The sequence below is a fragment of the Lycium ferocissimum genome, chromosome 6 (genome assembly GCF_029784015.1).
Source record: "Lycium ferocissimum isolate CSIRO_LF1 chromosome 6, AGI_CSIRO_Lferr_CH_V1, whole genome shotgun sequence".
Taxonomy (NCBI): domain Eukaryota; kingdom Viridiplantae; phylum Streptophyta; class Magnoliopsida; order Solanales; family Solanaceae; genus Lycium; species Lycium ferocissimum.
This window is the reverse complement of record NC_081347.1, coordinates 57,583,054-57,653,623: the sequence shown is the minus strand read 5'-3', so window position 1 is coordinate 57,653,623 and position 70,570 is coordinate 57,583,054. Positions and strand designations below refer to the sequence as shown.

Here is a 70,570-nt window from a genome sequence, read left to right as displayed (position 1 = left end):
TGTAAAACAGAAAAACGTCATGATTTGAATCAAACTTTATATAACGTAATTTGACGAATAGTTGTTACCAACCACACAACATTCCACACAAAATTGAGTTACTATGTCATTTTTTGACCAATTTAGAGATATTAGTCGTGTTATATCGTTCACTCCAGCAAACATATTTGAAGCAATGGGTAGGACCTGGGAACTAGATGATGATGATTTTCATTACTCAAATAACCCTAACGATAGATTCAATCGAGAATACAATAATAAAATGAGAGAGGAGTGGGATTGGCGTGTTAGGGAGGGCAAAGACCTTTGGAGCACAAGTTAGCGTCGATGGGGCTTAAACGCCCAAAAAAACGTGCTATGTCAATGCCTCGCGGAACTCCACAAGAGTTTAATTTGGCTCTTAATCGTTTTCGCGAAGAGAACAATCGGATGCAAATACGTTACCATAGGGTAGAATATGGTATACATGGTAGCACAAGATTTAGATCCAAGTGGGATTCGGACTGTGAAATGTCCGATGAAGATTAATATTTTTCTTACAATAAGGTAAGTAGGTAGGGTCATAAAGACCCTCCCCCCCCCCCAGGGTACTTGGGGGTTTGCAACTATATAAGTAGCCCTTTCTTTTGTTATTAGACTACACCATATTCAATGTCGAGTAGTAGAAACTCAGCTTGGTCTTTACTCCTTCCAAAAGAACCAAATAGCAGTGATGATGAGAGTTCAAATCATAGCAGTTTTTCGAGCGATACCAGTGATTTCAAATTAGATGAGCTAAATCCCCACCTTCTTATAGAGCGTAATGATGATTTCTGCAGTGTGAAATATTCAGATCCGCGGGAATATTATTGCGGTTTACGCCAAGAATGGTCACATCGGCTTGCCGAATCAGAACGTCTTGTTCGTGACTTGGAAAACCTCAACGCTCCAATCCCAACAAGGTACTCCTTAACCATGCCTCAAGTAGGTCCAGAAACTTGCGAGCTTGCCGTGCAAAGGATTAGAAAAGAAAACAACAGAATGCTGGCAAGACGATGTAGATTTTACATGCTAAAGTTGGCGAAGAACAAGCATCATCAACCGGTAGAGAACTAAGCGCTGCGAAAAAAAGATGTGTCTTAAGAAACCGCCAATATTTTTCTGAGGACGATATTGAGGACTTGTACTTTGATGATGATTAAAAATGTTGTGATTTTAGTTTTAAGTTTAATATACCATTATGCTGTTATTTTGAAGAATATTAGTATGTTAAGTATTTTCATCTACTCAAGGTTATGAATGATGCAATTTAATTAAGTTTTTTTTTTTATTTGTATGAATCTTTGTCATTTTGACTAACTTTTGATTAATTATTAATGAACAAGTTTAAGTATTCGTAAAGAACTTCAAGCTAATGTCACCGAGCCTTCAAACGAAAATGGCGTTCGAGCACTTTTCAACCACTAAAACGGCCATCCGAACTTTTGTGTATCCTTGATATATTGATCCTACCTTATTAATCGCACAAAAATAAGTAGGGTTCTATATAAAATATTGAAGTTTCGGGGTCCCGAAGCATGATTAATCTATGGTCAAAGTACGTTAAAAAGTGTAACGAAAGAAGGGTTAACCAAAAGGGCCGAAAAAAAAAAAAAGAGGAACACTATAGCGCAGTAAATTCTTTGTGCTATAGCAGTTAACGGAACCGTCCCCGTTAACTGCTTTAGCGCCGTAAATTACTACGCTAAAGGTATTTTCGTAACATTTTTTTTTTGTTGGAGTATTTTGGTTCAAAATATTTTTTTTGGGGGCATTTTGGTTCCGGACTCCTCAATGGTGTGTGCCACTTGCAGTACAATATTTTGACATGAAACGTGAAGGAGATGAAGAAGTTGCTGTTGCTTCCACCAACGAATCAGATATGACATATAATCATACGAGCAATATGGCTGTGAGTGCAAATACATCTGCTATCTGCTCCTTCCTTATTTGCCTTCATTTCTTTGTTTTTTCTTTTCTAGTGCATATTTTAGCTTCCCTTGTCATGCATATCTCATACACTTTGCTGGTACAGTAGGACAAAAAATGAGTATATTTTAAATTAAATGTATGGTCTAGTTCAATATATGCATTATTGTATGGAATGTGAAATTACCTGCTTATTCTAGGCATATACAACCTGATATACCGCTATAATTTAATCTCCTAATATTCCTATGGTCTACAAGATATTTGGCCTTTCTCCATTTTGACAGGTGAAATAGTTATTATCTCCAATATGACTGAGGTAAGATAGTTAGCCTCTCTAATATTTTTTCTTTATGTAAACTGTAGAAGACTTAAGACAATCTTCAATCTTTACTGTTCATTTTTCTTTCCTTGTTTTATGCTTATGTTCAAGTCTGTGAAAAGTATAGAACATAATTTAGAATCAACTGCAAGCACCTTATACTTGTTACACTTACTCTTGTATTTTGTGGAAGATCTTGGCCATTCTTTTCTGTTTTTGTTTCTCGTTTCTAATAGAAATGAATCCAACAGTTTCCTTCCCACTTTGCGTTCTTTATGGAGGTTTACATTCCAATTTACTTTCCCCTTTTGTGCAGCCTCCAGAGGTGGTTGAGTCAGATGAATACTCAACTCAAATAGGCCCATTTTCTAGTTTGCTGTTATTATATCCGTTTTGATGTTATTTTTTCTGTTTCCTTTGCGTTCCAATCTGACTGCTGAACCGTTGGATGTCTATTCTGAAAATTTTGATTGAGTGATGCTTCTGGTTTGTGTAATGACTGGTTCAGTCTAATTCCTGAACTCTCTTTTCTGTGCTGCTGCAGAGTAATGTCGTTGCAAAGATGAGGGCAGAAGTAATTAATGTCAAGAGTGAGGATCTTATGAAACTAATAGGACAGCACAAGAACAGATGCATTGAAGATGAAGAGCTAATCTATCTTCATTGGGCCACTGCATGCTTTAGATATGAACTTCGGAGTGCTCAAGCAGAGATATTAGATAGTGATGTCAGTAAACGGCTTAGCCCAAGATCCGAAGAGAAGGCCAAACAGTTGATATTAGAATATGCGACGTCAGAACATAGCCAGGGAGATCCAGATCTTGTTTCGCCTCCATCCTCTCCTGGGAGTGAAGACTTTGATAATACTTCAATTGATAGTCCTAATACTAGATACAGTAGTTCCAAGTCCATTTTATTTCAGAAGTGGAAGGAACATTATACAAAATCCTCCCCTAGTAGTGAAGACCTTTGGTGGTACTTCAAACGTTAGTTCCACTAGTAGAAACAATAGTTTTAGGCCCATGTAATTCAAAATTTGAAAAACAATATAAGAAATTGGGTAAAGATGATTTTAGTGCTACTTGTTAGCCTGCAAGATTTCCCATGCATGGAGCATCTCCAAGCAGGACCAGTGTGACTCTTAGAACAAAGGATCATCTAAAAGCAGGAGGTCGTAGTATCATGTCCACCGAGCTCTTGAGTTAGTCGAATTCTACTAAACACTGATGAAACATGAGGTAAAGAAAAATTCACTTAATTTCCTCATCAGAAGTAACGAGTAATATGATTGTACAGATATGTAAAACAGATTCTTGTTCCTCTTAGTAGCTGTTTGTAGAACTTCTATTTCCATTTAGGCCATATTTATGTTTTTATTACCCAACTATGACAAAGGAGAATTATGTGAAATCAGGTGAAATCTGATGTGCAAACCCAAAGCAATTTTGGAAAAATAACATCTTTTGCTTAAAATTGTGATTAAGTACTATTGAATCCAAGACCTCTTCTAGCTTAAAACTAAACTAAACCAATGGGCTAGAGATATGTCTTACTTATGTTATACATGTGACAAAATACTTTCTTCTATGAATATCGACATCGCTTATTGAAAATTCTACGTACGCCACTGAATTAATACCAATATTGAAGCACTACAATTCATAGCAATTGCAGTCATCATGGTTCTTATGTAGTAGAGTTCCCTGATAGGGTGCCAATCTTATCTTAAGGAGTGCTTTGTTTTGCATCACATATTTATCCTTTTTGCTTTTGACACCTATGTAAACTCATCTATGTGATTTTCTTAACAAATTCTAGGTCTTAAGTAAAGGAATTATGGTAGATTAACGGTACATAGAATATATTCGAATTACTATATGACATCCCATACAAGAATATATGGAAAAGAAATTGTGGACCTTCATTAGTTTGAGATTAAGTCATAATTATTTGACTGATTGTTATCCTTTTGTCGAGTCTTACTACTTTCTTAAGTTCAACATTATTTTAAGTTATTTATTCTAAGATCTTAGAGTAGCCGAAAGAAATAAAAGTGCGGATGAGCAGTGAAGTTGAAGTCATATAAGGTATAATTTTATATGAGTAAAAATCTTTCTTTATGGAACAATTTTTTTATCCTCTTAAAGTATTCATATTTTTCTATTCAACAATCTGGATGAACTTTTCCTCTTATCCTGGTAAGTAATTTTATGGATTCATTAACATACTTTTATGGATTCATTAACATACTCTGAATCTTAATTGCACATAACAAATGATCTTACGGCAATTTAAGAGGAGGAAATATTTTTTATTCCTGTTGGGCTTCTAGTCAACGGTCATGGACCAATGGTTTAAATTTCACATTTATAAAATAGTAAAAAATTTAATATGGTCAAGCAACTAATTTATAATGACTTTTTAATGTTTTTTCTCAAACATGGTACTATAATGGTTGGAAGCAATGGGAAGTGAAAATGATTGCATATGAAAGTAATGCAGTAATGACATTTTATTTTATTTTAACTATATAGAAGAGCCGGTTGGCTCACTTTTTGGTCGTCAGTCCATTAAAAAAAAAAAAAGTGTGGGCCTCATATTAAACATTTTAACTATGTAGAAGAGCCGGTTGGCTCACTTTTTGGTCGTCAGTCCATTAAAAAAAAAAGTGTGGGCCTCATATTAAACACAAACCAATATTAAAAAAAAAAAAAAAAAAAAAAAAAAAGAGGAATCCACCATCTCCAAAGTCACGGAAAAAAAAAAACGTTGACCCCATATTAACAAAATCAAGCAATATCAAAAGAAAAAAAGAAGTGAATCCCATATTAAAAGAACAAACAATGTCAAAAAAAAAAAAAAGTGATCCCATATTAAAAAATCAAATAATATTCATGTAATTTTCAAAGTATCTCATTAAATCAATAATGATGGATTCATTGCCACATGCGTATCAACCCAATAGTGGAAACAAATGAAATTATTGTACAACAAAAAACATAGACCCCATATTATTGCTTTTCTTCAAAAGGTTAAGTAGCCAAACCATACAATTTTCTTTCTTTTTTTATATTAGCATGAGATGTAATCTAGATATTGAACTGTTGTATTTGCTATTCCGCCATGTTATTTATTTGTTATGTTTACTAAAATAAATATACTTAAAATACTTATATTTTACTACTATATAGAAGAGCCGGTTTATAAGCAAGATCATCGTCCGTCCTTTGGTCCCACTTTTTTATTTAAGGGCAAAAAATCCTTTGTGGTCCCACCCACTTTTTTATTTAAGGGCAAAAAAATGACATTTTATACTTTATATTACCAACTCTTCTAAAAAGTAGATAGAAATACTTTATTATATTTCTATTTTTCGACTATATAGAAGCTTACCCATGCTTTGTCGTCAGTCACTCTTAAAAAAAATAATAAGGTGGACCGCATACTAAAAACACCAAGCATTATTTTAAAAAAAAAAAAGGAAAAAAAGTGGAACCCACCCTCTCCAAACTCATTAAGAAAAAGTGGACCCCACCCTCTCCAAACTCATGCAAAAAAAAAAAAAGTAAACCCCATATTAAAAAAAAACAATGTCAAAAAAAAAAAAAAAACGTGCACCCCGTATATTAAAAAATCAAACAATATTCATGTAATTTCCAAAGTATCCCCATCAAGTCAATAATAGTGGATTCATTGTCACATGCGTATCAACCCATTAGTGGGAGCAAATGAAAATATTGCATAGCAAAAAACATGGACCCCATATTATTACTTTTCTTCAAAAGGTTAAGTAGCTAAATACATACAATTTCCTTTCTTTTCTTATATTAACCTGATATCTAATCTAGATATTTAACTGCTGTATTTGCTATTCCGCCATGTCATTTATTTGTTATGTTTACTAAAATAAATATACTTAAAATATTTATATTTTAAAATAAGATAGAATTTAATTACTTTTTTATTTTTATTCTTACTCTAATAAATGTGAAAAAAGATTAATATCAAATGAAGATCAAATAATGAATAAGATAAATTAGTCAAATTATAATTCTAATTGACGTTTCCTTAAAAAACCACGCAAAAACCAACATGACAAGTAAAATGAGCTAAACCGAGATTATTTACCAAAAATTAAAAAACAGTATTTCTTCGTTTAAATAGAAAATCAATTTCTACTTTGTTTCGTTTTAAAGATGTAAAATTAATTTAATAATTTGAATTAGAATTATCCAAATCAAAATTTGATAAAAAATAATAAGTATTTTACACCTTTAAGTTAATCGAATTAAAATTGAAAGTATCAACCGATGCTTAAATATTGCTATTCTTTTATCTCAACGACAGGAAAATAGTTTCCTTTGAAACAAGTCTTCTCTTTTAAAAAGTATTAATAAATTTTTGCCGACTTTGTATTCGTAGCAAACACGAATATAATAAAGTTTTAGATACGGAGCACAAACTACAATGTTATATTAATCGTGTTTTGAACATATATATATATATATATATATATATATATATATATATATATATATATATATATCCATAAAAACGGTTCAAACTTATGTATGTTTATTATCAATATAAAATATATATATGTTATCACAATCCAAACACAACTACATACACATAAATACACTATAATCCAAAGTGTTGGGCCCGCGCGCAGCACTGGCATAGGCCATTTAGTTGAATGGAGAAAACAACGTGGGCATAAGAATATATGAGATTAACAGTAATAACTAAGGAGAAGTACGGTTTAAAATTTTGGACACAACTACTCCTAACGGAGGAGAGGCAACGTTTAAACAAACATTGGTTAAATCAATCTACGTCGTTCAATTAAGTCTAAAATTAAAATTAACCTTACTGTTTAAAACACGATGGGACGTGAGGCGGGCGTTTTACTTAAAATGAGGCGAGTTATGAGTCTCGCGATATGAATCTTTAGCTTTAATATTATTCACTCCGTTTCATTAAAAATCACATCGCAGGCAGCGAATAACAAGTTATTGGCAGAACTATTACACAATCAAAGTTGATAGCATGATAATTTTTACTAGCACTGATAATTGAGGATTTGCAATGGACAATCTCGCGTAAGAAAGTAAAATATATATAAATAGAAGAACATAGAGTAAAAACTCACGTCATAGGTAAGAAATATATAAATATGAAAAGCTATATTATTGTCTTAAAGCTTGTCCAAAATTTACAAGTATAAAAATCAGTCTCCGCACAAGAGATTTCTGTGCCAAAAAGAAAAAGGTAAATAAGCTAAGATACTATATTCCCTAAGAGCGTATCGAATACTACTGGCACGATAAATGCATCTACGATTTGTGGCAGATATTTGTATGCCAAAAACAAATTAACTAGATATAGGCACAACAAGAAGTTTTTCCACCATCACTATGATCATATTCAGTATTAGGCACACACAGAGCCACGTAAAAGCCCAAACGCTTGCATGGCAGTGTACATTCTCCTTTATTTTCGCATGGTCCTACGAATTTGCATGTATCCTCTGAACCAGTATTCAGGTGTTTTCCTACATTGAAAAAAGAAGATAGCGAGAACAGAAATATATATTTATATATATATATATATATATATATATATAAAGAAGAAGCAAAAGTTCACTACAAAAGAAAATCAAGATTAACAACGGACAACTTCCGTTGATAAAGAGCAAAAATCTGCCAGTAATCTTATTTAAAGATGGAATAGTGATGAATTATCAGAAAACCTATTAGCAGCAGATTGCCGGCGAATTTCGTAGCTTTTTTTTTTTTTTAAGTGAAAAAGAAGAATAGAATTGTAGTACCATATATACTTACTAGCTTCGACATGACAAAGAAGAAGAGAAAACAAAATAAAAATAGCAGCAATTTTAGATTTTTGTGATGCCATTATTTTTTGGTATATTGCTACTCTTGAGCCACCACAGTCTATGACAATTTGTGATATTGGCTGTACTGGAGCAACTGGAGGGATTCTCCACTGGAGGGGAGCCAACTCCGAATTTATAGGAATACTGTACAGTAGGAGTAATTTTACTTTGTGAGTTGCATAACAAACATTACTTATGTGAAGCTAATTTATTACTTGACAAATGGATTCATGGGTCCCACAAACTTCATTAAAACTGGTTATAAAAAAGGGTAATATTAAAAGTCTATATCTTTCCTAATTTAAGATTTAAGATATTTTGCTAGAAGACAATTAAGGAAATTTAAGTAAAAAAAGATTTGCATAGACGGATAAGGCTCCTACATTTCTCTTCTCTCCTTTTTCCTTAAATTTCTACTTAGATGAGAGACACATGTCAAAGTTAAGAATTAAAGGTTGAGATCTAATTACCCAAGTTAAGGTCCTAATCATGGTTTGAATAACATATATATATTTCTTTATTTACTCTAAAAAATATTGACAATCCCAAAATTCTAGCTAAACCATTATCTCACCAATAAATTAATCCTAAAATTTTCTCTCTTTTCCTACTTTATTACGTGCTCTTCTTTTTTCACTTCTTTTGAACAGTTTTTTATTTTTTTGGTCAAACAGTTCTTCTTAATTTTTTCCCCTACGTCCTCTTTACATTCTATCAAATATGGGAGATCTGGATATGTTCCCAAAAAAATTCTAGTCAAAATTCTTGCTTATTTACACAAACTTATTCACTTAACATGATTAGTTTACATGAATGTTGTACGTGATCCGAGATGAAAATATTGAAAATGTTATAAAATAATAAAGCAAGAACAAAAATATAATAGAGAAAGAGAGAAGAGAGGAATTCTTTTATTTCTCTTGTTAGGGATTGATTTACAATGAAGAAGAACCTCCATATTTATAGGGGAAAAGTGACTTGATCCCAAAGTCACTAACACTAATATTTCTCCTAAAGATAGACATCCACAATAATAAATAATATTTATAACAGAAAACTGAAAATACTCTTAACACTTGATCACTGAACTAAAAAGAGCACGTAATAAAATAGTAAAAGGAGAAAAAAATTTAAGATCAATTTAGAGATGAGATAATATTTTAGCCAGAATTTTGGGATTGCCAAATATTTTTAGAGTAAATAAAGGAAATATTTGTTATTTTGATCATGATTAGGACCTTGATTTGGGTAATTAGATCTCAACCTTTAATTCTTAACTTTGACATAAGTCTCTCATCCAAGTAGAAACTTGGAAAAATTTGAGGGAAGAGAAATGGAGAGGAGCCTCATCCTGCATAGACTATGCCTCACCACTCTCACGGTCACGGCATAGCACGTAGCGGCCATATTCAAACTTTAACAAACTGCAAGGTAATTTCATTATATTCTTGAATTAAAGATTTTTCATTTTAGCATTCAATTCTAATAATGCCCTTTTTTATAATCTATTTTAGGCCTCATTTGTTTCATTAAGATTAAGATTTAAGACGTCTAAATCTGAATGAACATCTGAATGATTAAGATGTTGTCTCTAGATCTAAACAGTGAATAATTAAGACCGTTTGCTTTATGACATCTGAACATATATAATTCTTCTACATATATAATTTATCTTTATTTTAGGAATTTCACACATAAAATTTAAAAAAACCAGTACTAAATATTATATCAATAAAATATTTTAGAAAATTTTGATATCAAACTTTGTAACACACACACAGTCTCTCTCTCTCACACACAAACACACATATATATATATTTGATGAAGAAATCTTAAATGAAAAGGCATGCTTTAAGGTCTGAATGAAAATAAGGCTCCTTCCCATATTTGAGCGAATCAAATGTGTTTAGATTCAATAAGTGATAGAATATTTTTTTTTTTTTTTTTAAAAGTACTTAGTGGCTGCAATATGAGTTATTAAGATTTGGATCACGAGCAAACAAATGAAGCCTTAACGAAGCTTATGGGACCCATGAATCCACTTGTCAAGTAATAAACTAGTCTCACATAAGTAATATTTGTTATGCGACTCACAAATTAAAATTTCTCATTGAGTAATTAGTTCAAATTAGTTCAAAATTTCTCCTTCTGTGAAAATTTCTAGAATTATACTACTGCTAATTGATTTGTCGCTAATAATTTGAGGTGCAGTGACCTAGTTTTTATTAGTTCCCATCAGTGTTTTAAAAGGCTGTTCTAGAACTTGCCCCGGGGCTCGCTCTAGGGCAAGACACAGGCAAAATGTCTCAGCGCTTATGTGTGGGCTTAGTTCTGTGACGCTTACGCTTTAAGCGCCCGACTGTACGCCCTAAATACTCCTAACGCCCAACGCTCGGGGCTCGCCTAAGAGTTCTTACACAAATAATGTGTCAAATTCCCCAGTTAACATTATTAACCCTCATAATTCTTTATTAAATGAATGATGTTTAATAGTTTGCTTCATTTATAGAAATAAGACGATTGGGAATAACTCAAATAACGAATCGTAGTATTGCATATTTACTATTTGAGAACACTGCGAGGGTGAACAACACTTAACATTTCTTTTAAAAATATATAGCCGAATTTTACATCTTCACTTGCCATTGGTTTTCACGTTTTTGTCATGTGTCTCAAAATTATCATAGTTTATTATTTTGCTATTTGAAAGTAATTTTAATTTTATTTATGAAGGAGTGATGTTTTAATTATAATTTGATAAAGCTTATTGATTATTTTCTTTTACGGAGGTAAATTGCATAGTATATATGATAATAGTATGCTTTACAAATTGTGATTCTTTTATTGTTTGAAAGTTAAGGGGTTAAAAATGGTTTGTATCTCATAATAACTTTTAAATCATTGCAATTATTTATACTTGTAAAATCATGTTAGAAGTTTTGCTTTCTATGAGTTTCTTTAATCATGTTATTAATTTTTTAAAGCTATTTGCATATATTTTATAATTTTTTGTGTCATTATACTATTTTACTATATTATAAATTAAACATTTAAAGATCCTCGGGGCTTATGCCTCACCCCGTACTAAGTAAATCACCCCGCCTCACTCTCCCACCTTTTAAAACACTGGTTCCCATAAACACCAAATACGATTTTTTTCGTAATATTATACTTTATACTTTTCACATTGTTTATTACCATATATGCAAGATTTTACTTGCTACCCTCGGATCAAAAGTGGGCCAACCCACACCATTTTCACCTAAATATCTTGACTTGGGCCAACTTATTCAAGTGATCCTTCAACAGGCTTATATCCAGTCGTATATAGGGCAATTCGCAGGAATGTCCCTCATTCGGGGTGGTCTTTAATTTTTGTCCTCAAATTGCTGGTCTTTAATTTTTGCCCTTCAAGTAGAAACCCTGAGGTTTTGGGTTCAAACCCCGACTTTAGCATAAAAATAAAAAATAATTTCGTAAGGCAAGGCTTGGGGAAAGTTATGTCGGATCCGGTATAAGCGCCTTAAGGCATAAATAAAGTTATGTCGGATCCAACATAAAGTTTATGCCTTAAGGCAGATTTTTATGCCTTAAGGCAATTTATGCCGCATAAGGCAGACTTTTCTCAAAGGCTTGACTTGCAAAATTATTTTTATTTTTATGCCTGAGCGGGGGTTCGAACACAGAACCTCGGTATTTTCGGCCACCTTTTCAAGCGAAGGACAAAACTTAAAGACCACCAATTTGAGGGGAAAAATTTAAAGACCACCCCAAAAGAAGGGCAATCCGCGCAAAAAAATGTCTTATATATGACTCTCGCAGACAAGAAGCCAATCAATTGCCCAACATACATGTTTTTGTGCGGATTTCCCTTCAAACGCACTGGTCTTTAATTTTTGTCCCTCAATTGTTGGTCTTTAATATTTGTCCTTCGCTTTAAAAAGTTGCAGGAAATATCCCGAGGTTCTGGGTTCGAGCCCTCACTCAGTCAAAAAAAAAAAAAATCGCAAGGCAAGACTTTCACGAAACCTCTGCCTTAAGGCCCAACATTTAGCCAAAATTAGGCTTATTTGGGCAAAAGTTAGGCCTTAAGGCCTAATTTTGGCCAAAAGTTTGCCTTAAGGCCTAACTTTTGCCCGAATAGGCCTAATTTTGCTACGAAACTCTATCTTGCAATTTTTTTGTCTGAGCCGAGTTCAAACCCAGAACCTCCGAGTATTAGGCGAAGGGCAAAAATTAAAAACCAGCAATTTGAGTGACAAAAATTAAAGACCTCCCTCCAAATAAAGACAATCGTGCAAATTTCCCCTCAACATATCTTCATGGCCCAATAATATCCTCAACACCCATGAGCCACCTAAGTAAAAGAGTAGTATTTCAGAAAATCACTTATTTTCAGAAAAAGAAAAATTTCATTAATAAAACTAATTTTTTCTTGTACCGTGCGTTACAAGTGTACATCTCCTGAAAGCTAGTAAAAACTTAGTAAAAATCATACATATATTGTTAAAACTTGTGTGTTAGGTATCAAATAATTTTTTTTTTTTTAAAAAAGTGTAAACTCAAAATGATGGAAATTAATCGTATTTCGGTGACTGATAATTAATTTAAAAAAATATTAGATGTTTTCTAGCTTTATGAAGATGATCAACATAAAGAATAGTTTTACATACATTCAATTTCCCCAAATAATTTTCTTAAAGTGAAGAAAAAGATTACATTAAAATACATTTTATAAAGCTAGTAAAACGAGCATGAATGTATAAGACTTATGTTTCATTCTTTTTTCTGAAGTCTCTTTATTTTTATGTAAATATTCGTTAGTGCAAGTAGAAAAATCCTAGATAAATTCAAATCCACAATAAATTCACAATTCAATAAGATAAGAAAAGTTTGGTAGATTAAACTTGTTGTCTTCAAGTTTTGTTTATTTTTTTATATACAATTACTAATCTATATCATTATATGAAATTGTTGGACAAATTGAATGCAACTATGAGATTAAATTCATAATCATATAAAAGAAGTAAAGACTATTTTGATACACGAAATGTAGATGTAAACTTACCCATTAATTGCAATATTTATCCTAAACTATAAAACTATAGTTGCGGTGACACAATGGAAACTGAATATATAATACCAGTCGACATCTATCCACGAATGCAATCATGGTGATACATATGTTGACAAGGAAGAACTCGTAGGACTTCTCCTCTATCAAAATCGGTCAAGCAGAGGATCCTGTATCTTTGTCGTTGTTGGAATATCCTGCCTATCTATATTTACAGGACCATGTTAAACATAATTAGTATTATAAAACATCAACAATGTACTACAAGACCTATGTCGGCACTCTTGACTCTGACCAACTTTCCGTATCCAAAATTTGAGTTGCAATGTGATTTGCAAAAGTCAAAGTCAGCCATTACTGTTTATACACCAAATAGCATTATCATTTAATAGTGAAAGTTTTGGAAGTATATATTTAGTAAAACTAGATTTTGTGTGTGTTGCACGTGCATCTGTGCGTTACACGTTCATTCTGTTTATCATATGTGCATTCTGTGAATCACACGTGCAATCCGTGAAAACTAGTAAAAACTTATTAAAAATCACATATATATGGAGTACTAAAATTTGTGCATGAGGTATAAAAAAAAGTGAAGAAAAGTGTAAGCTTAAAATGATAGGAAACTAATCGCATATTGGCGGCTTGGTAATTAATTGAAAAATATTGAGGATGAACAACTATAAATTAGAGTATTAAAAATAAATTTAATTCCCAGATTTTTTTTTTTTTTTTTTTTTTTTGGTAAATAAGATCATATATTACCTAAAATGGCCTTGCTACTGGACATAGTCCCAGTAGTCCCAGTATATGCACTTCTTGAATGATCTTCTTGACAATTCCAGCATGTGTTTGCCTTTGATGTCGGAAAATTCTGTTATACCTCTCATTCCAGATATGATAAACAGCAGCAGCCAACAACATTATATAGACCTCATCTTTTGCAGTCTTCCCTTTTGCATTTTGTGTTGCGCAGTTCAGTTCATCCTCCCATGCTACGGGACCTCTATTAATACTCATCCATACTAACAGTTTCCCCCACACATGGGCAGAGAAATCACAAGTGAAGAACCGATGGAAAAAATTTCATCATGTTGATCACACATAGAGCAAGTCTTGTCCTTAATATATATAATCCCCCACTTAAATAGCCTGTCCTTTGTTGATAGTCTATTATGAGCAGCTAGCTGTGGTGTAAAGATCCATCTTGACAGTCCATAGTTTTTACAAATAAGTTTTCTCCAATGTACCTTCTGAAAATGACCCCTAAGCTTCTGGTAGAATACGTTGGTTGAGAACTGGTCCATGAGCCTTATATCCTCTAAGTCATATCCTGCTTGAGTGAAGTACTTTGTAGCTTTAAGTATTCTTTGAACTATCCATGATTCTTACTTTGGAACATTCAGTATTAGGTTCCTATTCCTCCCATAATAGTAGTGAATCCACTTAACCCATAGTTTGTCCTTCTTAGTACAAATATTTCATAACAATTTACTTATAGCAGCTTTGTTCTAAACTGAGATTTCCAAATTATTCAAACCCCCAGCAGTTTTAGGATAGCAAACCCTGTGTCATGCTAGCAGTGCTTTTTTTGATAGCTCAGTACCACCAAACCATAGAAAAGATCTACATGTGGCTTCTATAACTTTAATCACTTTCTTGGGGAGGACAAATACTTGAGCCCAGAAAACTTGAATAGAAAAAGAGGACTGGGCTCTTCCAGCACAGGAAAGGTATCTAATTGTCCATGATTTGATTCTTAAAGTGAAGAAAAACATTACATTAAAATACATTTAAAAAAGCCAGTAAAACAAGTTGTTAAATAAATGTAAAAGAATTACGACAATCTCAACAACTGTTTGATTTTCTCAAACAAGTGTTGAAGTTGCTTCAACAGCGTCCTCAGATGCTTGAAAAAAAATCAAAACTAATGCGAACCCCTTTTTCTTAAATCATAGAATGACAACGAGAACAGCAACAGCAGCAAAAACAGAAATTTCACTACCAGACACTGTTTACCCATGAAAAGGGTACAATTGAATTTGTACGCGGTTTAAAGGTTATGTGATTTGATTTATCAAAGTTATGAAATAACCAATATGAAATGCAGAAAAGATAAGGTTAAACTAGAAAACAAGCCTGGACCTCTGGGAGCTTTCGGACTGAATTCCGTAGAAAGAAATGCCTCCGAATACTATTTAAGCTTCAAATGAATAATGGAAAAACGAAGTGAATTAAACTTCTAAAAGATAAAAAGAGCTTTTTAATAATGCGATCTGAAATAGAATAGTATTGCCTTGTGTTTTCTTTTTTGATGATGGATTACAAGTAACTTGTCCTTATTTATAGTAAATGAATCAGCCATTAGCCCATAATCATTCTCAGTAATGACTAATAAAGAATCTTAAGTGCTGCCTCGAATGCCAATCGTAACGTCTACATCGAATCTGGCTGGTTGAATAATGGCAGGAAAAGATGATGCCCTCATTTAATGAGCTTGTCGGGCTACCACTTCGGATCGGATTTACATCGGTGGATGTGCCTCGGGTAAAAATTATAGTTTTTTTCTTTGGTCCGCTGAAATGACCTGACACTTCATACTCTAACCGCCACATGCTCTGCTAGCTTGATACCATGTGTAAAGACGCGTTTTATCGTGTATACAGATAGTCCTTCCATTTTTCGGTGGAAAGAATTGACTCCGAAGAAGGATTTGAACCATCACTGAAGCTGCCTGATGGCGGGAACCCAAAATGCTTGGTTCCACCACCTGAAAAGATAGCCATCGGCTTCAGCTTTAATGCTCTTTGCACGATGTAGAATATTAATAATTGCACCATTGATTATCTGCCTTGGAAACTGCTACCATTTGAACTCTATCTTTTCAACTTCCCGATCCGAGTGTATATAAGGCAAGGATCTCATCCATTCTTGCCACTCACTCACTTTCCTTCTACAACAAACCCTACATTATAATCCTAAAATTCCCCCTTTTAAAAAAAAAAAAAAAAAGTTTTAACCACCAACTATGTCTTCTCTTCCATTGTTAACCCAATCACCAGCAAACTCTGCATCACCATTTCATCATTCAGAATATATTTCGATGTCCTCCCCCAACTCGAAAGAAGAACTTGAGTTTCTTGCCGCTGATATTCTTCTCGCCGGCTTCAAGTTCCATGACGACTGCCGCATCTCCACCCATCTTGAATCTGTTGAAAAGAAATGGAATCCTTTATCGATGCAACAATTCTTCCCAAGGTCCAAGAAGAATGCAAATTTGTTGCCGACATTGACCTTGTCAAGGTTGGTAAGGAGATGAGAATGACTCAACATGTTGAGGGTTTTTCCAAGACCTACACTTATCCTTTTGCCATTGGCTATTCCTTCCCCACTCCGCAAATCATAGAGGTCTTTCGTCGTCGCTACATAGTTTGCGTCGGACAAATTGCTCCGCAAGTTTGGAGATTGATTTACTGTATTCAACTCCTAGCTAACATAGCTGATGTCTCCTTTACTTTAGACCACTTGGTCCACATATACGCTCCTCGAGTTATTCTAGGTGGTTTAGTGGATCTATACCCTCGGGGGAGGTGTGGTTTAATTGATCCAGAGGATGATTATGATAGAAGCTGGCTACATCGCCTTTGTCATGATCCGAAAAAACCAACTCCACCGTCAACTATCCGAACCCTTTCCTGAATCATGGAATCCTACTCGTAAGCTTTCCATATCTTTTCTTCTTCTCATGATCTATTGTCATATAGCGATAATTTTTTTGTAAATAAACTTTCCCTTCGCAGTGGTTTCAGTCGAACCAGAACTCGTGATTAAAATCTTTGAGTGGGTCGTTGCATTGCTTGATGCTTCTCGCAATATAACCCACTCCTGGAGAAGTATCACCTTCGAATGGTGGAGAGGAAAAAACCAAGGTAAGTTTAAACCCCCTTATGAATTTATTAATGTTCTTTAAAACCATAACCCTATCTTTATCTCCAGGACTTCCTACAAAAAAGCCTGTTTCAAAGAAAAACCCTTCTCAGGTTGACGCCACAGAAAATGTTGCTTACTCTAGTCGAAAACGCAAACAAAGAGAGGTTCCAGCCGACCCAATTACTTCTATGGGTATTGGTTCTCGGTTACGAACCCGTTGTCTTCTTTTAGAGACTATGAATCAGACTCGGCAACATACAACACCCCCAGTAATCATACTTGATGAAGACGAGCAGATTAATGAAGTCAATGACCCAACGCCTAACAGTTTCGAGGCTGAAAAGTTCTCCGATGGAGCACATGACCCCTTTCACTAAACAACCTGCTACTCCTCCGGGCTCTCCAACCAAAGGGTTAGATTCAAGGAATTTTGTTCCTCAAGACGAAACCTCTTCGGGAACATCACCTGGTCCCAAATCTTTTGTCCCCAAGTTAGAGTCATCTCTAACTCAGTTGGCTAAAATACTCCTTCAGGTACGTATTTCCTTTATTTATACCTTTCTTTCGAATTTTCTTCCCCTCTCTTCGTTTCCTCATACATTTTTTCTTTTTCCTAGGGACATGCTGCTGCAACCTTAGCTATAGGTACTACCCGCTCGTTCACTTCATCTCAACAAGATATGGACCTTTATGAAGAAAACGAGCGCCTCAAGGCTGAAAATAAACAACTAAAGTCAAATCTTTAGAATTCTGATTCTCTCGAAGCTTCCCTTAGAATGCGCTTGGATGATGTGACCAAATCTCTAAAAGAACGAGAGGATTTCCTTCAATCCATGACCACTTTTTACATGGGCCTTCAAAACAAGAATGCTAAATTAGAAGCAGAAATTGCAAGCATACGAGAACATCTTGTTAGTGCCAAAGTTTCCCGCAATCGTTTCAAGATCCAGTGTAAAGAACTACGTCTTCGATCCAACTCATCTGCAGAAGGGACCCATGAAGGCATGGAACCACCCAGGCCTATTCTGCCTAAGGAGAAAAATTTAGAAACTGCTAAAGCTGCTAACATTGCTCCGTAGGTCTAGCCTTTTTCCTTTAATGCCTTAGATACTAAGGGGAATTGTTTTGTTCTCCCTATCATGTTTTATCCGATACTTTAACCGGAATCTTAACCCAATTTTTAGCAATATATTCAAATGACATAACAATTGTCTTGCTTTCCATTTTTGCTTTCGTTTGAATTTTTGTTCGTTTGTGATTTGCATATATACAAATATTCCGGAACTAATCTCGTTAAATCGAAAAAACTACGACAGTAACTTCTCTTGGAAATTTCATCTTTTTCAAAAATAATAACTTTCGAATTAAGCGGGAAACCAAATGCCTCCACTTCTCCACATTCTGATGCACGTCTTATCACATCGTGATTTGGACACATGTCACCAATTGACAAATTGAAACGGTGCAGGTTCCTGAAGCGTCACCGTAATGATGACAACTTCCACTATAAAACCTCTCCACCATTTTCACTTTTACTATTTTAACTTCAACCTTAAAGTTTTTAACTCTCAAAACTTCTTCTTCTTTTTCCGATCATCCCCTATCACAATTGATCTTTCCAACTACTTCCTTCACTGGAATTCTTTTACCAATTGTCTTCGTAATGGCAAAAACCACCAAGAAAGTTACTAACGCCGCTTCTACTTCGGCAGGAAATTCTTCTTTCCCTTCTTCTCTGCCTTTTTCTCTGTCAACGACAGTCGGCACCGGCGGAAATGCTGAGCCCAGAGCCTTCAACATGCTTCCTTCTTCCTTCAATTTTTCTAAAGAATTTGCTGTTAGTAAGGCTAAGTCCAAAGGTGACCGAGGGGCATTAGTCGAAGTTTACCCCTCCTCTATCTAAACTGACTTTGAGAAACAAGTCCGGGAGGACTGTGGTTGGTAAATGCCACCAGAGGATAACTCTATTGTTGCTCGCCAACCAAACTTTGGAAGAGTAATTTCCAAAATTATTATTCCTTCAGACAATGAATCCATCCTTACTTACCGGCCGGGTTTCTCCAATGTATATACCAACCCTTTTACTCTCAAATTTAACCCTCCAATCGATATCACAATCCTTGACTTGTGCCGTACCTACAACGTGTGTTTAGCAGAAGTTGGTCCGTTTATATGGAGGCTAGTTGCATTCCTTCGATTTTTTACCATGGAAGCCTGAAGATTATGACCGGGGCTGGACAAAACACTTTGTAACAATCCCGACTGCTAAAATTATTCCGGAAACTCATATGCCTTTCCCAGAGGTATGGAACTTATCTAGTAAGTAACCCCATTTTTTTTTACTTATCGTCCTTTTATGCAGCTACAGCCTGGACCCTTGTAACTATCTCAGATATACATGAGTGGGTTCAGGCCATTTTGGCAGTTTCAACCAAAGCTAACCACTCTTGGAAAGTTATTTCCAAGGATCGATGGAAGGCTACTAATCACGGTTAGTTTGGCCCCAAGGGGTTTTTGGAAGAATTTATTCCTCTTCCCTTTTTCTCTTTTTTCACTTAAACTATCTTTCGCCTAACAGGTCTTCCGAAGGGATCTTCTATTCCAAGGGTCATGGATGACCCTAAATGAGATCAGGCTTCATCTTCCCATTTGATCGCTCGAGTTGCAGTTCCAAGGAAAAGGACTGCTAGACCACCCCCGTACCATCTTCTCCTTCGGCTCCCAATAGAAAAAGGAAGCCGAGATCAATTGCTCCCTCTGAGTCCACTGCAACAACTAACGAGTCAGTTGAAGTGGTTGAGGCTCCTTCCTGACAACAGCCTGTAGATGTGGTGGAGATTGATGAGAAAGAAACGGATGATGATGTTCATCTCAAGAGGGTACGGATCTCCTCTTCCTAAACTGACCCGGCAGTTACTCCGACTGCCATTCCATCAGATGCTCCCTCTTCACCAAATGGTCTAGATGACCTTGATCAATAGTTCGAGGGAGTTAGAACTATCGGGGGGTCAGAGCCTTTTATGAATGCCTCGAGTTTTGAGCATCTTACAATTCCACAAGGATTCCCCTCATCTTCAAGATTGACCAGGAACCAAACTTATTCGCGTGCCTATCTGGTTAATATTTTTCCAACTCCAAGCGTGGATCCAGCTCGACGTAGATCAGCTACTATTTATGTTCCTGAAGATACAAACTTCCTCGATCGACCATTTGGAATGGCCAGCTATTTAAGGCCTCTGGTCTCCGAATCCGATAAAGAGAAGATGAGTGGAGTCTCTTGGAGGTGTTTAATCAACGAAGGGATGCACCCATCTCACAAGGTAAGTTTTTAACTTTCCTTTGGTTTATACTTACGTATTTCTGTAAAAAGAATTTTTTTCTTTCTAATTGGTTCGGCTTTTTCCACTCAGTCAGCTATCGAGGGGTCGGAGCCTTTGTCTCAAAGAAAACGATGATTTGAGAGCTCAGCGGGATACTCAAGAGACATAGATTCTTCATCTTAAGCAAGAAATCGAATGAAGAAACAATCAATCCGCAGAAGAGCTTCCCTCAGTGAAAGCGGAGCTAACTAAGTTCAAGAATAGTTACTCCCGAGCTATGGAAGATCTTGAATGAGTTCGGATTGAAAAGGTCAGTTTGGAGAGAGAGGTAGATCAACTTTTTTATGACCTCGAGGACCTCCGGAAAGAACTTGATTTCAATATGGAGGCTTTATTTCTTAAAGAAAAGAACGAAGCCTTTCTTTCTGCTGAGGTTGACAGGCTCAATAATGAGCTCTCCGTGATTGATGATGAATGGATAGCTGAGCTAACCGATGCTTCCCTGAGCTTCGAACAAAGCCTTATGCAGTCCCAAGCCGAGAATCGCCAACAAGCTGGCATTATTGCCAAGTTGAAATCTGATCCTGATGCCTCCGTTAAGGAAAACGAAGAAATTTTGACTCGTCTAGAACAGGCTCGGGCCAACTTAACCGCTGAAAAGGCTTTATCCGTTCTAAGGATTGAACATACTAAATGGAAAGTTCGTAGGTTTATCATAGAACAAACTCGAAATGGCCTTCAGGATTGGGATGCAAGAATTGCCGAAGCTAAGAAACTCAAGGTTCAAGCTTACCAATGGATGGCTGCTGCTGGAAGCTCCGAGGATGACCTTGAAGATTCTAACCTCAAAAATTCAGATGATGAATTCCAGTGATTCGTTAAAAATTTCTGCTTTTGTGTTGTTTTATAAATATATAACACTGTAATTCTCCAGACTATTTCGGTCTTTTATGAATGAATTATCTCGACCGACTTTCGCCAATATTTTGACTTTTGTTATTATTACTATCTACCTCAGATAGTTTTATGAAGCAAACTTCTTGCTTCAACTTAATCCGGAATTAATTCCTGTATGTTTTTAATAAATGCATTAGGCCTTAATTTATGGTTGTAAACAAGACGCCTCTTGTTCACTTCGAGCATGATTTTTATTTATGTTGATTTTTGGACTGTATTAATCCTTTCAAGTGAAGGATTCAGTTTTCATTCTGACCCTTTTAGTGTCGACGGTCCCTTATGGAAGACTTCGACGAATCTACAGTTCGAACATAACATAAACATTCGGAGGAAATAATCCGGATCAATATTTATATTACGCGATTTTTCAGACAAAATTCAGTCGACCTTTATGTCAATTAATCACAAGGTTCATTCATGAACAGAATAATAATTCGGAGGAAATACTTCGGATCAACATTTCATTCATACTTCGTGAATTTTCTGACAAGGTTCATTCGACCTTTATATCTTTACAAAAAAAACATTGGAGATAGATTCCTTTGATCTTTCTTTCCCACTACACTTATAAAAATGAACAAAACTCTATAAACTAAACACTTCCATCCGAGGGTATCCCCCCTAGCACTTGTGTTTGAAGTCTGAAAATTCAAATGCTATGATAAGCTGTCACTTGCCGAGATCCTCTTGATAGTAACACGCTTTACATTGTTGCCTCATTATAAACCTTGTCAGGAAAACCCTTTTTGGGACAAAACTCGGTCTAAGGGAAAAAGAGTGCAACACGTGTTTTCAGTTCTTGGATCACCTTTTTCTTGTGTGGATTTACTCCGAGTTAAACTCAAAAAACTTCAAAATTCACTTATTAAATAATCTTAAATCATACCTTTTCTTTTCTTCAACAACATACCGCTTTTGGACCTATCTTTCCTTCGTTAGGATTTTTAGTATTCGGAGTTACTTTTCGGAGGACCAAATCGTCCACTTTAAAGTGTCTAAGATTTGTGCGCCTATTATAATATTTCTCCATTATTTTCTTTTGAGCTACAACTCGCAGGAATGCCTTTTCTTGGTGCTCTTCCGACAAATCTAACTTTACTGCCATGGCTTCTTTATTTTATTCTTCGGTGGCATGAGTGTACCGGGTTCATCCACTTCGACCGGAATCAATGCCTCCAAGCCATATACCAGAGAAAACGGAGTCTCTTTAGTACTAGTCTTCGGTATGGTTCTGTATGCCCATAACACTTATGGTAAGGTTTCTCTCCATTTGCCTTTTGCCGAATCCAGCCTTTTCTTCAAATTTTGAATGATCGTTTTGTTCGTCGACTCAGCCTGAGCATTTGCTGTAGAGTGATACGGAGTAGACACAATCCTTTTAATTTTGAGTCCCTCGAGGAATTCCATGACTTTTCTACCAACAAACTGTGGCCCATTGTCGCAAGTAATTTCTCTCGGAGTTTCGAATCGACAAATGATGTGATCCCAAATGAAATCAATGACTTCTCTTTCTCTAATTTTCTTGAAAGTGCCTACTTCAATCCATTTAGAGAAATAATCAGTCATAATTAAAATGAACTTTACTTGATTGAGAGCCGCAGGCAATAGCCCCACAGTGTCCATTACCCATTTCATGAAAGGCCAAGGTGAAACGAACGGATGTGATAATTCTGCCGGTTAATGAATCAAGTGGGCATTCCTTTGGCATTCGTCACATTTTTGGATGAAATTCTTGGCATCCTCCTCTATCGTCGACAAATAGTACCCCCCCTCTGGAGTGCCCTTCGTGTACGTCACGCATTACATAATCAGTTTCTCCATGACCCAAACACCTTGCCAAAAGACTATAAAATGATCTCCTATATAATTGCCTGTCGACTATGCAATATCTAGCAGCCTTTGTACGAAGTGCTCTTGATTCCTTCGAATCAATCGGAAGTTTACCATCCTTCAAGTAATCGACATATTTGTTTTGGCCAGTCCCAAGTCAAGTTTGTGGAATTTATTTCTCTATGGCAGTTATCTATGATTGAATTTAGGAGCTGCACCACTTTCCCGAAACCTACACTTTCAGCATCCACTGATGATCCTAAATTTGCCAAGGCATCTACCTCGCCATTTTCCTCTCGGGTCACATGCTCTATTTTGTATTCCTTAAACCAACACATTAATACTTGGATTCTATCCAAGTACGTCTACATCCTTTCTTCTTTTGCATCGAAGATCCCATTAATTTGATTCACTACCAAGAGCGAATCGCACTTGGCTTCGACTGACGTAGCTCCCAAGCTCTTTGTTAATTCCAAACCTACAATCACAGCCTCATACTCGGCTTCATTGTTAGTCAATTTCATAGTTCTTATTGCCTGTCTAACAACTTTGCCCGTAGGTGTTCTAAGCATAATTCCTAGTCCGGGCCCTTTTGCGTTGGATGCACAATCAGTAAATAAGGTCCAAACTCCCGAAATATACCCCCAAAAGCTAATACAAGCTCCTTTTCTACTTCCGGAATCAAACCCGGAGTAAAATCTGCTATAAAATCGGCCAAAACATGGTATTTTATTGTCGTACGGGGCTTATATTGTTATATCCCGTATTTTGTACATTGGGACATTCCGAGCTAACTGCGATAAGTTAAGGACAAGACTATTCCAGGATATGAGGTAGAGACTTTTAACCCCCGACTTTGTTTTAAGGCGCAAGTTGCTTATAATTTTATTGGCATGGAATATTGAGAAAAATTTGGGGCTAAAAGTTAATTAAGGAAAGTTATTATTTCATGAAAAATGCCACAAGTTGGCCGTGTGGCATGAGGTGGGTTCCCACCCATGGCTTGGCCAAATTTAATTGATCCAAGCCATGTGTGGGGCATGGTCCAGATGTGTTAATCATATAAGTAGATGAAAGATGACTAATTAATCATATTCATCATCTTCACCCCTTAGAAGCTTAAAGAAACTTGGAGAAAAAACAAGAAGACCATTCGGCCATAGCAAGTCAAAATTGAGGTCCAAAAATGTTGATCAAAAAAATATTTTCTTCTAGCAATTCAACCAATTGGAAGGTCCTTGTTAACGTGAGATAGTTGTTGGAGCAATCAAACCATTTGTTTGTGCCATTTATAACCCTAGACAAGTTGTGGAGTTAAGTGGAAAAGATAAGGTTTAATCTTCTTTTTCATATGCTATGGATGGTTTGTGTATGTTGTAGTATGTAGGAATGAATGAAATTCATGTAACCATGTATGTGGGGTTGAGCCGTGTAGGTGTGGTATGGTGAAGGAGTGATGAACTAATTTTATTTAGTATTTTGGTTGTTGTTGTTATGGATTCTATGATGAAAATGAAAGTTTAATGATTCAAGTTGAAGTGATAATTGTTGTGGGCTGTTTTAGAAGCCAATGTGATTTTAATATAGATTCTTGTATTTATGAGAATAATGTTGTTAATGTGCGGATTGTTGGTATAGTTCATGAATTTGGAAGAGAGGAATGTGTTGTTGTTGTTCTTGTCGGGTTTGGGGAGGTTTCGGGTGGAGTGGTGTTTTGGTTGGGTCGTTTTGAATATTGTGCGGGTTGTTTGAAGTGTTCTTGAATCTTGTTTGAATGATCTCGGATTAGTGCGTGAACATGTGAGCGTTGATGTTGGCTTGAATGTATGTAGTGGAATTGAAGGTAAATGGAATGTTGTCGAATTATGTAGAAAAGAGTTACTAACGTTGGAATGCGTTTTGAATTGATTGTTGATGTTATTAATATGGTTGTTGGTATTGTTGTTGATGATTTGGCCGAGTTGAATTCTCGGGGTTGTTGAATTTATAGGGGAAATGCTGCCCGAATTTCTGTAAATAAAGTGCTAGCTTGGGATTGAATCCCTAAGTATCTATAGCTAATGTTTGGTGTCTAATGACGTTATTGTAGATCTTGGGAAGCCCGAGACTTAAGTTCGGATTAGCTTAGGAAGCGGACGAGGTATGTAAAGCTTACCCTTTCTTTCTTTTGGCATGTCTTAGATGTAAGTAAGATATGATATGAGCCTTGGGGTAACTCTATTCTTAAGATCCGAGCATGTCTACGATTCTTATTCACTTCTTGATGTTGGCATTCTTAATATAGTCGAACTATGGTCCTTATGTCTTTTGTATGATTGGATTTCAAATGTTGTATAAAGAGTTTTTGCTCCAAAAGGATTTTATGTCGTATAATGTCCCTAACTTTCATATATGGTCTCGGATTGCTAGGATATGTTCGTAGAGAATTCTATAATGAATAATGCCCGTAACTTTCATAGGCGGGCTCGGATTGGCTTGATACATGTTTATGATCCCTGAGACGTTATGTGACATATTTCGTAATGATATTTCAAGAGTCCTAAGTGTGACTATTATCTGGATACTCGAGCGTTGATTTGTCTACTTACCTATCGAGTCCTAAAAGATGATTTATGTGCATATGGTTGCTCACTACTCTGCTCGTGCATGTTGTCATGATATCTTTCACCGAGTCCCGGGCCGGGTATGTATTCGTGCACAGTTTCACTGTATTGCTCACTGAGTCCCGAAAGGGCCGGGTACGTTATACACCGAGTCCCTCACTAGAGGGCCGGGTACGGTATATATATATATGAAGATATGATGACATGATGATATGATGATATGGGGATGTCGGCCAGGATGGCATATGATGAATCTATTCACCGAGTCCCTCACTAGAGGGCCGGGTACGGTATATATATATATATGATGATATGATGACATGATGATTTTATTTACCGAGTCCCTCACTAAAGGGCCGGGACACGTTATATATGCATATGTACAAGATGATTATTCACTTATGTTTCTGAGTTCCATAATGAATTGGATATGATATTGACATGCATGATTTATGTTTCAGAGGCAAGCCTCATGACTTTCTATACTCCTTACTTCAGTACGATTCTGTTTACTATATTCCATGCTTTACATGCTCAGTACATATTTCGTACTGACCCCCTTTCTTCGGGGGCTGCGTTTCATGCCGCGGTACGGACGATCGTTTTGGTGATCCGCCGAGTTTAGGACATTCATTCTTTGTCTTGGAGCGCTCCTTGTTCGGAGCCCATATTTTGGTACGAATTCCTTCGTTGTATATATGTACGTTTATTCGGGTACGGCGGGGCCCGTCCCGTCATATGGTTCCGTGATTACTCTAGAGGTACGTAGACATATGTGTGGGTTGTGAATAGTGACCGTTCGGCTATGTACGTGTGATTTATGTTTTGGGCGGTCCCGCGCCGTGGCGGCCTTGTCGGTCGTGTATATATGTTTTGGGATGTTGTGTATATTATGATAGCCTTGCCGGCCTATGTGTGATATGTATATATATATGCGACGCCTTGCCTTTCCGTGTGTATAAGGCCTTATTATGCTTGCTGTGGACTGATTATGGTTAGCAGGTGTGTACGAGTGCCCAGCTCGGGCACTAGTCACGGCCTACGGGGTTGGGTCGTGACATATATTCTATATCATACGCACTAATTTCTACAACTCATTTGGCCAACCTACCGACAACTCAGGTTTAAGCATTATGTTTCTTAAGGGATAGGTTGTTACAGCACAAATGGGATGATATTGGAAATATGGTCTTAACTTTCTAGACGAAGTTATTAATGCCAAAGCCAATTTTTCTAAATGGGGGTATCTAGTTTCTGCACTAGCCAGCATTCCACTTATATAAATAAATTGGAAATTGCGTAACCTTGGTCCTCTCGGACTAATAAAAAACTTACAAAAACTTCAGAAACGACCAAGTATAAAAATAATTTTTCGTCCGCTTTTTGGTTTATGCAGCAACGGCGGACTCGAAAGGTATTTCTTCAGATCTCTCAATGCTTATTGGCATTCCGGAGTCTAGTCGAAGTCCTTCTTTTTTTTTAAAAGTGAAAAGAACTTGTGGCATTTTTCTGAGGACTTAGAAATGAATCGGGTTAAGGCTGCTATTCTTCCGGTAAGACTTTGCACCGTTTTCACATCCCCAATGACTTCTGGAATTTCTTCAATAGCCTTAATTTTATCCGAATTTAGTTCAATCCCTCTGTTTGACACCAGAAAGCCTAGGAACTTGCCCGAGCCTACCCGAAAAGCGCATTTCTCCGGATTCAGTTTCATGTTGTAATTTCGAAGGACATCAAATGTTTCATGCAAATTCTTAAGATGGTCTTCTATTTCCAGGGACTTAACCAATATATCATCTATATAAACTTCCATTGTATTACCAATTTGTTTTTCAACATCTGATCTACTAAGCGTTGATATATTGCTCCAGCATTTTTTAAACCAATTGGCATTACATTATAACAATATGTTCCATACTTGGTAATAAAAGAAGTATTTTCTTGATCCTCCGGGTTCATCCTTGTTTGGTTGTACTCGGAGTAAGCGTCAAGAAAACTTAACATCTCATGCCCTGCCGTAGCATCAATCATACGATCGATATGAGGCAAAGGAAAAGAATCCTTCGGGCAGGCTTTTTTAAATCTTTGAAATCTATACACATCCTAAATTTATTGCCTTTTTTAGATACTACTACCACATTTGCCAACCATTCAGGATATTCAACTTCTCGAATAGAACCAATATTTAATAACTTGGTTACCTCTTCGTTAACAAACCTGTTTTTTTACCTCTGCAATGGGTCTCCGTTTCTGCTTTACTAGCGGAAAACTTGGGTCCAGGCTCAACTTATGAGTTATGATTTCCGATGGTATACCTATCATGTCTAAATGGGATCATGCAAAACAATCTGCATTAAATTTAACAAATTCAATAAATTTAGTCCTGCGCTTCGGAGTCAGTTCGGTGGCCAAGTATGCCTTTCTTTCGGGCCATTGGATGAACAAGACCACTTGCTCAAGTTCCTCTATGGTTGATTTCGTTGCATCTGAATCGTCGGGCACCATAAACGATCCGGGAACTCGATATAAATCCTCTTCTTCCTCTAAATCTTCAATTTCACCTTCCAACTTCTCTGAGTTTGAAGTGGTTCCGGCTTCCTTCGATTTTTCTGTAATTACGTCCTCCATTTTCTGTAATTGTTATTTTTCCAGCGTTCCTTACTTTTTTTTGTCTTTTCCCTTTTCCAAGGTTCCTTCAATGGCAAACATCTCCTCAGCCGCTGGTTGATCCCCTCGGATCTCTTTAATTCCTTCCAGAGTTGGAAACTTTAGCATCATATGCAAATTTTATGGCACAGCCTCGATGTATCCATGGCCTACCAAATAACGCGTTGTATCTTATCACCCCATCTATGACATGAAACTTCGTCAATCGGACCGTCCCTGCTGCATTAACCGGTAGGTTGATTTCTCCTTTCGTAGTCTCACTCACCATGTTAAAACCATTCAAAACTCGAACTGTTAGAACAATTTGATCGAGTAGATCCATTTGTTCTAACACCCTCCATTGGATTATATTGGCGAGCTACCTGCATCAATTAAATATGTTTAACAAGGAATTTATTAATGTTAACAGAAATTACCATCCCGAAATTATACGGATGGATAATATCCTCAACTTCCTTGTGATATAATGTGATCGCTTCATTGCATAAGTAATCCCTGGATCTTTTCTCTCGAGTCACTGACACCTTGGTTTTTTTTTTTTTTTACGCCACGATAGTGGTTTCAGCCATGTCGGTTCCTCCGATAATCATGTTGATAACATGCTGAGGATTGACTGGTTCCACCGGTTTGTTTCCATCCTTATTTTTGCCATAATTCGCCTTAGCACGCTCACTTAAGAATTCCCTCAAGTGACCCTCTTTCAGTAATCGTGCCACTTCATCCCTTAAATGACGATAATCCTCCGTCCAATGACCATGCGTTTGATGAAATGCATAGATCAGTCTCCGATCCCTCAAATTAGGATCTGTCGGATATCCTTCGGGAATTTAGCTCCTTCTGTCTGTCCAATCGCTAACACCAACTCCGTCGCATCTATGCAAAAATTATACACGGACAGGCTGGGACTACCAACATGATTAGCAAAAGAAGTCCCAATAGCATTTTTATCTTGCAATCCTCTCCTTGAAGATCTGCGATCATAACGCCCGTCACCAGCGTTTCTATCGGATGAAAAGGATCGACTATTTTGCCTTCGATCTGATAAAAAATTTGATCGTTCCGAAGTTCCATAGGGCTGATATCTATCCTTTAACGCCCTTAAGTCCGAATTTGCTACTCTTTTTGACTTTTCTCGTCCCTTAACTCTTCCTGCAACCACGGCTGGAATGTCGGACTGATCATCTTCTACCCGTATCTTTGATTCATATTGCTTGTGCACATCTACCCACGTCACTGCTGGATATTCTACCAAATTTTCCTCCAATTTCAGCGATGCACTAGAACTTCTTGGATTTAAGCCTTTAATAAAAGCTTCTGCTGGTCATTCATTTGGTACTGTGGGGAGAAGCATTCGTTCCTTTTGAAATCTTGTCACGAATTCTAGCAGCAACTCGTCGTCCTTCTGGACTATTCTGAATATGTTGGCCTTCATTGCATGCACCTTTTTCGCTCCAGCATGAGCCTTGATGAACGCATCTGCAATCATAGTAAAAGACGTAATAGAATGTTCATGTAAGTGATGGTACCAAGTCATAGTTCCTTTGGCCAATGTTTCACCGAATTTTTTGAGATAACCGACTCAATTTCATCCGGCTGCATGTCATTGCCTTTGATTGTGCACGTATATGCCATCACGTGTTCTTTTGGATTCATAGTCCCTTCATACTTCAGAAGGCCTTGCATCTTAAATCGTTTCGGGATCAGCTTCGGGGTAATATTTGGTGGGAATGGCAACTGAATATATTTCTTGTAATCTAGACCCTTCAAAATTAGCTGTGCTCCAGCTATCTGGTCCACTCGTGAATTGGAAATGTCCACTTTTTTTTTCATTCTTCTCGATTTGACTACTGAGATCTTGGAGCAATTTCGAGATCTTGGAGCAATTTCGAGATCTCTGAGGATTCGTTCGATTCCGAACCTTTATCGTTCCCATCACCCCGAACTTCTGTACGAGCCTCAATATCCTTATTTGACACAGTCACCCCATTATCTTGAAACTGAGTAATTGTTTGTTATTGCTTATCCAACATGTCAAATATTTTGTCCAAATCAGTCCTGGCCACTCGCACTACGGTCTCCGCTTCGTCCTCTTTGTTGTTTCTTCTGGACCCTTGAGGTGAAACAATTTGTTCATTCCTGGTTTCACCAATGACTGGATCAAGACCCGGTGCCTCGTTGCTATTGTTGTTAGCATCGTTGTGATCATGGCTCCCAGAAATTCCTGATAAAATCCTGGTTATACGAAAACTTCAAAGGAAATAAGTGAGATTTGAACAAACCACCACTATTATCTTTAGCCCCACGGTGGGTGCCAAACTGTTTACCTCTGAAAAGGGTATAAATGAATTTGTATACGGTTTAAAGGATATGTGATTTGATTTGTCAAAGTTATGAAATAACCAATATGAAATACAGAAAAGATAAGGTTAAAACTAGAAAATAAGCCTGGGCCTCTATGAGCTTTCAGACTAAAGTTCGTACAAAGGAATGCCTCCGAATAATATTTAAGGTTCAAATGAATAATGGAAAAACGAAGTGAATTAGACTGCTAAAAGACAAAAAGAGCTTTTTAATAATGCGATCTAAAATAGAATAGTATTGCCTTGTGTTTTCTTTTTGATGATGGATTACAAGTAACTTGTCCTTATTTATAGTAAATGAATCAACCATTAGCCCATAATCATTCTCAATAATGACTAATAAAGAATCTTAAATGCTGCCTTGAATGCCAATCGTAACGTCTGCACCGAATCTGGTCCGGTTAAATAACGGCTGCAAAAGATGATGTCCTCATTTAATGAGCTTGTTAGGCTACCACTTCGGATCGGATTTGCCTCCGGTAAAAAACGTAGTCTTCTTCTTTGGTTTGCTGAAATGACCCAACACTTCCTACTCTAACTGCCACGTGTTCTATTAGCTGGACGCCACGTGTAAAGCCCCGTTTTACCATGTATACGGGCACGATATTTAAGAACACACAACCGCAACATAAATAACATCACCAAATAAAGGATTTATTAGGCATGCAACAACAATATATGCTACTTTGAAGAGAAACTCATGCTCTTCTTCTGCTTCTTTAACCAAAATCGTCATTTTTCCTTGCAGACATCCAAACCCGAACTCTTGAGCCAAGTGAAAGAGGAAAAAAAAAAGAGAGAGAAATTTACCTGAGAGAGAAAAGCGACAGCGAAGAGAGAGAAGCAATGAGGCAATGAAGAAGACCCACAACAACAATGGCGAGCAACAACAACAATAACGACGAAAAGGGAAATTTTCGCAACTGACAGGAGTGAAGAAGAGAAGAAGAAAACCGAGAGAAAACCGTCGAAATTGAGAAGTACCAATCCGAAAAGGCTGCATTTATTATTTTAAAATATTGTGATCAGTTGGGAGTTATATATTAAGTTGTGGACTTTTTTTGTATTTTGTGAAAATTTAACAATTATTAAATATTACATTTCTGCCATCGTTTAACGTAATCACATTTTAAGTCATAGCTGATCAAACTCGTCACTTTTGTTAATTCAACACTTGTGAAGTAACGACAATTCATTTTTCTCCATAAACTAGCCTAAATATATAACATGATACAAGTATATAAACGTAATTTAAGCATCAGACAAAATGGATTATGACAGAAGTTATTACTATGGTCCCAATTAAATTTTCTACTATATTAGAAGAGTGGATTGGATCGTCGTCCACCCACTCTTCTAGAATAGTAAATTTAAAATAAAATAAAAAATTAAGGTGGGCCCACTCTTCTATAATAGTAGAAATATAAAAAAATAAGGTGGGGTCCACGTGAAGAATTAGGAGACAATTGCAAAAAAAAAAAAAGCGGGGTCCACGTGAAGAAGTAGGAGACAATTGAAAAAAAAAAAAAAAAGGGTGGGGTCCACGTGAAGAAGTAGGAGACAAGTGCAACAAAAAAAAAAAATAGGACGTTTAAATAATGATAATAAGTTCAAAAAATAGTAAAGGTACGCTTAGCGAAAATTTAAAGAAGAGAAATTCAGGAAAAAAGAAATAACGATTTAAATTGCTCTATAATAGTAAATTAAAAAAAAAAATAAGGTGGGCCCACTCTTCAATAATAGTAGAAATTAAAAAAAATTAAGGTGGGGTCCACGTGAAGAAGTAGGAGACAATTGCAATAAAAAAAAAGCACATTTAAATAATGATAATAAGTTTAGAAAATGGTAAAGTTACGCTTAGAGAAAATTTAAAGAAGATAAATTCAGGAAAAAAGAAATAACGATTTAAATTTATCTATAATGGTAAATTAAAAAAAATAAGGTGGGGCCCACTCTTCTATAATAGTAGAAATTAAAAAAAATTAAGGTGGGGTCCACCTGAAGAATTAGGAGACAATTACAGAAAAAATTAAGGTGGGGTCCACGTGAAGAAGTAGGAGACAATTACAACAATAAAAAAAAAAGATAGCACATTTAAATAATGATAATAAGTTCAGAAAATGGTAAAGGTATGCTTAGAGAAACTTTAAAGAAGAGAAATTCAGGAAAAAAGAAATAACGATTTAAATTGAACACAAAAACCTCTAAAGAAGTCATAAAACCAAAAGACTTAAAACTTATAATTTTGGGTATAAGTTTACACACATACGTCTCACACAAATAATGAGAAATAACATCAAGAAGACGAGATATAAACGGTCAAGAAACATATACACATATTTTCTTAAAATGATGAAGTTGGTCTATACTTAAAAATTTAAGATTACAACATATGCTGACATATGAAAGCGCTTTCAATGTTGTTGAGTAGAAAGAGATGATGGCATGAAACTCGGTAGGAGAAGGTGCATTTCAAATCTTTCAATTGGAGAACCAAACCAGGAAAGTCATATATGGGAGAAGCGGACTAAGTAAAATAATTTATTAATATTCTCAATTAATTGAATTATAATACTTTCTATAATAAAAATTTCATAATTATATTACTAAAAGGTACTCTCTCGGTCCTAATTTATGTGACGTATTTGTTATTACCTAAGTTTTTTTTTAAAAAAAGGATTGATATTTAAAACTTGTGGTCGAAAACAAGTCATAAATATTTATGTGAATTTAAATCATTTCATTAAAAGTAAAAGAGGAAGCTTCAAGTTAAATGATTTCTAAACATAAAAATATATCATTTTTTTTTTAGACAGACGAAAAAAAATGTGATATTATTTTTTATATTGGGCCTGTACTAGCAGGAGCTTTCATCGTCTAGTTTTAAAAGAGAAATTCCTCTAGTAATATGATTACATGTATTTGCAACTTGGTGGTGATCCACCTTTTTGGAGACTTTATGGATATGGTCAAAGTGAGTGGTACGATGCTAATGAATCCCCGCACTATAGCTATCAGTGGGCAAATATCCCACTCGAAATGATGTGAATTTTGTCCAATGAAAAAGATATCTTGTCTTTTTCGTTCTCTACTCTTGGGGCATTCTTTTAAGTAAATTATTATTGCCTTTTTGAAAACACGTTATGAGGCAACTTCAATATAACTAATTGGAATAGTAGTAATAATTTTCATGTTGTCTTTCGACCCAGTCACCCAGCCAAATCATTTTATTAGCCAAACATTATTGATGCTACTGTTTCAATCGACCCTCATCTGGCGCGTACAGAATTTTTTATAAACGATATTTGTATAGTATGACCATAATACTTTTTATGTAATTCCTAATCAAGTATAAAGAAATCACTCTTTAGATTCACATCAAATATTAAATGCTACGATCTTCATGCTTCGGAATCGATCATTTAGTACGGGGATATATACTTTATTCCCTATTAAGCTCTGGTTGGTTTTACCATAACTAAATCTTGGCTAAAGAGTTCCAAAGCTCACTCCTAATGTTTGAAGGGGGGCTATGTCGCCAGTGGCGCAACTAGATTTTTTTTTTTTTGGCTAGAAATTCAAACAAGGAAATTCATTATTTTATGCCAAAGTGATTGAACAACTTATATATATATATAGATGCAAAAAATATATATGTATATTTCTTCTATTTACTACTACTACATAATATAATTTTCGGAAAAGACTCAAATATGCCATCGAACTATCGAAAATGACTCATTTATGCTACTCGTCAATAATTTGGCCCATTTACGCCACTCTTCTATAGTTTGACTCATTTAAGTCATCACCCGTTACCAAAATGACTCATCCATGTCATTTTTCATTAACGCCGGTTTTACAATACCAAATATGACACGTTGCCTCCAACTAGATTATGGTTGTGTGTTGGTCGAATTTTTTATTAATTTGGGATTTGAAATTTGGCTGGTTTAATTAAACGACGTAGACCACTAACTAGAGGCCACGTGTCATGTCTGGCATTATAAAATCGGCATAAATGAAAAATGGCATGGATGAGTCATTTTGGTAACGACAATGTCATAAATGAGCCAAACTATTGATGATTAGCATAAATGAGTCATTCCGATAGTTCGATGGTATAAATGAGCCAAACTATTGATGAATGCCATAAATGATCCATTTTCGATAGTTCGATGACATATTTGAGCCTTTTCCGTTTTCAACGAACCCTATGCTTCGCCCCTAATGTAGCAAGAAGTTCGTTAGGTTTGTTTTTCACAATATTTGTTGGTCCATTTGGTAGTGTTTTTCATAATATTTGTCAGTCAATTTGGTAGTGAAATGGTCCCCTGGTGATCAGTTATTATGAGTAGAGCCTTCACTCTGCACACACTACACTATAAACTCTGATTTTAAAAAAAAAAAAAAAAAGACAAGATAGACAATTTTCAAGGCATTGTTTTCACACTTGCTTTCAGGCAGGAGCGGCTCAACCATATCGGAGGCCTAAGGCCAAACTCTAATGAGGGGCCTTAACTTTTAAAAAAAATTATATATATTTATTTATCTGAAATTTATTTTTCTAGCTTTTTGAGACGCAAAATTACTAATAATTTTTTTCTATTATCAATATCTTCTAATAATTCTGTTTCAATTGACAATATAGCTACTCTGTTCAATTTTTCTTGAGGCATTGTTGATCTTAGGTAAGACAATTTCAATTTTGAGAAATTTCTTTCGGATGAAACATATATACCAATTAAATTCTAATAAAAAATTTAAAAGACACTTTATATGGATGAAATATTAATATCAATAAAAAAGTATGAAAACTAATAAAAGATAGAAAGATAGAACCTAATTTAAGAGATGGATAACTTGATTTTAAAATAATTTTCGCTCTTCCAAAATCCACAATCCTTGAAAACTTGAAAAAGAAATCCAAAGTATATCTTCGGCTCTTTTTTCCCTCTTAAAATAGTGTCGATCAATTGATTTTGAGCATATATAGAGAATGAAGATTGAAGAGTTTAGTTGGAGATTGAAGAATAAAAAATCAAAGAGAATTTGTGTTTGATAAGTGATGAGTATTGAGGAAAAGTTAAACAGTGGTGAGAAAAAAATTAAAAAGTTAAATATAAAGTACAATAATTTATTAGAGAAAAGATATATGAGCTACATTTTTTGCATGAAATCATGTGTTCCTAAAATATTGCGTTTATGAATGGTACTTTACATCTTTCTATCACTAACTTTTATTATTCTCTCTCAATCCCAAACGGTGACCTCTTTTGTCCTTTCTTATGGTTTTTTTTTTTTTTTTTTTTTTTTTGGTTGATTCCCATTTTTATGCTAACAAGCTAGTCGCGGTAAATTTTTTTCCTTAAACTACTAGATAAAAGAAAATACTACATAGTATAAAATAATGTGGAGCCCCCATAATTGTGGGGCCCTTGGCAATTGCCTGTGTGGCCTATAGGTTGAGCCGGCTCTGCTTTCAGGTCTGGCCCAAGTAAAAAGGCTTACGTCTGCATACTGACTGAAAAGCCAACTACTATTCACGCGTATGCTTCTGTTTTATTGTTGTTCGTTGTTGGACGATTAAAGGTGATAATTCCCTAATAACAAAATGCCCAACATAGGAAAGGAAAGCAATGGAAATTTCAAAATAACACCTAGCATTGTGCTATCGGATGAATAAGTATTTGAACAATATATTTAGTTAAAATTAAAAAATTGATGTTCAAGTTTTTTTTTTTTTTTTGGTTAATTAGGAAAATATTAGTATAATACTACTTATGCATCATTTTAAAAGCAAGTATTGTTAGCAGGGGCGAATTTAGTAACTAAATTTGGGGCACGTGAACACAATGTCTCTCCATAAAATATATATGTATATTTCTTCTATTTACTACTACTACATAATATAATTTTCGGAAAAGACTCAAATATGTCATCGAACTATCGAAAATGGCTCATTTATGCTACTCGTCAATAGTTTGGCCCATTTACGCCACTCATCAATAGTTTGACTCATTTACGCCATCACCCATTACCAAAATGACTCATCCATGTCATTTTTCATTAACGCCGGTTTTACAATATCAGATATGACACGTTGCCTCCAACTAGATTATGGTTGTGTGTGGGTCGGATTTTTTATTAATTTGGGATTTGAAATTGGGCTGGTTTAATTAAACGACGTAGATCACTAACTAGAGGCCACGTGTCATGTCTGGTATTATAAAACCGGTATAAATGAAAAATGACATGGATGAGTCATTTTGGTAACGACAATGTCATAAATGAGCCAAACTATTGATGAGTAGCATAAATGAGTCATTCCGATAGTTCGATGGTATAAATGAGCCAAACTATTGATGAATGCCATAAATGATTCATTTTCGATAGTTTGATGGCATATTTAAGCCTTTTCCGTTTTCAATGAAACCTATGCTTCGCCCCTAATGTAGCAAGAAGTTCGTTAGGTTTGTTTTTCACAATATTTGTTGGTCCATTTGGTAGTGTTTTTCATAATATTTGTCAGTCAATTTGGTAGTGAAATGGTCCCCTAGTGATCAGTTATTATGAGTAGAGTCTTCACTCTGCACACACTACACTATAAACTCTGATTTAAAAAAAAAAGACAAGATAGACAATTTTCAAGGCATTGTTTTCATACTTGCTTTCAGGTCTGGCCCAAGTAAAAAGGCTTACGTCTGCATACTGACTGAAAAGCCAACTACTATTCACGCATATGCTTCTGTTTTATTGTTGTTCGTTGTTGGACGATTAAAGGTGATAATTCCCTAATAACAAAATGCCCAAAATAGGAAAGGAAAGCAATGGAAATTTCAAAATAACACCTAGCATTGTGCTATCGGATGAATAAGTATTTGAACAATATATTTAGTTAAAATTAAAAAATTGATGTTCAAGTTTTTTTTTTTTTTTTTGGTTAATTAGGAAAATATTAGTATAATACTACTTAGGCATCATTTTAAAAGCAAGTATTGTTAGCAGGGGCGAATTTAGTAATTAAATTTGGGGCACGTGAACACAATGTCTCTCCATAAAATTAGGTATTTTATATATATATATATATATATATATATATATATATATATATATATTTTCTAAAATTGATATAAGATTATCTGCTGAAACACATACTGTAATAAGGTTAAATGGTGCACTTGGTTGAAGGTTGAGTTATTTACCAAGAGGACTAGGAATCAATTCCCACTAAACACACTTTTTTCGTTCTTTTTTTTTTTTTTTGTGATGAATCCATGCTCTAAAAATCCGAGATTCTCATTGTTAGCGTTACTAGATCATTTAAAGGACATATTCAATTATTCCCAACTATCCGAGCAAAAAAATTCCTAATTATTTGTTTACATGAAGGTAGAAACAAATTTAAGAGAAATTACTAGATAAATATGATGATTATACTGCATTCTAGCATTATCTTTGGCTAATAAGTATGCTATTTGGTTTTGCACCCTGTAAAATCCACTAGATGATCGGATCACCAAACTGGTGCAACATCATCCTATAAATATTAAGAATATTAGAGTAAATTTGGTTTATCAGAAATTAAAAAGGCGATTACCTTTGTAGAATCAATATTATTTTGTATAGTAAATCCAGTTGTTTGAGCAACTTTAAGTCCTTTTGTTAACAACTGAGTAGTAGCAAGAAACCCATTCTCCATCATCTTGAATAACACTATTAATTCAAGAAAAATTTACCAGAATGCCAAGAGCTGCTCCATCTATGTTCAACTTAATTAGTTAACAAAGATACTATATTCACTTCGTAAAAAGAATTGAATTTAACTTTTATATATTGATAGTGTAAAATAGTTTTATACTATTTAAATAATTTAAGATACTATAATTATAAATTACTCTCCATAAAAAATGGATTAATAATCTGGAAAATGTAAGGTTATGTGAACAAAATTGATTGAGTAAAAATCCATTATTAATATATATACTCCTCATCAACAAAGAGTTGTGGTAAAATGGATAGGATCCCTCCACTCTTAATCAGAGATATTGAGTTTATATTAGGGAGCGCTTCCGTGATTTAGGTATCAATGGAGCTTGCTCGGTGTGAATTCGGATTAGTTAGAGCTTTAGTGTGTGTACCGAACACTAAATAGTTGGGTTCCGATACGAATATTGGTCACCAAATGAAAAAATAAAAAATAATGTATATACTCCTATATATATAAAGTAACTAGACGGTCTATGCCCGTGCTGCGCACGGGCCCAACACTTTAGATTATAGTGCATCTATGTATATGTAATTATCTTTGAATAGTGATTTTATATATATATATATATAGAGAGAGAGAGAGAGAGAGTATATATTATGTTCAAAACACGATTAATATAACATTGTAGTTTGTGCTCCGTATATATATATAAAAATATATATTAGAATTATGGGGCCCACAATTTTTTTTATATATATTGTTTGATGTTGTCAATATGAGATACTATGTTCAAAACACGATTAATATAACATTGTAGTTTGTGCTCCGTATTTAAAACTTTATTATATTTCTACTATTAAGAAGAGCCGGTTGGGCTAAATTTTTTTATTTTTTATATATCGCTTGATTTTGTCAATATGGGATACTATGTTCAAAACACGATTAATATAATATTGTAATTTGTGCTCCGTATTTAAAACTTTATTATATTAGAAACTTTATTATATTAGTGTTTACTACGAATACAAAGTCTACATTTTTTTTTACATTAGTTTTTTTTTTAATATGGGGTTCACTTTTTTTTTTTTATATTGCTTGATTTTGTTAATATGGGGTCCACTTTTTTTTTTTTTTACAGTGGGTTCCACTTTTTTTTGTCTTTTCTTTTTTTTTTTTTTTTTAAAAATTGCTTGATGTTGTTTAGTATGAGCACTTTTTTTACAGTGAGTTTGGAGATGGTGGGTTCCACTTTTTTTTATCCTTTTTTTTTTTTTAATATTGCTTCATGTTGTTTAGTATGAGGTCCACCCTTTATGGGGTGCAGTTTTTTTTTTTTTTTTTGAACGTTATTAGTTTGTACTATTTTTATGCATATAATATATATACATATATTATGTTCAAAATATGATTAATATAACATTGTAGTTTGTGTTCTGTATCTAAAACTTTATTTTATATATATTAGAATTATGGGGCCCACAATTTTTAAAAAAAAATTGGAATGGATATATATATACACCATAGAATTATGAGGCCCACAATTTCTTTATATATACATATATTATGTTCAAAACACGTTTACTATAACATTATAGTTTGTGCTCCGTATCTAAAACTTTATTTTATATATATATATAGCCCACAATTTCTTTATATATACATATATTATGTTCAAAACACGTTTACTATAACATTATAGTTTGTGCTCCGTATCTAAAACTTTATTTTATATATATATATATATATATATATACACACACCATAGAATTATGAGGCTCACAATTTTTTATATATACATATGTTATATATATATTAGAATTATGGGGCCCACAATTTTTTTTCTTAAATTGGAATGTGTATATATATATATATATATATATATATATATACCATAGAATTATGAGGCCCACAATTTTTTATATATACATATATTATGTTCAATTCACGATTAATATAACATTGTAGTTTGTCTTTCGTATCTAAAACTTTATTTTATATATATATATATATATATTAGAATTATGGGGCCCACAATTTTTAAAAAAAAAATTGGAATGGATATATATATACACCATAGAATTATGAGGCCCACAATTTCTTTATATATACATATATTATGTTCAAAACACGTTCTTATAACATTATATAGTTTGTCTTTCCGTATCTAAAACTTTATTACATATATATATATTATATATACATATATTATGTTCAAAACACGTTTACTATAACATTATAGTTTGTATATTCGTATCTAAAACTTTATTTATATATATATATATATATATATATATATATATATATATATATATATATATATACCATAGAATTATGAGGCTCACAATTTTTTATATATACATATGTTATATATATATTAGAATTATGGGGCCCACAATTTTTTTTCTTAAATTGGAATGTGTATATATATATATATATATATATATACCATAGAATTATGAGGCCCACAATTTTTTATATTATAGTGCATCTATGTATATGTAATTATCTTTGAATAGTGATTTATATATATATATATATATATATAGAGAGAGAGAGAGAGAGAGAGTATATATTATGTTCAAAACACGATTAATATAATATTGTATATATATATATATATAAAAATATATATTAGAATTATGGGGCCCACAATTTTTTTATATATATTGTTTGATGTTGTCAATATGAGATACTATGTTCAAAACACGATTAATATAACATTGTAGTTTGTGCTCCGTATTTAAAACTTTATTATATTTCTACTATTAAGAAGAGCCGGTTGGGCTAAATTTTTTTATTTTTTATATATCGCTTGATTTTGTCAATATGGGATACTATGTTCAAAACACGATTAATATAATATTGTAATTTGTCTTTATATTTATAAAAACTTTATTATATTAGAAACTTTATTATATTAGTGTTTACTACGAATACAAAGTCTACATTTTTTTTTACATTTTTTTTTTTAATATGGGGTTCACTTTTTTTTTTTTTTATATTGCTTGATTTTGTTAATATGGGGTCCATATTTTTTTTTTTTATATGGGTATACTTTTTTTTGTCTTTTCTTTTTTTTTTTTTTAAAAAAAATTGCTTGATGTTGTTTAGTATGAGCACTTTTTTTACAGTGAGTTTGGAGATGGTGGGTTTCACTTTTTTTTATCCTTTTTTTTTTTTAATATTGCTTATGTTGTTTAGTATGAGGTATATGGGGTATATATATATTTTTTTTTTATATATACGTTATTAGTTTGTATATTTTTATGCATATAATATATATACATATATTATGTTCAAAATATGATTAATATAACATTGTAGTTTGTGTTCTGTATCTAAAACTTTATTATATATATATATATATATATTAGAATTATGGGGCCCACAATTTTTAAAAAATTGGAATGGATATATATATATATATAGAATTATGAGGCCCACAATTTCTTTATATATACATATATTTTGTTCAAAACACGTTTACTATAACATTATAGTTTGTGCTCCGTATCTAAAACTTTATTTTATATATATATATATATATATATATACACACACCATAGAATTATGAGGCTCACAATTTTTTATATATACATATGTTATATATATATTAGAATTATGGGGCCCACAATTTTTTTTCTTAAATTGGAATGTGTATATATATATATACCATAGAATTATGAGGCCCACAATTTTTTATATATACATATATTATGTTCAAATCACGATTAATATAACATTGTAGTTTGTGCTCTGTATCTAAAACTTTATTTTATATATATATATATATATATTAGAATTATGGGGCCCACAATTTTTAAAAAAAAAATTGGAATGGATATATATATACACCATAGAATTATGAGGCCCACAATTTCTTTATATATACATATATTATGTTCAAAACACGTTTACTATAACATTATAGTTTGTGCTCCGTATCTAAAACTTTATTACAATTTCTTTATATATACATATATTATGTTCAAAACACGTTTACTATAACATTATAGTTTGTCTCCGTATCTAAAACTTTATTTTATATATATATATATATATATATATATATACACACACCATAGAATTATGAGGCTCACAATTTTTTATATATACATATGTTATATATATATTAGAATTATGGGGCTCACAATTTTTTTTCTTAAATTGGAATGTGTATATATATATATATATATATATATATATATATATACCATAGAATTATGAGGCCCACAATTTTTTATATATACATATATTATGTTCAAATCACGATTAATATAACATTGTAGTTTGTGCTCCGTATCTAAAACTTTATTTTATATATATATATATATATATATATATATATATAAAATTTTAAATTGGAATGGATATATATATATACACACCATAGAATTATGAGGCCAACAATTTTTTTTTTGGCAAACTTACTCAAATGACTACCTTATTGTAGCTTCCTACCATTTGTAGCTACCGTTTTAAATATTACCATTTGTAGCTACATTTTGGCAAAATAGTGTATGTTTTCGCGTGTATTTGTTGCCAACAAATACATGAGAACAAGGTAAAAAAAAAAAAACATGATCCTTCATTTTAGCCTTTAATGGTGGAGCTATTAAATTAGATATTAATATATATTTTTTTGATGTATTTTAGTGATTTTTTTTTTGATATATTTCAGTGATTTTTTTTTTTTTGCCATAATGTATTTCCGTGTCTTTTTTTTTTATGTATTTCAGTGATTTTTTTATGTATTTTACTGATTTTTTTTTGATGTATTTCAGTGGCTTTTTTTTTATCTATTTCAGATACATTGTGTACATTCCAACTACTATGAAGCCAAATATATTCAAATTTTCGTGTATTTGAATGGATTTCAACATATACATTCAGATACAAGACCAAAAAATTCAAATACATGACAGATACATTCAAAAAAATAATGTGTTTGGCTATTAACAAAATACGCTAAAAAATGCACTCAAGAATACAAAGACAAATACATTCAAAAACAAAGCAAGTATTTGTGAGATGTAGATTTTTGAATGTATTTGTATTTGGCTTTTAACAAATACACATGGCCAGATCTGAGACACTACCACCACAAAAAAACCTTAATCTCTCCAACACTACCAAAATCCTAATCTGAGACACCACCACCACCAAAAACCCAAATCTGAGACACCACCACCACCAAAAAACCCTAATCTTTCCATCACCAACAAAACCCTAATCTCTCCACCTTTACGTCATCTTCTCTGCCACCATCTCAAAATCAGTCCATCACCGCCGCCACCAACAATGTACACGACCAGATCTGCAAAGTGAAAGAGAGAGAGAGGTGAGCACGAGAGGGAGACGGAGAGAGAGAGAGAGAGAGAGAGAGAGAGAGAGAGAGAGGGGTGAGCACAGAGGGAGAGGAGAAGAGAGAGATGGGCGGCGCGGCACGGTGGTGGTGGTTGAGAGAAGGGAGAGAGATTTTTAGGGTTTGAGAAATGAAAAATCTGAAATGGGTAGTGATTGAGAAAAAAGAAAGATATATGTGTTTGGGTATGTATTTTTTGATATAGCTACCATTTGTAATTTAGAAAAGTTAATTAGCTACTAAATATAATTAAATAAAAGGATAGTTAATATTAATAATTAGGTCTTAAAAGAAACTACAATGAGTAAAAATTCCTTTTTTTTTTAATATTATTTGTTGTTTAAGATATGTGGGTGGGGCCCATAATTTTTTTTTTAATTAAATTGTCTAAACGGATTAAATTGTGGAAACGGACGACGAAGAGTGAGTTGAAACTCACTCTTCTATATAGTAGAAAAATTGAAAAAAGAATTGCATAGGATATTCCGCTGTAAACGCCACTTGTCAACATCTCCTTTTCCGTTCTTCAGGTAGGGAGAAAATATCAGATCCTCTCATAAAGCGACTTCTCTTTCCCTTCACCTCACACTGTCACACATGCTCACTCTCTTACCCTCCTAACACATCATACCCCCACCCCACGCCCACTCTATCATCCATAGATAATGTAAAATATTTTTAGAATAATATTTTCTGCTTAACTATTGAACATCAACAAATAAATAAACTAAAATTTCACTTATATATTTTTGCAAAAATATTTTTATTTTTCATAAAAAACATTTTCCTTCGTACTAAACACTCACTTAGGGGTCGTTTAGTAGGATGCATTAGAAAAAAAAAACAATACATGCATTAGTTTTGTGTATTACTATAATATCTTATTTGATATCCTTTTTCAACCTACAATATTAGTTATATACCCTATTTGGGATTATTTTATCTATAACAAATGCATAGCAAATCATGATATTAGCAATATAAAAGTTTTTAATACATGTATAAGCATGATTAAAGACACAATTTTCCTTGAAGTTCCTTGCATAGTATAGTCAGAGGCGGTTCGGGATTTAAATTTTATGAGTTCAATCTTAAGATTCTTAGCATTGAACTCATTATATTTTTAAAATTATGAGTCCATATCTACTATTTATTACAATTTTTGTAATTTTTTACACATAAATATATATTCTCAGATCGAAAATTTATAAGGCTAGATAGGTCTCTGAGTATAGTATGGCGGGTATTTTTCTAAACAACTATTTTTAAAAAAAAATTATGCAATGCATATTATTTCTAATACATCAAACCAAATAGTGAATAAGAAACAATGTCAACATAACTAATAACAACATTTTAGAGTTAATTCCCTAAAAGGTCACCCATGTTTTGATAATTACCTCTTAATATCACTTTTGTTTTTTTTAGGACTAGAATATCACTCAATTATTCCCATTTTCCTCAAAAAAAAAAAAAAAAAAAAAAAAAACTAAACATTGCAAAACCCTCCTTATTTCCTAGTTGGCATTCCATGTCACATTAAAATTTTATTTTTTTAATAATAAATTTATGAAATAATTTCAAACACCTCCCTCCAAATTTGTCTTGATAACACTTAGTTCCCCTGTGATTTGAGATATGTACACTAACATCCCTTATTTCAATTTTTGTAACCAAACTTGTTTAAATAATTAGAAATCTATATATTTCAAATTTATCCTTTTAGAACTTAATTATGTGAACAATGTTTCATAACAGTTCTCTCCCCTAAAATTGTTAGGATTGTTATATTAATAGTTAGGCTAAAAATTTAAAACTATCTTATATCTAAATAAGAAATCCTAAATTGTAGTGTTAATGTAATGTCACTATGAGAAATCCTAAATACTAGTGTTACGATAATATTTCTCTTTGTTCTTATAATCATGTTATTAATAACAATATTTGGGCTAAATCGAGCACATCTCGCTTTTAGTATTTAGAGGGTGAGATGAATAATCCATTTTTTAAATTCTTATAGTTGTATAACTGCAATAAATTTTATACTAGTTTTTTTGATAGAAGGAGCATAATTATATCTACAAAAAGGGTTGGAAAGCGATATACGTGAGACTTTAAAAATAATTAATGAAGCAGTATGAAGTCCAAGCTTTTTGAATCAATTTTCATATCTGTTGAATTTCATGTTTTAGCATTCGAGATTAAAATTTTCAAGCACAAAAAAAAAAAAAAAAACCAACACTTTACCTATAAAATTAGATAGTTATAATTTAGGGAAAATCTTACGATCAATGAGAAACTATTATTGTCAAAAGTTTAAACATTATAATTAAGGTTACAAAAGGGTATATTAGCAACATAAATAATTTTTAGGAATTAAAATAAATTTGATTACAAAAGAATCAAAATAAAGGAAGCTAGTGTAATGGGAATTAAGTATTATAAGGACAAATTTGGAGGGAGGTTTTTGAAATTATTTCATAAGTTTTTTTTTTTTTTAAAAAAAAAAAATTGAATGTCACATGACATGCCAACTAAGGTTTTGTAATGGTTCGTATTTTTTGAGGAAAATTGAGATAGTAGAGTGATATTTTAGTCCTAAAAAAATAAAAGTGGTATTAGGAGGCAATTGTCAAAACATGAGTGACCTAAATTTTAGGGAATTAACACATTTTACTAATACATAAATGGAAAAAGAATAGTACTCCCTCCGGATAAAAAAAAGAGTCCACTTCACTATTTGCACACCCCTTGAAAAACTACTCATTTCAAGAAAAAAATGTAAATTGACTAAACTTGGGATTTAATCATATAACACTTTGAAAAGGTAAGATTAATTGTTTCGTGATTTAATAAGTGGATAATTTTTTTGACCCAAAAAAAAAAAAACCTAAGTGGTCGTTTGGTAGGTTGCCAAAATTATCCTGGGATTATAATCTTGGGACTGGTTTATCCCATCTCTTGGGATAGGAAGGGATATCTCATCTTTTAAGTTTGGATGCATTTTATACTTTATTTGGTACAAGGTATAAATTTATCATGGGATAAATTTATACCTTATACTAAATATGATACAAAAAATAAGTACTGGGATATCCCAATTTATACCATACATCAAATGCCCCTAAGGGGCCGTTTGGTTCAAAAATAAATTACGCTAGAATAAGTTATACTGAGATTAATTATATTTATCCTCCGTACCGAACGACCCCTTAAGTGAATAGTTTTTCTTATCCTGAGGGAGTATAGGATATTCCGCTGTAAATGCCACTTGTCATCATCCTGTGGAGGACGGAGTTTGAGGTAGCAGGGAGAGAGTCCTCTCATAAACCAACTCTTGTTTTCCTTGTCTCAGCTCCATTTTTGGTCCGAAAACAGTAAGAATGACGGACGTAACAGATGATATACAAGAAGAAATATCTTTCCAGGGATTTGAAGATGATTGTAGGCTTCTTCAAAGCCTACTCAACGATGTTCTTAATAGAGAAGTTGGCCCTCAATTCATGGAAAAAGTTGAACGCACTCGTGTCCTTGCTCAGGTCCACTTTTCATTGCTTCTTTCTTTCCTTCAATGCCTTTATTTTATATATTTTACCACTGGATTTCAATATCTACTATCTGTACATTAAAATAATAATAATTTTAATCTTATATATACAGTATAAATTTTCTCGCGATCAAGTAAATATTTTGTGAGGTGTCATCTGTTTTGTGATATTTCCCTTGTTTTTTTTTCTTCCTTTAATGCCTTTATTTTATAATATTTTATCTGTGTTAGAGTCAGGATTTTTACTAACGTATTTAAAATATTAAAAAAAAAACATAAGAAAAAGCCAAAGAATATTTACTATCCATGCATAAAAAATAATTTTAACCTATATAGACAGTGTAAATTTTCTCTTGGTTGAGTAAATATTTTGTGATGATCAGGTCCTTTGTCTGTTCTTAAAATTGTATGAATTACGTCGATGTTTAGAGAGGAATGATTTTGTTTTATTTTTTTGAGGACACATTGAAGTACTGTTGATTTTCCGTTTGATTATTTATCATGTTTTTTTTTTTTTTTTTTTTTTTTTCATTTTATTTTATATGAAAGATCTGTGCCGTGCATGTGTTGATGGTTATGTATTATCTGGAGGATTGGGGAAAATTACGCTCTATGTCTACTGGGAGAAAGTATTTACGCTACATAGCCCATATTTTGAGTTTGTGTTATGTTTAGCGCAGATCTCTGTATAAACACCTTTTTCTACACTATTGTACACTTCTATACAAGGTTAATGCATTATGTATAATGCTTTCCTCCAGGTATGATGTTGTATATGGGCTACATGGCGTAAATAGTTTCAAAAGCTGTATATTTTTGAAAATATGTGATGGGTCCTCTGTATGTTCGCAAAATTGTGGGAATTACATCGAGTTTTAGAGAGGAACGATTTTGTTTGTTTATTTTAGGACTATAAACACATTGAAGTACTGTTGAATTTTCCTTGCTTGTTTATCATGTGGGTCCCGTTTCATGGGGATCCTAGTAGCTTGGTTGGCTATCTAAACTTTCTACCTTGTTGGTTAATATTCGATTATCCACATAAATTTTTTCTAAAAATAGTGGGTCCCGTTTCATTTCCATGAAAGATCTGTTCCCTGCATGCATTGATGGTTATGTAGTTTCTGGAATTGCTATTTCTCTGTCTGCAGTTCTGCCATTATACATGCATGTGCTCAAAGTCATGTGGATTTAGTGTTTGATGTTCTTTGATGCGTTTGTTTTATGTGTTTCGATACAGAGCTGATACTTATTGAATGATTTATATGTGTAGACTTAGCAAGTTTTAGTATCTATAGCTGATCTTTTGAAATCCCTTTTAACACCCACATTAAAAAATTAATACTCCATCTGTCCCAATTTATGCGACATTTTTCGCTTTTCGTGAGTCAAATGAAGAAATTTTTTTGCCGCGGTTTATTTGTCCTCTAAATATTTTAAATTGTTAATTATTGTGCCTACTAGTACTTTTTATGTAGTTTCTAAATATATAATTTTTTTTCCAAAAAACTTAAATGTTGTATGTCCGAATTCACGGTCAAACTAAAGAGGTTTGACTCTCGAAATTCGAATTGTGTCACATAAATTGGTACGGAGGGACTACATGCTTTACCTGAGCCGAGGGTCTATCAGAAACAGGGGTAAGGTCTAAGGTCTGCATACACCACCCTTCCCAGACCCCAATTGTGAGATTACACTGGGTATGTTGTTGTATTAAAAAATTAATATAATGCAGAAGTTTGCTAAATCTACTGGGTTTTGAATATCTGTTTGTGATTTCTTTTTGCTGTCTCAGTGTATTGATTTCTTTGTTCAAAAGGTCTGTGCTAAGTGTAGAATTTACAACTCAGAGTATAGGGTGTATATATATATATATATATATATATATATATATATATATATATATATATATATATATATATATATATATATATATGTGGTTATACTAATTGGAAGATTTTTTTCTATCTTCAGGGTGCGTGTAACATGAGAATGGCGGGAATTGAGGACACAGCCGAGCTTCTTGAGAAACAACTGGCATCAGAGTTGTCAAAAATGACGCTAGAGGAAGCTCTTGCTCTTGCCCGTACATTTAGCCATTATCTTAATTTGATGGGAATTGCAGAAACACATCATAGGTGAGTTGCCCGCATTTCCCGTTGTTCAGCTATTTCATCTCCTAGCAAGCGCATTATGGCTTGCATATCGTAGGTACGGTAGTAATTCTGAATGTTGAATTTGCTTGGTGATAGATTTCACTGCTTCTCTTTTCGCCTTTCAATAAGAAGGTGTAGGAACCACATAAAGGTAATTTTGATAACTGACTCATGTTTGTAGAGTACGCAAGGCGCGAGGAGTAGCACAAATGTCAAAATCTTGTGATGACATTTTCAACCACCTCTTGCAGAGTGGTATTCCTCCAGATCAGCTTTATGACACGGTTTGCAAGCAGGTCTGCTTTATTCATCCAATTTATCAGATTAAGAAATGTGAAAGTTTTTTTTATCAGGGGTTTTTCTGATTAAGCAAATTTTCTCCTTATTGCAGGCGGTTGAGATTGTTCTCACTGCACATCCCACACAAATAAACCGTCGTACCTTACAATACAAACACATCAGGATTGCAGTGCGTTTTCTTTCCCAGAATGTTTTCCGGAAAAGAGTACAGTTGTATAATAAATAAAACCATCTTTGACCATTGTTGCTCTGTGAATCTTTATTTTTTGTGTAGCACCTTTTGGAATATAATGACAGGCCTGATCTTGGGACTGAAGACAGAGAGATGCTAATTGAAGATCTGGTGGGTGCCATTAAGTGTTGTGGATATTCAAGCCACATATTGAACATCGTTACTGATCCAAAAATCTGTGTGGTTATTGTAGGTCAGAGAGATGACATCTATATGGCAAACAGATGAGCTCCGACGGCACAAACCTACTCCAGTCGATGAAGCTAGGGCTGGTATTTCTTTTTGGAGATTTGTACAAATTCTGATTTCCACTCCTTTTCATTCTAGAAAGACAACCAAGTTAAAAAACCTTGCAGGTTTACATATTGTGGAACAGACGCTGTGGAAAGCTGTACCCCATTATTTACGTCGAGTCAGCAATGCTTTGAAAAAGGTTTTCTATAATATGATCTTTCACACAGTTATAACGAAGGCATACAATATGTTATAATTGGTTCTGCTTCCTCCTTTTAGCATACTGGAAGGCCTCTACCATTGACTTGCACGCCGATAAGATTTGGATCTTGGATGGGGGGCGATCGAGACGGAAATCCAAATGTCACAGCAAAGGTTAAGTTGAATATGCTTATCCATGTAAAAGACTTACTGTTGTATTTCTAAACTCAATTATTTCTTTATACTCTGGTGAATATGGAATTTGCATACATTTTTTTATTTCTTTCTTTTTCTGTGTTCAAATCCCACTATAAATAGAACCTATGTCAGTAAAGTCCTGCTTCTACTTGGGTAATGTTTCTTTTCTCATAACCAGTGATGAAACTTCCTAGTATAAGTTCAGTAAACAATCAGAAGAAAAAAATAAACTTTTGCTCAGCACATTCTTGACGAGAAGCAGAGTTCTTTTGATCCTGCATTCCGTTGTTTGTGTAAGCAAAGCCATAACTTGTACTGATGCGGTAATTTCCATCTATAAAATTAACATATGTTTTTTGTTATTTCAGGTCACAAAAGATGTCTCTCTTCTGTCCAGGTGGATGGCTATTGATCTTTATGTAAGAGAAATAGATAGCCTCAGATTTGAACTTTCCATGAATCAATGCAGTGAAAGATTTGCAAGACTGGCACATGATATCTTAGAAAAAGGTTTGTGTCTCAAAACTCTTTTGGCAATTTGCTCAGTGGTTCATCCTCTTGCTAGGTGATGGTAATGTTTGGCTTTTGGTTTTCAACCATATGTTTAAATCAGTGAGTGACAAATGAATATGGTAACTTTTTAATCAATCAGCTTTCCAAATATTAGAAAACATGATTCAGATTATCAAGAAAGCGAAGGTACCCAATGGTACTCTCTTTTCTTCTTTCCTTTTGATGTCTAAATAAAAATTCCAAGTGCACCGAATTCCAGGAAATACTTCTGAAGATCACCTTGATTCGTGGAATCAATCTTCAAATTGGAGTCAATCAAAACATCAAGGACAACATGCTCCTCCTTTCCCTACACAGCTTCCTACCGGAGCTGATCTGCCCTCTTGCACAGGTAGTACAGATTCATTATCCATTTCATTTATACTGACAACTTCAACTTACATCATCCAATTCAATAATGCCTTAAAAAGGCTCAAATTTCTTCATTCAGCTCGGTCATTATTCATTGTACTCTTAAGTTGATATACTCTCCTTCCCATTTTATGTGATGTTGCTTGACTGGCCATGTAATTTAGGAAAGAGAGAATGACTTTTGAAACTAGTGGTTTAAAACATGCCATAGATACTTGTGTGGCTATAAATAATCTCATTAAGGTTAAAATGGAAGTTTAAAGTTAACTTGTTTCTAAGCATAGAAAGTTATTCTTTTCGTCAAATAAAAAAGGATAGTGCATCACATATACTCCATGATGCATAAACTTTCACATATACTCCATGTTGCATAAACTTTCTCTAGTCTTCTTGTTATTTTCCTTTCGCTGTAGTAAATTGGTAGATATTTTGTTGATTTCCTTGATTGTCAAATAGGGTTTGAGAAATAACGAACGTATACCTATCAGATTGACTTTTTTGCTGTTCCTTCAAGATGCTTCAATGTTTTTGCAGTCAAATAAATTGGAATTTCGGATATCTCTAATCTAGTAGGAGTAACATATAAAAAGAAGTGTCATATCTTATTTTGTTTCAAATCACAGATTTCTTAGGTGTCATTGCAATAAGATCCTTGAATGTCCAATCACTATAAAAACAGATACCATAATATGCTCCCTGTTGTAATACATTATCAATGCTCAAGCTGTAAACTGACATTTGTTGTTTATCATGGTTTCTGAAGTTCAATTTTCTGCTTATTCTGTATCTTTCTCTCCTAAGTTGTTTTCCAATAATAAAATAATGTTAACTTGTTACTGATAAACATAACACATGATCTTTCACAGAATGCAGTGATGTTGAGTCCCACTATCCTAGACTGGCTCTTCCTGGGACAGAATTCATACCACTAAAAAATCAGGTTAAGATGGTTTTATGATTTCACTACAGTTGTCATTCTTGTCTGCCTATGCCCCTCTATCTTCACAAATGATTGTGTTCCTTATTGTTACTTACCCCAGAAAAATACTCTGTTTCTCATGCCTTAGAAATCTTTACAGGATGGTCAGACTACTTCAAAAGTGGGTTCCCTTGCTGTTGATACCAGTAAAACTACTGAAAAGGCATATGGAAATGGAAATATAACACCGCGTTCTGCTTCGTTAAGCGCTAGTCAGCTTCTCCAAAGGAAACTTTTTGCCGAGACCCAGGTTGGAAAGGCCAGCTTCCAAAAGCTACTGGAACCAAGCTCATCACAGAGACCTGGAATTGCGCCTTATAGAATTGTCCTTGGCGATGTAAAAGAAAAGGTATCCTCTTTGTTCCTACAACACTAGTCAAATATGTTCTCTTGCCTCAGACAGAAAAGTTTGTATTGGAATTTGATACATGGAAATTTAAGAATGATAGAATGGTTTCCTTAAGTACTTTCTCGGTACATTTGTCCACGATATGGTACATGATGGTAATGTTCTGATGGTATGATACTGAAAAGAAGTTTCAAAAGACGTCAAGTCAAACAAATCTTTCTTCATTGTTACCCAAATTTCTTTGTAAAATACAATGTATTCCAACAACCAAAACTTTATACTTAATGGCATGAAAAGAGTATAATTACAAATGGTCATTATTGTTATTCATCTTTTCTATGTTAAGTCTCTTGACAGTTTGATTAGAAATGGATTTGATTTTGGTTTAGGTTTGTTTCGTTTCTCAATTGGAAAACAATGTGTATGTTTAGATTTGGTTTTAGAAGAGTGGGTTTATGTGCTGGAAGAATTGTTTTCTGAGTAGCAGTACTTTGACCCCCCCCCCCCCCCCCCCCCTCTTTTTTTTTTTTTTTTTTTTCTGTTTCTGGAAAACAAAGTCAAAGCTGCTGTTCCAGCACACAAAAGCTGTTGCTGTTTGTTTTTACTTGTTTCCACATATGTAAGTCTAAGAATGAAAATGTGGAACCTACAGTCAAGGTTCTTCAAGAGGGAATTTCCACATAGCATAGTCATTTTGATAATTTGGTTTGCCAGATGGATCTTACTGCTAATATATGGTCGATGAATGAACTTTTAGTTGTAACTAAGTAGTGCCTGAGTACAACCACTTCCAACGAGTGCCCAGTTCTAGGTAGGTTTTTCTTTGTTAAGCAAGAAATTGGTAGGTAGATATGAGAATAATAAATCGAAATTGATTTGGCACACATTAGTAGAATTTTCTAATTTGTGGAGGTAGTTTCCTGAACCAAATAAGGATGTGAATTCTTGTCATGATGAAGGACAAGCTTGTATCCTCTATATTCAGTCTACTTGTGTGTAATATGTGCAAATAGATGTTTATTCCCATGCATCTTTGTCTGGAGGAACTCACCTTTCTGATGTTTGAGGAGTTGAGGATAGGCTAATATCCTATTATGTGGCTACTGATTAATGTGATGGCTTGACGATGTTTGAGAAATAACAGAAAATAAAATGCTGTTTTCTATAAATAATTTTGTGCTATTTGGTAATAGTAAATAACAGTCCTATTTCCGAATGCTTTTGTATATTGATGAAGTGGAACTGTGTTGAAGTATGTATTAATAAAGCTAATATGTCACTAAAATGGAGAACTTAGTTTGATCCCAGACTAGGATGTATCTATAGTTGATGGAGTATATCTCGTAGACTTATAAAGGGGACTGCTGCTTACACATAAGAAGAATATTGTTGGGTTTGACAGTTAGTTTCTTTCTTGAAATGTAGTAACTTCCTTTGATGAATAATTGGTGGGATGGAAGTTGATTGATTAATTCACAATGAGGAATTATATCAATGTTGCAATTGCTTTCGATGTTCCATATGGAACAACGAAATTTAGAAGTTCTTATAGGCCTTAAAATTGAATGTTCAACTAGTGATTTTCTTTTTGCAACTAGTGATTTTCTTTTTGTTCTTTATGCCATAGTGTTTGATGATGGTAATCTTTTCTAAATTCAGCTCCTCAAGACACGGAAGCGTCTGGAGCTTCTTCTTGAAGATCTTCCGTGTGACCATGATCCTTGGGATTATTATGAAACATCACATCAGCTTTTGGAACCGCTGCTATTGTGCTATGACTCGCTGGTACAAGTCAATCCTCGTTGCTTTCATAATCCATTTATGCACCTTCTAATTATTACTATTTAAGATTCGAGAGTAAAAAACTACTAATAATCATGGACAGCTCCTAGTTCTCAAAAATGTAAATATTGGGTTCCTTGCAGCAATCATGTGGTTCTGGGGTTCTAGCTGATGGGAGGCTTGCTGACCTAATCAGGCGAGTTGCTACATTTGGGATGGTCTTAATGAAGCTTGATCTTCGTCAGGTATATGTTTTTTCATGTTATTGGTGAGTTTTGGTGAAACACGTGCTTATATTCAATCCAATGAATTAGGAATCTGGTAGGCACTCTGAGGCTCTTGATGCTATCACGAAATACTTGGACATGGGTACATATAGTGAGTGGGATGAAGAACAAAAGCTGGACTTTCTGATTAAAGAGCTAAAGGGAAAAAGGCCTTTGGTTCCTCCTACTATAGAGGTAAGATAATGTACTTCTATCCTATTTTAAGTGTATTGCTTAGTTATCTTTGTGTTTGTTTAATTGATCTGATCTCCAGTGCCTTCACAGGAGGAAAAGAATGCGATTTAGTAGAACCCATTTAAAACTAGAGATAGCTTGCCTGCCCAAAAATGTAGGCAACGAAGTACCTTTAGGAGTGGTTAGTACTGGCAGCTGTATCTCTATCCTGTCATTTGCTTAAAGCTCTGCATCCCTCTATCTGCGAATAATATGGGAACCTTTAAGCTTTAACTGATAACAACCATAAAATGTGTATGTTCCTTAATTTTGAATTATCATTTTCTTTTGATTAAAATGTTGTAGGACCTTAATTGTGTTCCAAACTATTAATCCTGTCTTCTTCTTTTTCTTTTCAGTTTTCCACTACATATATTGGCGTGTCAAATTTATATTTGATGAAATCCCTGCATTCATATGCTTTGATGTTGGCAAAATAGTGGTTAACTTTCAATGTCACTACCATGTAACATAATTAACTGATTTTGTTAGTTTGTTAGGGCTCGTATGGGATGCGGGATGGGATAGACAAGAATATCCCATGGGATTAGCTATCCCACCTTCTATATGTGGGATGGGATAGACAAGAATGTCCATGCAGAATTAGAATATCGAGCAATGGTTGTAGCAACTTGTGAGCTGGTTTGGATCAAATAATTGCTCAGAGAATTAAAGCTGGAGAAATCAGTCAGATGGAACTTGCGTGTGATAATCAAAGTGCATTTCATATTGCATCTGGCTGTCACTTCATCAGGGAAAATATTCTCTAGGAGATATTGTTACAAAATTTGTGAAGTCAAATGACCAGCTTGCGGACATATTCACCAAGTTCCTTATTGGTATTCGTATTAGTTACATCTGTAACAATCTTGTTACGTATGACTTACATACACCGGCTTGAGGGGGAGCGTTAGATAGTTAATGTTATATTTATACTTAGTGTCCCACATTGGACAAGAGCACATGTACTCATGATATTCCATCTATATAAACAGACAGAAGCGTAGGGCATATTAACTATGAATTCTCATAAACACTTTTCTCTCATGTTATACTTCTCACATAAGGAAGGTCTAAAATAGAATCTACCTTATGCTATGGAACAGAGATAGTCATTTAACGTTGTCAGGAAAGGCCTAAATCTCTTTTAAATGGAGCAGACTGAATGGATTTGGCCCTTGGAGCAGCTACATTAGCTGTCCACTGTAGCTGGGTGGTAGTGCTTGTCTTCCCTTTTCTCGTGCAAGTTATATCCTAAATTTTTTGTCTCTGCAGGAGAAACCCAACACTCAGTCATATACTGGTCCAACTTTATTCTTCTTCTTGATTTCTAAGGGAGGAAACTTGATAGCCTAGAGTTGAGTATTTGGTGGTATTTATCGCAGATAGAAGAAGTAGATAGATAACTAATTCTTGGATTGGGAAGTGATATCGGGTAGTGAGTATCAAAAATGAAATAGTTGGTTTTTTGTCATGTGATAGAAAAATCCATGTGACAATTTTAGTTGGATGATTTCTATTACTTGGAGCCAAAGGATGATTTACTTGGAGCCAAAGAATGCATTGTTTGGAGCCAAAGATGCATTGCTTGGAGCCAAAGATGTGGAGGAGAATTGAAATGCCATGTAGCACATTTGGAGCCCAAGTCATTTTATCCCTATAAAATGAGAGGCAATTCTTCTTTGTTCATCATCCCAAAATTCATACAATCCTTTGTAGTGAGTAGAGAGTTGAGAGAGCAATTCTCTTAAGTGTAATTGGGAAATCTCTCCTTTCTTTGTTAATAATAAAAAGACAATTGTTCTCTGGTGGACGTAGGATCATTTTGATCCGAACCACGTTAAATCTTGTATTCTTTCTTTTACGTTTCCGCTAACAATTGGTATCAGAGCGTTAGGAATCTTTGAAGATCCTACGAGGAAGAACAAGCAAAGATGAGTTCCATGAAGTTTGAAATCGATAGATTCAGTGGACGCAACACCTTCAATATCTGGAAGATCCAGATGATGGCGTTACTGCGGAGGGAAGGTTCAATCCATGCTATTGACGGAAAGTATCCCGATGGTACATCGGCTTCCGATAAGGAGAAGATTGAAGGAGATGCATTGAGTGTAATCCAATTGTCCCTTGCACCTAACGTGCTTTGTAAAGTGAGTACAAGTACGAAGAGAGACGACGACGAGTTATGGGACAAGCTACAAGGGCTTTACCAGGACCAATTGGTGACAACAAGGATGTTGTTACAACGGCGTCTTCACACATTTAAGATGGGGTTAGGTACTTCGTTACAAGATCATTTAGACGCTTTCAATAAACTTGTCATGGACTTACAGATTGCAGGAATTAAAAAGGACGAGGAGACGCCACACGTGCTTTGCTATCTTCGTTGACTTCGAGGATATCGTGATATCGAGAATTCGATGATGTATAGCAAGCGAGCCTATCAACCTTGAGCAAGTGCGGCAAGCAAAGACTTAACTGCAGTGATGTGTGGAGGCATTTTGAAGGAGATAAAGATGATCGGGCAAGTGGGCTCTTTGTGAGAGGCCGGACAACAGGAAGGAGCAAATCGAAGCATAGATCAAAGTCTCGTGTGAACAAGAAGAATGCACATTGTTCAGGCATGAAGAAGGGCACTTTGAATGAGATTGCCCAACATCAAAGGCCAAGGAAAAGGCGAGTGCATCCACAGTTGAACAGGTACATGATTCTGATAATGATTATGTGCTTACAACATCAAACAATAATGGAAGTTATGGAAACAAATGGGTGTTAGACTCAGCTTGTACTCTGCATATGACGTTCCGAAAAGACTGGTTTAGCAGCTATGAGAAAAGTGGAGGAACCGTAGTAATGGGCAATAATGCAACTTGTGCAATAGTTGGCATTGGCTCAGTTCGGGTTCGCTGCCATGATGGAGCCGTGAGGACTATTACACAAGTCCGTCATGTTCCCCGATGAAGAAGAATTTGATCTCCCCTGGTGCTGGATGAACAAGGCTACAAGTACATGAGCGAAGGAGGAACTATAAAGGTGACTAAAGGTTCTTTTTTTTTTTTTTCTTTTTTCTTTTGATGACATGGGAACCTGCAGCCGCTACCCTAGGTGACTAAAGGTTCTTTAATCATCTTTGAAAGGCAAGCTGGAGGATGGCCTTTACACATTGCGAGTGAAGCACCATTGTTGGCTCTGCAAATGCATCTACAGTGCAGTTATCTAATGATGACAAGGCAAGATTATGGCACATGAGATTGGGTCATATGAGCGCACGTGGACTGGAGATGTTGAGCAACCGTAACCTTTTGAAAGGTGAGAAGATCAGCACACTTGAATTTTGTGAGCACTGCGTTCTAGGGAAGCAGAAGAAGGTCAGCTTCAGCACTAGTAAGCACACGACCGGAGGGGTGCTAGACTACATCCATTCAGATTTATGGGGTCCCTCTAAACTTCCATCTAAGGGCGGAAAGAGGTATCTTCTCACTTTTATTGATGATTTCTCACGAAAGGTTTGGGTGAGTTTTTTGAAGGCGAAAAGTGATGCTTTTGAAGCATTTAAAGAGTGGAAGATTTTGGTTGAGAACCAAATGGAGCGAAAAATCAAATATCTTCGCACAGAAAATGGCTTGGAGTTTTGCAGTGAAGAGTTTAATGATTTCTGCAAGGTTCATGGCATCTTAAGACATAGGACTGTCAGGCATACCCCACCGCAGAATGGAGTTGCCGAGAGGATGAACGAGAACTCTTCTTGAAAAGGCTCGTTGTATGCTCCTACAAGCCAAAATGTCCAAGGTATTTTGGTCAAGATTCACCGGCGTCGCTCATATTGTTAATCGATCTCCAGCAAGCAATCGACTTTAAGACTCCGAATGAGGTATGGTCAGGTGAACCCTCTAACTATTCATATTTTTAAGTATTTGGGTGTCCAGCTTATTATCATGTTAATGAAGGAAAGCTTAAACCAAGGGCCAAGAAGGCCATATTTTTAGGGTATGTGGATGGAGTAAAAGGGTACAAACTTTGGTGTTTGTCTTTACTCAAATTTATAGTTAGTGGAGATGTCACTTTTTATGCATCCTCTATACTTGATCCCCGTAAAGTTTCTGTGGAGTTTTCAGGAAACGAGAACAACGAGCAGGTGGAGCTTCCGGTGGAGCTTACCAAGGAAAAGGATTAAGAGACTCAGGTTAAAGATGAGTCAAAAGATGTAGATCTTGAAGAACTTGCATTCAATTAACCATACACAATTGCGAAGGGAAGGGAGAAGAGGCAGACACGAAGACCGGAACGCCTTATAGATCAAGCCAATCTGATTGCATATGCGTTCGTAGCTTCAGAAGAAGAGATTAAAGATCTTGAGCCCTCCTCGTATGTTGAAGCAACTTCTTGCAAGGATGTTGCACATGACAGAAGAGATGAAGTCTCTTCACAAGAATCAGACATGGGTCTTAGTGAAAAGGTAAAAAGGGAAGAGGATAGTTGGATGCAAATAGGTCTATAGAAAGAAAGAAGGAATTCCAGAAGTGGAAGATGCTAGGTTCAAGGCGAGATTGGTTGCAAAGGGTTTCAGTCAGAAGTAGGGAATTGACTACAGTGAGATTTTCTCTCCGGTCGTGAAGCATAGCTCAATTCGCGTGCTACTAGCAGTGGTTGCACATTTTGACTTGGAGCTTCAACGACTTGATGTCAGCGCTTTCTTACATGGTGATCTAGAAGAGACAATCTATATGGATCATCTCAAGGTTTCTAGCCGGGGAAAAGAAGATCATGTATACCAACTAAAGAAGTCTTTGTATGGTTTGAAGCAATCCCCCAGACGGTTGGTACAAAAGGTTTGATGCATTCATGACTACACGTGAATTCTCGAGTGCATTTGATAGCTGTGTGTATCACAAGAAGATGTCTGGTAACTTAATGATTTATTCTTGTTGTATGTTCATGATATGCTTATTGCTGCTAACAACATTACAGAGATAAATGCTTTAAAGAAACTGTTAAGTAAGGAATTTGACATGAAGGATTTGGGGCCGCAAAGAAAATCCTTGGTATGGAGATTTCAAGAGAAGACGGTGTTGTACATCTTTCTCAGAAGAGGTACATTGAAAGGGTTCTCGAGAGATTCAATATGCATACGTGCAAACCTGTAAGTACACCGTTAGCTCCTCATTTTAAACTTTCAGAGTTACAAATGTCTCGGTCCGAAGATGAGGTGGAGCATATGTCAAAGGTTCCTTATGCCAGCGCAGTTGGTAGCATTATGTATGCTATGGTATGACACGTCCAGATATTGCTCAATTTGTAAGTGTGGTAAGTAGATACATGTCCAACCTAGGAAAGAGGCATTGGGAAGCTGTCAAGGGGATATTGAGACATCTCAAGGGAGCTTCTGATGTTGGTCTGACCTTTCAAAAAGGTGGTGGAGGTATTTCAATTCTCGGTTATGTGGATTCTGACTATGCAGGGGATCTTGACAGAAGGAGGTCCACAACTGGATACATCTTTACTCTTGTTGGCAGTGCCGTTAGTTGGAAATCGACTTTGCAGTCGATTGTCGCTTTGTCTACGACAGAAGCAGAATACATGGCAGCAGCGGAGGCGGTGAAAGAAGCTATCTGGTTGAAAGGTTTGGTGGCAGAATTGAGTTTGGTTCAGCAGGAATCAACCCTTAGATGTGATAGTCAGAGTGCTATTCATCTGATTAAAAATCAGAGATTTCATGAGCGCACTAAACACATTGATGTCAGATTTCATTTTATTCGAGATGTTGTTGAAGAGGGAACTATCAAGGTCGTGAAGGTTATCACAGACGATAACGTGCAGACATGCTGACCAAGATAGTCCCGCTCGCTAAGTTTGCACATTGCAAGGACTTAGCGCAGTGCGCATCAAGCCGATGCAACTCGAGAGAACAGGTTGTTAGGTGGAGGTTGTATGTTCAACAATGGTTTGATTCTTCTTGTTTCTTACAATGGGGTTGCCCAGTAAGCTTAGAAGTTTTGGCCGGAGTTGTTCATACGCATGCTCGTGACGCAAACCAAGGTGGAGATTGGAATAGTTGATTTTTTGTCATGTGATAGAAAAATCCATGTGACAATTTTAGTTGGATGAGTTCTATTACTTGGAGCCAAAGGATGATTTACTCGGAGCCAAAGAATGCATTGCTTGGAGCCAAAGAGGCATTGCTTGGAGCCAAAGATGTGGAGGAGAATTGGAATGCCATGTAGCACACTTGGAGCCCAAGTCATTTTATGCCTTTAAAATGAGAGGCAATTCTTCTTTGTTCATCATCCCAAAATTCATACAATCCTTTGTAGTGAGTAGAGAGTTGAGAGAGCAATTCTCTTAAGCGTAATTGGGAAATCTCCCCTTTCTTTGTTAATAATAAAAAGACAACTGTTCTCTGGTGGACGTAGGATCATTTTGATCCGAACCACGTTAAATCTTGTATTCTTTCTTTTACGTTTCCGCTAACAAACCATATCATTATACTCTTTTAGTATATTAAGTAACAAGGTAGATAGCTGATTCTTGGATGGGAAAATGATATCGGAGAGTGAGTAAACTACCGAGTACCTAATTTTTACCATTTGAGTAGAATTGTATTCATCTTGCAATTAAATTAGCTGCCAAAGTCCGTGGCCTGAGTTCCTTTATTAGATTGCTAGTTCCTATTCTTCGTCTTGGATCTGATTCTTTTTTTAATCCTTCTTTTATAGGTTCCGCCTGATGTGAAAGAAGTCTTGGACACGTTCAAAGTAGCAGCTGAATTAGGAAGTGATTCACTTGGAGCTTATGTTATTTCCATGGCTTCAAATGTATGATCAATATCCATATGGTGTACATTTAGACTACCTTTTGGCAGTGGTGGATGGTTCAGCGAAATCTGCATAAAGGATACCTGATCTTAAGTTTTGAGCTACTTGTTTCCATTACCTATTATGTACTAACATTTTGATGTTATCTTCAATTGGCAGGCCAGTGATGTCCTAGCTGTAGAACTTTTACAGAAGGATGCACGCCTTGCTGTTGCTGGGGAGCTAGGCAGACCTTGTCCCGGTGGAACGTAAGACTGACATCTTTTTAGTTGCAGATGCAATAACAGAACTTACCCAAAAACTTATGTGCATTTGGATGTCTGGCTGTGCAATAATTTTTGAGAATTGATTGTGACCTATATTCATTCAGTTGGGCTAATGTTAAGCCAATGAATTGTCATTTCAATGTTCATCTTTTTGGTACTTGCAGAATTTCCATTGTAGTTTACAATTCTTATTCTTTAGCTGCATTGAGACAAGTACAGATGCCTACAGGGAGATCTCTTTTCCCCTTTAGATGATTGGATATAATCTTTATGTCCTCCCATCTAGTTCTTTTTTGCATTCTAGGCTTAATGCTTTACTGTAGCTGGTTTCAGCGTTTTCCTATTGTGGTTCATAGAAAATTGTTTGATCTGGTTCCAAGGGAATTAGATTTATTGTCGAGTGCTACATTAACAGAATTATGTTCACGTGTATTCTCATGCACCTTGTAGGTTTATGTGGAAATCATACCTAGCAGGGGTGATGGATCCCAGTTTCCAGACAAATAATGTTGTAATACTCGAAATTTTACTTATGCAACCATGATTGCAGAGTACTATCTGATTTTCTGTTTTCATATAAGACATATTGGCTAGATTAATATCTAATTGCCTAGTAGCATTTCTGCACTGAAACCAGTTGAGATGAGTTGTAAAATTAACATTGTAGCTCACACAGCCAGACCATTTTAAGGGAATATACCGATTGAAAAGAGGTAATGCTTATATGACTACGAAAATAGTGCTAAATATTTCATGTGTTTCAACAGAATGCGGGTGGTTCCTCTGTTTGAGACCGTGAAAGACTTGAGGGAAGCTGGCTCGGTGATTAGAAGATTACTATCAATTGATTGGTACAGGGACCACATCATAAAGAACCACAATGGACATCAGGAGGTATTTATGTCATGATGCATTAGGCTATTCAAAAAAGTTTCACTTTTGGGCTTAGCTTAGCTCATGGTTGGTGTGCACAGGTTATGGTTGGTTATTCTGATTCTGGCAAAGATGCTGGCCGTTTCACTGCTGCATGGGAGCTTTACAAAGCTCAAGAAGATGTTGTAGCTGCATGTAATGAATTTGGCATTAAAGTCACTCTGTTCCATGGGCGCGGTGGAAGCATTGGCCGTGGTGGTGGTCCTACATACCTTGCAATTCAATCCCAGCCACCCGGCTCTGTTATGGTTTGTTTTGAGTTGAACTGTCTTGAAGCTCCTAATATATTACTTGCATGTACACGCTATGAACCTGAAGATTTCCTTGAATTACATTATGGGTACATTCAAATCAGGTTTCTCATACCCATATAGTTCCTGTAACTATGTGGTAGTAACTGGTTACTCCATCTTAATGTCATAATAAGGAGAGTTTATGAGGATGAAAATTGGTTTTACTGAAGACATCTTATATTTTCATAATGAAGAGGGAGCGGAAGAGGGATGCGGATGTGTTCATCACCCTCTTACCTTCTAGTCTGAATTGCCACAAATTTCCTCCGTGGTTGTCTTGCTTCCTCTTCGTCTAAGACTTCCTTTTAACTTCCAATCTGACCACTCACAAAGTCACAATCTGCTCTCTTAACGTACGCATAAAATTTGGTTAGATTATCAAAAATATGGCTCCAATCCATGGACATTAGTTTACTGATTCTTGAACTCTAACCAGTTGAAGTTTTTATTCCTTAAGTAGTAGAACAGTTTGAGAACGATAAGTAATCTCTGCTTTTGCTGTCAGAAAAGCCTTAATATCACCTCTGTGTATGCACTAAGAAGTTCTTTCTAATTTGTTGCTGAAATTATCAGGGAACTCTTAGATCTACGGAACAAGGAGAAATGGTGCAGGCAAAATTTGGATTACCCCAAATGGCTGTTCGGCAGCTAGAGATATACACTACAGCTGTTCTACTTGCTACTTTACGTCCCCCACAGCCTCCGAGGGAACAAAAATGGCGTAATCTGATGGAAGACATATCAAATTTGAGCTGCAAGAGTTACAGAAGCACAGTATATGAAAACCCCGAGTTCCTTACTTACTTCCACGAAGCGACACCTCAGGCTGAGTTGGGATTTCTCAACATTGGTAGCCGTCCAACAAGGAGAAAGAGTTCAGGTGGAATCGGTCAACTCCGTGCAATTCCATGGATATTCGCATGGACCCAAACAAGATTTGTCCTCCCTGCATGGCTAGGAGTTGGAGCAGGCTTGAAGGGTGTTTGTGACAAGGGACATACAGAAGACTTGCGAGCAATGTATAGAGAATGGCCCTTCTTCCAGTCAACTGTTGATCTTATAGAGATGGTTTTAGGGAAAGCAGACAGTCCTATAGCCAAGCATTATGATGATGTTCTAGTGTCTGAGTCACGTAGAGAACTCGGTGCAGAAATGCGGAGGGAGCTCTTGACAACAGGAAACTATGTCCTATTGGTTACTGGTCATGAGAAACTATCAGCAAACAACCGTAGCTTGCGGAGGTTGATCGAGAGCAGGCTTCCATATCTTAACCCAATGAATATACTGCAGGTGGAGATATTAAAGAGGTTGAGACGTGACGAGGATAACAATAAGCTTAGAGACGCATTGCTTATTACCATAAATGGCATTGCTGCCGGTATGAGGAACACCGGCTGAAGGCCGATAAATTCAGCTACATAGACCTTTAAGTATTTGATAAAAAATCTTTACAGTACTTATGCAGAATATAAAAAAATCAGTGTTTATCCTTCGATAACCTATCAGTAGTCTTGATTTTCTTGACCTTCCTCTGGTGAATTTTGTGGTTAAGCATTTGAACGATCAAACAGCTAAGGTCTTTTATCGAATGAAATGACTTGGTGTATCTGCTTGTTTTACATATCCAATAGCTCATATTAATTAGGTTTGGGCAGAACCGAAGAGTAAGTCACAATAGATTCTCAAGAAAATTATGCGAAAAACAGATTTATGGAGACAAGATCAGGTTAACTATGTAAGCTAGTGTTCTTATGGAGGTGACCATTGCTGCATGTCCTAATGGAATATTCACTGTAAATTCTTACTACCAATTTACCCTGAAAGATAAATGAGCTTTGCTCTTATAGGCCTATATGGCATGAGACAATAGTTGCCTATCGGCTATCATACTGAGTTATTGATACAAATCAATTGCAATCAGTAGATAAACATATACAACACTGTTTATTATATTATCTTGATATTCCAGCTAGGCCCTTTCTGAGTTTCAGCTTATCATAAATGTTAAAGTAGTTATGGGAATTATTTAAAAATAATTAAACTGATCATAGTAGATAGATAATTAATTATGACTCTCTTATTTGAATTAACTTGATCATTAATTAAGGACCCAGGAGAAATGAGTTTTTATTGCTGACCTGAAAATTAATTATCGAAGTTCACAAGGAGCAATGATTAAGAAGACCCTAATGGCTATCCAAATTCTAGGAGTAGGCGATAGATGTTGCCACCCATTTACAGTCCTCTAATAACAGTAAGAGTTTAGCTTATATAGTATAAAAAATATTTGCATTACCAGATCACACCGTGAAGCCAAGTAACTTAGCTTGGATTGATATCCTGCAAAACAAGTGAGTGATGTTAAGTTTGTGGGCCTGACTGCGGGGTGGCAGGGGCGTCAGCCCTCTGTAATGGGCGAAGCAAGGGGCTGAATATTTTAAAGTAGTCCGTAAGTTACTTGAAAAATAGCTTGAAGACACCCTAGAAACTCTAGGGTTATGGGGTTTTGGCAGCCGAGATAAACTTGGCTTAATTGGTGTATTTTGTAATCATCTTTGATTGAGAGAGTTGGTGACGTTTTCTTCCCCTTGAGGGTCTCCCAAATAAAATTGTGTGTTCTTTACTCTCGTTATTATTGTTTTCATTATTGTTGTCTTGTAACAAATGATTCGCTATAATAGCTAAAATTACACTAAATATGTAAAATCTCTTTAAGCTGCCGTGTACATAAGCTAAATTCATTAGAAAACGAAAATAATTGGCCTAAGGGTGGTCTCAATTTTTTTTTTCCTGTTTAATCGGCCATCTGGTATCAAGAACTCACATATGCACTAATTTCTGTATAAAGAAAATCGACAAACCACATTAAACCGATAATCCGAGTCAAATCGAGAAAAAAATTTGATAAGTGGTTTGGTTTGACTTGGTTTGATAATGAAAACAAAAATCCGACCATAATTGATTTGATTTGCTTTTAATTAAAAAAACAAACCAAACCAAACCAAACCGACAATACATATATACAATTTCTAAAATATTTTATACATAAAAATATTTATTTGTAATGCGATTTATAAATATTTCTTAAACTTTTTCATAGTTTTTGTCTTTTAACATATTATTTCAAGCTTGGACTAAATTTTGAATGATCCAATAAGTTTTATATCCCATAACTGTTAGCAACTCAAATAAAGTTTAAACTAAAACCAAATCAATACTAATGCTAACAAAAAAAATCAATTCTATCACTAGGAATGACAATAATGTTGGATATTAGTTTTCATGTAGGTCACTTGACCAAATCATATTATAATATTATGCTTTTTAGTTAAAAAAAAAAAGAAAAAAAAAACAATAATGCTGGATATCTATTCTTTAGTTTTGCATTGGTTTAGATAGTGAAAATATATAACTTAATTTATTTTTGTCATGTAATTAATACTTATTGGCTACTTATTTTAGCATGAGTTAGTATTTTATTAGATTATGATCATTTTCATTATGGCTTATTAATTAGCAATATTTATTTTATGCGATTTCATTATCTTTTTTGTTGAATATTGTGAAGTTGAGAAGATATTCAAGCCAATTCCTACTCAAAAGCGAAAAGAAATAAAATGAAACTTTTTTCTTTGTTGGTTTTCGAGTGTTATTGGGATTTAGATCCTTTCTAGGAAAAGATTAGACCTAGTATTATAATACATGCTAGCTAGGATTTATTAAGAAGGACATAACATAGAACCTAAAAGTATTCAATCATGTAACTTACTTTCTCCCTTGATACTAGTAAAAGTGTCGAACGTTCTCCGTGGACTAGGATCATATCGATTCGAACCACTTTAATTCTTTGTGTTTTTATCGTTTCCACAGTAACAATTGGTATCAGAAGCCTACAGGTTGTGAGATCTAGGAAACGAGGAGACTATGGCATCTATGTTAGTTTGAGGTAACAAATTTTGATGAGCGAAGTAATAACTTCAACATCTGGAAGATCAAGATCATGGCGTTGTTACGGAGAGAAGGATCAGTCTATACTTTGGACCACTCGTATCCCGAAAATACAAAAGAGATCGAGAAACAGAAGATTGAGATGGATGCGTTTAGCGCAATTCAATTATTATTATCAGATAGCGTGTTATGTGAAGTCAATACCGAGAAAACAACTGCGAGTTTGTGGAAAAAACTTGAAGATCTCTACCAGAAGAAATCAATAACAACTAGAATGTTGTTAAGGCGGCGTTACACCTTGATATGAAGACGGTACAACTACGGGATCGTCTTGATCTTTTTAATAAATTGGCTATGGATCTTACTTTAAATGCTGATATTAAAGTGGGAGATAAAGAACTAGCGTGCACTTTACTATTTTCATTATCACCAGCGCACAAAGACATAGTTAATTTAATGATGTACAGTAAGGAGGTGGTCACGTTACATATGGTAAGAATGCATTGAATTGGGATGAATTAAGAAACCATATCAACAATGGTGAGAAAGAGGACCATAGTGAGGGTTTGACGGCTAGAGGTCGCTCGAGCCAAAGAGGGAGAGGCAAATCAGTAGCTAGGTCAAAGTCTAAGAAAAAAGTGAGTAGGAAGAATGCTGAATGTTGGGGTTGTCATCAAAAGGGTCACTTTGAGAGGGATTGCCCGAATAAGAAGATTGCTAAAATAACGACCGGTGCGTCTACGGTTCGGAGTAGCTCAGACATATGGAGAATATTATGTGCTAACTGCTTCAACAGATGATATTCAGACACACAAGTGGATTTTAGATTTGGCTTATACCTGTCACATCTATTTTAGAAAAGATTGGTTTACTAGCTACGAGCAGACGGGACTGTACTTATGGGTAACGATGCAATATGTGAAATAGCAGGCATTGGTTCAGCCAGTATATGGTATCATGATGGCATCATAAGAACATTGTCTAATGTTTGACATGTTCCTGATATGAAAAAAAATCTGATCTATCTTGGTACTCTTGATAAGCTCGGATATAAACATGCGGATGAAGGTGGAATCTGTAAGGTGACTAAGGGTTCTCTGTTCATGTTAAAGGCCACACTGGAGGGTGGTCTTTTTGTACTTACGGGCAACGCCATTCTAGGTACTGCAAATGCTGCAACCTCGCGGTGTAGATGATGACAAAGGTAAGATGTGGCGTATGAGAATAGGTCATATGAGCGAGAGGGGGGTTGAGTTTTGAGCAACCAAAATCTTTTGAAAGGTGAAAGATTAGTACGCTTGATTTTTTGTGAGCATTGTGTCTGGAAAGCGAGAAACGGGTCGGCTTTAGTACGGCAAGCACAAAATCGTAGGGGTACTTGACTCGTTCATTCGGATTTATGGGGTCCGTCCCTCGAGGTTCCATCCAAAAGTGCAAAGAGGTATCTTACACTTTTCGTGATGATTTTTCACGCAAGGTTTGGGTATACTTCTTAAAGGCTAAAAGTGATGTCTTTGAGAATTTCAAAAACTGGAAGATATTAATTGAAAATCAGTGTGACAGAAAGATTAAGTGTCTTCGAACATATAATGGCTTGGAGTTTCGCAATGAAGAGTTTGAAAATTTCTGCAAGGTTCATGGTGTATTGAGACATAGAGCGGTAGGCATACACCACAACAAAATGGAGTAGATGAAAGGATGAACCACATTCAACTGGAGAAAGCACGATGTATGCTCTCTAATGCCAATGTGCCTAAAGAGTTAAAGGGCGGAAGTAGTAAATGCGCTTGTTATGTTGTTAATCGTTCTCACAAGCGTCGGCGATTGACTTCAAAACTCTAAATGAGTATGAGTCGATGGCAATCGATTACTCGTACTTAAGAATCTTTGGATGTCCCGTATATTATCATGTAAGTGATGGAAAGCTAGAACCTAGAGCTCAAAAAGGTTTATTTATGGGATATGCTAAAGGGGTAAAAGGATATAGAATATGGAGTTTAGATCTCTTGGTTGTAATCGAGTAGGAAATGTTACTTTTGATAGAGCCTCCATGCTTGATCCTTGAAAAGACTTCTATTGAGTTTATAGGACAAAAAGTTCTTACAACAGAAACGGTGAAGGAAAATGTGAAACTCACCGAGCAGGAGGATCAAGTGACGATGGAGTCAGATAATGAAAAAGCTCACACAGTAGTATCTGAAGATAAACCCTATAGTAGAGCTACTGGAAGGGACAAACGAACTCCGAAGCCTAGTCCAAAATATTATCCTCAGCCTTCGCAAGCTAATCTTGTGGCCTGTTGAAGCCTGGCGAGGAGGAAATAAAGGATGCGGTACCCTCAAGCTATGAGAAGCTACTATGTGTGGTGGGATCAATAGCGTTTGCACATGACCGAAGAGATGGAGTCTGCACGGGGAACGGATATGGGATTTGGTGAGTCTACCAAAGGGCAAGAGAACTGTTGGTTGCAAATGGGTCTTTAGAAAAAAAGATGGCATTCCCGGTGTAGAAGATACTAGATACAAAGCGAGATTAGTTGCTAAGGGATTTTGTCAGATGGAGGGAATTGATTACAATGAGATTTTCTCACCAGTCGTGAAGCATAGCTCAATTCATTTGTTACTAGCTTTGGTTGCCCATTATGACTTGAAGTGTCACGACCCATTTTGACTAAGTCGTGCGGGCACTTACCTTTCCCATCTCGACAGCGAACCCTCAACCCAACGATAAGTAAAGACATAAATAAATAAATTAGGCAAGCGGAAAAGAATAATTACGTGAGTCTCACAATAATATATAATAGAAATATGCAGAAATAAGGAAAATACCCTAGGGTCTGATCTAAGTCACAGAGTCATACGAGCATCTAAATGAAATTATACAAGTACGAAATATAATAAGAATACATCAATCTGTCTATGTCTCGAGTAGAAAAA

General features: G+C 35.0%; 1 protein-coding gene across 1 annotated transcript; it reads left to right on the top strand.

The window, feature by feature from the left end:
• The first annotated feature begins 47,337 nt into the window (after window positions 1-47,337).
• LOC132059882 (phosphoenolpyruvate carboxylase 4) lies at window positions 47,338-65,292 on the top strand. Its single transcript, XM_059452725.1, has 20 exons — window positions 47,338-47,519; window positions 49,502-49,665; window positions 49,865-49,979; window positions 50,075-50,152; window positions 50,258-50,326; window positions 50,409-50,487; window positions 50,572-50,648; window positions 50,729-50,824; window positions 51,217-51,358; window positions 51,621-51,752; window positions 52,639-52,712; window positions 52,852-53,100; window positions 54,760-54,885; window positions 55,026-55,127; window positions 55,197-55,343; window positions 62,096-62,194; window positions 62,354-62,442; window positions 63,228-63,354; window positions 63,435-63,641; window positions 64,260-65,292. The coding sequence occupies exons 1-20, from the start codon at window positions 47,364-47,366 to the stop codon at window positions 65,082-65,084; spliced, it is 3,153 nt and encodes a 1,050-aa protein (XP_059308708.1). The 5' UTR covers window positions 47,338-47,363; the 3' UTR covers window positions 65,085-65,292.
• Window positions 65,293-70,570: the final 5,278 nt, after the last annotated feature.

Excerpts from the sequence above, each read along its gene's own strand:
- LOC132059882 (XM_059452725.1), top strand. The coding sequence starts at position 47,364 with ATGACGGACGTAACAGATGATATACAAGAAGAAATATCTTTCCAGGGA. Across the intron at positions 55,128-55,196 it reads TGAAGCTTGATCTTCGTCAG|GAATCTGGTAGGCACTCTGA; the intron begins GTATATGTTTTT and ends CCAATGAATTAG. Across the intron at positions 62,443-63,227 it reads AGACCTTGTCCCGGTGGAAC|AATGCGGGTGGTTCCTCTGT; the intron begins GTAAGACTGACA and ends GTGTTTCAACAG.